The sequence below is a fragment of the Saccostrea echinata genome, unplaced genomic scaffold, assembly GCF_033153115.1.
Source record: "Saccostrea echinata isolate AGI-Se365-2 ecotype Australia unplaced genomic scaffold, CSIRO_AGI_Sech_v1 ptg000027l, whole genome shotgun sequence".
Classification (NCBI taxonomy): Eukaryota; Metazoa; Mollusca; class Bivalvia; order Ostreida; family Ostreidae; genus Saccostrea; species Saccostrea echinata.
This window is the reverse complement of record NW_026889776.1, coordinates 6222191-6285000: the sequence shown is the minus strand read 5'-3', so window position 1 is coordinate 6285000 and position 62810 is coordinate 6222191. Positions and strand designations below refer to the sequence as shown.

General features: G+C 31.9%; 2 protein-coding genes, 1 long non-coding RNA gene and 1 other non-coding gene across 5 annotated transcripts in view; 1 reads left to right on the top strand and 3 right to left on the bottom strand.

The window, feature by feature from the left end:
* The window catches only part of LOC133193455 (uncharacterized), a 5474-nt gene extending 4215 nt beyond the window's left edge, over positions 1-1259 (bottom strand). The window contains exon 1 of the long non-coding RNA XR_009721938.1: positions 1142-1259. This is a non-coding gene — a long non-coding RNA (uncharacterized LOC133193455). The remainder of the gene's footprint in view (positions 1-1141) is intronic.
* Positions 1260-7447: 6188 nt separating this feature from the next.
* LOC133193338 (uncharacterized) lies at positions 7448-18426 on the bottom strand. 2 transcript variants are annotated; one of them, XR_009721909.1, is made up of 5 exons: positions 18366-18426; positions 14855-15205; positions 13895-13981; positions 10789-10869; positions 7448-7732 (listed from the first exon to the last, which is right to left on the bottom strand). XR_009721909.1 is itself a non-coding variant. In XM_061329281.1 (5 exons), exons 2-4 carry the CDS (start codon positions 15114-15116, stop codon positions 10841-10843), a joined length of 378 nt encoding a protein of 125 aa, XP_061185265.1. In that variant the 5' UTR covers positions 15117-15205; positions 18366-18426; the 3' UTR covers positions 7448-7732; positions 10799-10840. The 2 variants fall into 2 exon arrangements, 1 of the variants encoding a protein (XP_061185265.1); XM_061329281.1 differs by having other exon boundaries at positions 10799-10869.
* Positions 18427-37301: 18875 nt separating this feature from the next.
* Positions 37302-39976, bottom strand: LOC133193143 (putative nuclease HARBI1). Its single transcript, XM_061329111.1, has 4 exons — positions 39547-39976; positions 38312-38419; positions 38032-38148; positions 37302-37705 (listed from the first exon to the last, which is right to left on the bottom strand). The coding sequence occupies exons 1-4, from the start codon at positions 39974-39976 to the stop codon at positions 37302-37304; spliced, it is 1059 nt and encodes a 352-aa protein (XP_061185095.1).
* Positions 39977-57171: 17195 nt separating this feature from the next.
* Positions 57172-57244, top strand: Trnat-ggu (transfer RNA threonine (anticodon GGU)). Its single transcript has one exon. It is a non-coding gene; the product is annotated as a tRNA-Thr (tRNA).
* Positions 57245-62810: the final 5566 nt, after the last annotated feature.

The following is a 62810-nucleotide window of genomic DNA, read 5'->3' as shown; positions in this document are numbered from 1 at the left end:
TTCATTAAAAAAAATCTTACATAGTTCCATGCAAAACTTTGATCCCCTGTAATGGACCAACCCTACCCCTAGAGGCAACACGTTAGTAAAACAGATTAGAATCTACACTACCTCAGGAAGCTTTCTATAAAGTTTCATTTTTTTCCTAATAAGTTGTTCTGTAGAAGAAGATTTTTAAAGACTTTTATCCCCAAATGAAAGACACCATCTTACCCTCCAGGGGTCATGATTTGTACAGTTTAGAAATTTCATAACCTCATCACAATACATGAGATGCTTAGTAAAGCTTTCAGGTCAGGTGAGCTAAAAAAATAAATCATTCATACAATGTTCCAAATTTTAACAATAAACCTGACAAGCCTTGCCAATATCTTTCTAAGGAAAATCCTGTACTTATTATCAAATGGCATATCTAATGCTCTTTTATTTTAATTTGAAATATACAGAATAATATAATTAGAGTGTTTCAAAGAAGTGTAACCTTCCCTATATTGCATCATTAAAAGTGTAAATAATCTTAAGAGTGGTCAGCTATTTATTTCCTACTAGCATTATAGTTCTCATTGCCTGCTAAGAAAAAAAAACCATCCAAGAATAGTAAAGTTTGTAAGACTGATAGAAATATATGAGTATTTAAATTTCAATGCGTGTGGTAACTGTACATACACCCTACCTCTCAAAACTCAAGAGGCATACATGTATGTTGAATTAAATGTCTGGAGTATTTTTTGCGAAGTATAGGTCAAAAATCAAGGACATGTAACTGTTCACATAATGTTGGTATTGACAACAATCAGTGCACATACTAAATAGCATAGACTTACCTCTTACATATCAAAAGCCTAACCGGATACATTCATTATGAACTATTTAAAAAAAAAGTAGTCAAAGGTCACATTCAATGGTCTCAAAGTTTGTAACTATGGTATTTTACAAAGGTCATTGTGCGATGCAAATAATTTTGTGCAAAATATCAAATCCAATGTGTGACAGACAGACACTGGGTAAAGTGATCCCTAAGTGTCACTCTGCTTTGCAGGCGAGACAAAAATAGCAAGGATAATTTGTTTGTTTGTTGAAAAGTGATTGAATGATCCTTAAAAGTAGAAATTTTTGTTCATTAATGTACTGTAATTTTTACCTGTATTTTAAAGGACTTGTTGGACATATCTTATGCACCATGGTTTTTGTGTTCCTTCTCATTGATGTCTTCAAATTTTTAATCCACCAACACTTAACATATGTTTTACATACACAGCATGCATTTATATCTGAAAATGAAAATAAAGACAAACTAGAGGTGCTGTGAGCACTGAGCTCACAAAATGATACCCCTGCCTCCCATGTTTTTGTAATGGGAAAGTCTATATTTTGCTATGGGAAACCTAAAATATGTGTCCGATCAAAAAGTAAAATACGGGGTGCAAAATGGCACTATGTAAGAAAGATTTTGTAAAAGTCTCATCAAATTTCATTCAGTGGTGTAAGAGGAGATGCTGATAAGAAATGGGTACCCCAAAGTATATATTAATGGATGGTTGTACAGAAAGATGAACAGCTAGAAGGACGGACAGACGGATGGACACCCCCTTCACTAAGCAACCCCCACTTTTCAACCGGGGAGTATAATAATTATAATTAATTTCATTAAAACAAATTAGTACAGAATACACAAGAATAATTAACTGATTCCGTTAATTTATAGTTTCCATTTTAACCTCTTAACTGATCGAGGAAAAAAAAATCAAATCAATTTCACTTTGCAACAGAAGTAGATGTCCATTTAAATTATAAGTGCTGTACATGTAAATCTTAATGCATATTTCATAATTACCCACACAACAGAAGTGCAGAGGTTGTTTCAAAATGATGTCATATGATGTTATCCAATGGGTATTCACAGTACAAGCAGATACTGCGTAACTAGAGTTGACTGGAATAAAAAAAATATAAAAATCATAGTGAAAATTTGAAAGTAAAGACCTGCCTTGACCCACCCACCTCCGGGGGAGGGGGGTTAAATGAATTAAGAAATGAATGTAATATTTTTTTCTTTGACCGAAGTATCAAACAAAAAATTGGACAGAAAACGTCATCAATGCGCGTAGGATGAAAAAGTTCTCCATCCAAAGTTTTGTTTTATACTTCAATCAAAGAAAAAATATTAGGCTACATTCATTTCTTCGATGAAAAATTCATGGAAAAGTAAAGATCAATTTATAAGGGTTAATCTAAAATGCGAAATCACCCATGGAAAAATAACTGCCTATATAGGCAGTCATTAAGCAGTACTTCAGCAGTTTTATGAATTTCAAGCAGTTTCAGGCAGTTTGATTTTTACTGTTGTTTCATAACTGCTAATGCCCGGGGAGTTAACAGTTTTCATAAGCAGTTTTCTAAGCAGTAAGCAGTTTCCTTAGCAGCATCTTTAAGCTTTACCCCTACTGGAGGAAAGAACAGTTTTGATAGCAGTATTTAAGCAGTTTCCTTAGCAGTAAATATTAAATTTGATTGGGATCAAGATAAATTCCAATGTTGGGTGTTTAATAAGCAGTACCTAAACAGTTATATCAAAGGGAGCAACCAGTCCTGAAAAAATCTTACCAAAATAACTGCTTATGAACTGCCTATGAACTGCTAACGAACTGCGCAAAACTGCCTAACAACTGTTAAGGCTTAGGAAACTGCCTATTTTATTCAAAGGTTTATTGTGGGCCCAACATGCCATAAGCATTGCAGAGAAGGTTTAGAAACTGCTTATAAACTGCTAAGATGGTTCAACTGTTAAGGTTAAGAAACTGCTAAATAACTGCCTTCCACTTTGCCATGGGCGTGTATGCGTACAATCACTTTCTCATAAAAAAATGTTTATGATCATGATGATTCCTTTTTTATCAAAAGTGCACTCCTATCAAGTCCAGTCCAAAGACTATTTCTACCTACAGCTACGTAGGTATTTAAACCTACCCAAAGTAACTATTTTAGCTACTTTTTGCTTTACTTACATTTTGTGGCCAAGCGCAGGAGAGACGCAATATGGTGAGCACCAAATTTAATAATACAGTCATACTGATGATGAATACGACAAAATTAAGGCCAAATAATGATTACTTCGTAAATTAACAATTTTGCATAGTAATTTATGCATAGTAATTTATGCACAATCCAGAAGCCTCGACTTTAGGAAAAGAATGTCTTCAGTTTTCATTTTTTTTTAATTTGAATATACCACATTTTATGTATTTTAGCGTGAAAGGATGGCTGGTACGGACCAAATTGTAAACTCAGATGTAGCAGCCATTGCTACAATAACGCCATATGTGACAGGGAAACCGGATTATGTCCTCTTGGTTGTAATGAAGGATATACCCCACCATTCTGTCAACGAGGTAAAATAAGTCACTCTGTACATAACTGAAATTCCTCATTGAAATTTTTAAAATGTATAAATTTCATAATATATAAAAGGTTTAACTAAGCTTTCAGAATGTGTATTTTTGCAAAAGCATCTCCAAACCCTAGCTTGAAGGACTTGATTGGACCGATCATAGGGGTCGCTATTGGATCGTCTTTAGCTACACATTTCTTCCTCGTTCTACTACAACTCATCAGAAGGTACATGTCAAATATGATTGATCTAAAAAAAATAAGCCTTCCTTGAGAAATAAATGTGTTGATGGATAGGTAAGTCTTTGACTGAGATTTTAGTGACTTTCTTTTATTATTTATGAGTATCTCAAAAATTCCCCATTTTCTATAATTAGACATAAAGAAAACATTGTGCCCAATCATCATATCATTTATATATATATACGTTTTCGTGTATTAGCACAATCGTATTTTTTTAAAACTAACATCTCATAGGAAATGTAACTCGAAGAAGGCAAATAAAATAGATAAAAGAAATCTAAGAAAAGATTACCAACTACCAATGACTCCTTCAGTGACGAGGCAAACACAGAGATATCAGTACGAACAAGCTGTAGACATACAGGAGGATGGTCGCCAGTATGAACTCTTGGAGGATGCAATCTGAAGCATTAAAGAGACTAAACTGTACACCATAATGATATCTTTCCAAGAATTCAAAATTGATATCCATTTCTCTCAAAAATTTGATTTTGAAATAGATGTAGTTACATGTATTAACAAACACCATTCTTTGGATTGTTTTTCTGAGTGACATCCATGAGATGAAAAGGTGCAATTTAGTCAACTGAATGATTGCTGTAATGAATTCTTAGATTTTTTTTTATAATGAATTAAATTCATTTAAATGAATTATACAATTCGTTATACCAAATTCATATATATATATATATATATATATATATATATATATATATATATATATATATATATATATATATATATATATATATATATCTTTAGGCCCTAATTGTCCAATTAGATAAAACAAATTTAGTTCGTTTCATTAAATTTAAGAATCTGTTTTAAGTATATTAATTAGGTAAAACAAAATTTTGAATTAGTTTCAATGAATTTAATCTGTTAAAACAAATTTTTGAATTTATTATACTAAATTCAGCAAATCTGTTGGAACAGAACTAATTCGTAATTACGAATTTAAAAAAAAAGTATAACGTAATATAAAAACGAATTATACTCTTTACAACAAATTTGACGATTAGTTTTATCAAATTAAAAAAAAATATTTTATAGACTCTAAATGGGTTTCCGTAGAGGTTTATGTTGTTAATTATTACCAAATATAGTGGTAAAAGATAATAGAAGTCAATATTTGCGTCTTATATTGATTTTGAATGTACTGGCTAGATAAAAGTGTTCATAACTAATCATTGGAAAGACATTCTTTTATTAATATAATTTTTGGATTATTTTCTAGTGAAGTCATCCCTCTTATCAGAGGGACGTTTCCCTTAAAGATTGCAAGTCCCAACCATTTGCGAGAACATTCAAGTTTTGTAAAAAAAAAGTTTCGTATCATACTAATAACAATATACTGCCCGAATTCATTCAAGACAACAAAATAACTCATTACTTGAATAAGCTAGTACATATATTTATATGGAAAGACCTACACATAGCATGCATTTCACAAGAACAAACATCAAACCTTATATATATTAAAACCTAGGCAGTCTTGCTAGTGTTAATAGTTTTCTTCGAAGTCTAATTTATTGCTGAAATTAATAAAATTAGATTTACGTTTACTTATCATTAATTGACCATAGAAAACGTATGAGAAAAAAAACAAGCAACATTACTCTACAAATAATTTGGCAACCCCTCAAAACAATCTGACTGGCCATAAATGAATAAATAAATAAATGAAAAACTAAACTTTCGAAATCATGTAATTTGCCAGTACTCGATTTTACATCAACGAAAAGTGGGATAGGGGAGAAGCCACCAGCATATACATCTAAGTTTAAATTTACTATTACAAAATACTATGCTCAGAAAAAAGTGCGGAACCCTCTGCCCCCCTCCGCGTTCTACGGGCCTGGGGTAAGAATCTTACTGTATAAAGCACATACAAAGAATGTACTGATGTCACATAATTACCTTGAGTAGAGAATAGTGATCCAAACTCCCCAGAATAAATAATAGAAACTCTTTTTCTACATTTTAACTTTACATTTTAATTACAAAAAAATATTATACAACAAAATAATCTGGTTTGGTGTGTGATCGTCCGTGTCCCTCGAGTGTCGATTACGTCTAGGTTTTTGTTCCAAATGGTGTTTGGGCTATACTAATATCTCTTGCCGCTGTTGAGGATCAGACAACCCTCTCCACGCTAGTGCAAGAAGATTTATACCCCCCTCTCCAGTTCCGAGGGGATTACACGTAAGTCTAGCGTTTAACATTAGGAGATGCGACCGGTACTAGACGCCATAACATCTCTACACTACTATACAGGATGAAAATCTGTTAAATATCATACACAGAATAATATAGACATACAACTTGAAAACATTACTATGCAATATGCACAATGCAATAAATGCTTTACTACACAACAGGTCGCCCGCGTGGCGCAGTGGTTAGAGCGTTCGCTCTAGAGTCGCGGAGTAAGGAGTCGATCCTTACGTCGCGGATTTGAATCCCACTGTGGGACGTGGAGACCGGTCCTTCGGATGAGACAGTATAAACCGAGGTCCCGTGTCGCAGTAGGTGCTGCCACGAAAAATATCCCTCACTGCTCAATGGCCGTAAGTGCCGAGTATAGGACAAAATTTGTAGCTCTCCACCGGCAATTGGTGGCATCTCCATGAGTGAAAAATTCTCGAGAGGGACGTCAAACAATAAACAAACAAACAAACAAAACTACACAACAGTTATTACAGAATGTAGAACCGACAAATAAAGACACAAACAATTCACCGTACAATTAAGTCTCAAGCATTTTTGAGGAACTATAAATAATAGAACTCATAAATATCAATTAGCGAATAGCTTAAGGTGGAATATTTTAGAAAATCCGTATTTGGGTGTTTTAAGATATTTACAACTTTACAAAAATATTAAAAACAAACGCAAATAAGGCTTACCTCAGAGAAGCAGGTATTTACAACTTTATAAAATAGATTAAAAAAACCAAATAAGGCTTACCTCAGAGAAGCAGCACCATACAACATTGTTAAAGATCCAGTGATTTGTTTTGAACGGAGTAACAAGAACCCGTTGAAAAATGGAGGCTCCCCACAGGTGAATACAAATTGCTTGCGTGTTCAATTAGGAACATGTAGATATTAATGTGACAAGATAAAACCTTAAAGATCTCTTCTGAATTCTCAATTGAATTTTTCAATAAATATTACTAGCATTTTACAAAAAAGAAACAAAAACAAACAAAATAAAAACACAAAAAATGCGAAAGAAAGGAAATCAAGAAATATTTTGAAATACCTTATTTATACAAAGGTTGTTCAAAAGTCAAAAGTAACGCAGACTTGCTGCACTAAAAAAAAAATTTAAAAAAATTGGCGACAAAATCAATCACAAAATCACTCATGATATAAAAGAATATTATTTGGTCATCAAACTTCTATTTCAAAATGTTGCAAATTTATATGAATTTTGGATGATGCCTACTTAATCTTCGAAGTCAATGAAAATTAAAGAAAAAAATGTGAGCTTTCATTCTCTCATTGTTTTCCCTAAGTAATTGATACAGTGCAGTTTGTGGTTTGTGATACCTAATCCTCTCAGCAAAAAACATCCACAAACCATTTCTGGTCCAGTTTAAGATTATGAAACTAGTATAATATTTTCTAGTTTATGTAAATCCCTAAAACTGTAGATATTTCTGAGGTTCATTTTGACTTCGGTCGATCTCTATTACATTCTAAACATTCCAGATCAGATTTTGTATCAAAAAGTTTAGATGAGGATGATTTATTGCTGACTATCTCTTCAATCTTACATTCGAGGATATATAAAACCTCCAAAGAAAAGGTTACAACATACAATTCTTTATTACCAATTATACTGATACAGTTTACAATAATTAGTTAATAGTTAATTCAAATACGTTCATATAGGGGGAATGTGTATAAGAAAACTCCAGTCACCTTCGTAAATAATTGAGTAAAAGAAGAACACGTACAACACTGTAAGAACAATTGTTTTGTAAGACAGAAAGGATGAAGATGGATAAATATCAGGTCACGTAAGTTCAATTCGTGTATACATAATTATATGAGTGATTATCTATGATGTAGTTTTTTTCCTTTTGTAGACCCTGCAAAAAAAGAAGAAGGAATAATTTTAAATATTGATTGTGTTTTTGGTTAACCATAATACAAATTCTGGTAAATGGTATGTTTAATACGGAAGCACAATAGTGCAAACAAAAAATCAATAAAAAAAAAACAAAAAAAAACGAAATCATTAAGTAAAGAAAACGAAATTATTAAATAAAGAAAACAAAATTATTAAATAAAGAACATGAAATTATTAAATAAAGAAAACGAAATTATTAAATAAAAAGCTGAAACTAAAATACTGAATTTATAGATGTGCATGGTAAGGGCCTGAACTCATGAATCATTCCATAAAGCGCACGTGTTCTATGACCTGATTTTGTTTCCACATTAAAACAAGTGTGATATTTGCATTTACACTCAGCTATTCCCATATCGATAACATAACCAGTTGGAGTAGACAATCACAATAAATGAATAGGGGAGAATTTTACCTTTGGTTATCCAATATGCTTAGATCTATGTCTTTATCTTACATTAACATGATTAATGTGAATTTTGACCAGTCTGATGAATTGGCCAAGTTTACGTTAACATTAGCTTTCTTAAACCCTCAGCTCAGAAGGTCTAATTATAAGCAAACAATGAATCTGGACATAAAACATCAAAGAGATTATGCTAATAAATTGCAGAAATATTTAAGATATATATGTCTGTTAAGATTCCGTTGTTTACAACTGCTGAACTTTACAACATTTAGGAAATTCCCATGGCTATACATCATTTTTTAATTATCGCACAGTACAAACATGCTGTAAAATGATAAGTTACCGATCGGATTTTGCGGGTTTGTTTGACATTATAAAAAAATTGTTTAAAGCGAGCAAGTGCAAAAATTAAACAAGTGAAAGTGGTTACAATGAGTAGATTTTAATGATTGCTTACTTTATTAAAAATTAAGCAAACCACTTCTAATTTCTTGGTCATTTTATCAAAGCACAATTAGAAGTGATGCACTAACTATTTGTTCTCACATATTCTAAATGACAAATTCTCAATCTGTATAAGTCAGTGATAGTTCTGAACAATCAATGCACACACTTGCATAACAAATCCCACAAAGTATTCAAATCATTCTCTTTATTGTTTCAACAACCTAAGTTTTTTGGGTACACAGATAGGGTGCTATGTTTAATTCGGGGGGAATTCAACAATACGATATGCAAGGTCTTGACCTTTCAGCGATTCATGAGCTCTTTTGGAATGTCATTAATTTTATGTAAGCAGAAACAGCCATCCTCGCTACGTCCAGGCTTATAGGCTCAAACTTTGACGTTGTGGGGATGCGACACAGCATCAAATTCCCGTACACAAAATTGAACAGTTATGAATCATTTTCTTTAAAAAAAAAATGCGAATTATAGGCTTTGGGCACATAATGTTTTTCTACGTTTGTCAATTAGACATTTATCTAAGTTTTTTTTAAAGTTTTTTTTTTGATTTTTCATTTCCCCCACACTTGTTTTAATGTCGAAACAAAATCAGGTCTATAGAATTACTAAGTGATGCTTTATAACACGTGCGCTTTATGGAATGATTCATGGGTTCAGGCCCTTACCATGCACATCTATAAATTTCGTATTTTAGTTTCAGTTCTTTATTTAATAATTCCGTTTTCTTTATCTAATAATTTCGTTTTCTTTATTTAATAATTTCGTTTTCTTTATTTAAAAATTTCGTTTGTTTTTTATTTAATAATTTCGTTTTTTATTTAATAATTTCGTTTTCTTTATTTAATAGTTTCGTTTTCTTTATTTAAAAATTTCGTTTGTTTTTATTTAATAATTTCGTTAGTTTTTATTTAATAATTTCGTTTTCTTTATTTAATAATTTCGTTTCTTATTTAATAATTTCGTTTTCTTTATTTAATAATTTCGTTTTTTTTTATTCAATAATTCAGTTTTTTATTATTTATTTTTTGGTTTGCACTATTGGGCTTCCGTAGTTTAAGCTGAAAAAAACAAAACAAAGCAAAAAAAAAAAAAAAAAAAAAAAAAAAAAAATCAGTCTCTATCAGTTAAATGATATATTTGAATTGACATAACAGAATAAATCTCAAATGGTATTCCTGTCTATCAAACTTCGTCAAATTTTACTGTCAAACGTATTTTTTCCCGTAGTAGTAATTAATACTCAATATCAATCTTTAGGATAGTAAATTATGTTTCCTAACTATATGAAAAAGATTCCTAAGAAGAGGGAAACGCCTAGTTTTTCGTTTCCCTTATATCTACAATGCACGCATTGATAGTAAAATATATGCATTCTCAAAATCGTTATAGTCGGCCGCGTGGCGCAGTGGTTAGAGCGTTCGCTCTAGAGTCGCGAAGTAAGGAGTTGATCCTTACGTCGCGGGTTCGAATCCCACTGTGGGACGTGGAGACCGGTCCTTCGGATGAGACAGTATAAACCGAGGTCCCGTGTCGCAGTAGGTGCTGGCACGAGAAAAATCCCTCACCGCTCAATGGCCGTAAGTGCCGAGTATAGGACAAAATTTGCAGCTCTCCACCGGCAAGTGGTGGCGTCTCCATATGAGTGAAAAATTCTCGAGAGGGACGTTAAACAACATACAAAAAATCGTTATATTGATAATTAAAACAAATATAAATGTACACAACAGTTTTTCTTCCTTTTTATACAGGAATAAATGCATGCTTGCAATCATTGAAACGTTATTACTTTTCGGGGATTGTATTTTTTCTTTTCCTTTTGATATTTTTGCTTTGGCAACGGTGAAACATTTGTATATTTTCTTCTTCTTTTAATATGTACTGTTCTTTTTTGTATATATATTGGCTAAATCATTGAAATAGAAATAGGAATTTTTCTCCCAAAACTTTTCACTAGATTTTGACAATATATGTAGTAGAAACCGTACTGATGAAATTATATGTACTTATACTTAGTGTTTATCTGCTGTGAGAGAAGTGAAAAGTTAATTTACTTCACTCACTTTAAATCAAAAGTTAAAAATCAATGAGAATTTCTAGAAATTGACCATCTTAAAAGATATACGAATTTAAAAATACATTACTTTTTCTTACATTGTATTCCATCACTCTTTCTCCCCGTTCCCCTCGTCAAAATTAGTTCATTCTGTACAAGTCTGCTCCGGCTGTGAAAGAGAAATCATTGTATTCTACCGGTGATTCAACATTAATCCAAAATAATTTTGCTTCAAATACAAGTACAATTTTAGTTCTATGCTCTGTGATAATTATCATATGTCTAAGGGTGATAATCAAGTACAGATTTGCCAATCGTTTAACAGCAAGTAATTTTTACCAATCAACCACTTATTCGTGTCAAAATACCATCTTTTCATATCGATTTAGTTTTTTTTATTTTCCAAAGAAATCTCTATTAAAATAAATAAAATTACGAAATAAAATGCAATACTCTGTATATAAATAGTCAGAGCAAAACATAAACTTTATTTTAATAAGAAAAAATAAAAAAAAAATAAAGAAAAACATTAAGCATGTTTTTTTTTTAGATGAATATCATAAAGATTCTTTTTCTGTTTAACATTTTGTTTTTATTCAGACTACAACCTAACTTGGAGTATCATGATTTGAACAGACTTAGTTCTACACTGTATGAAGATGCTTGTAACTATGTGACTCATTGTGGCCCCTTTAGTTCCTGAAAAAAAAATAATCTCAAATTTTTAATATAGACTTATATAAACATATGACTTACCGTTGTTGGCACATTCTAGTACAATGTACAATTATTGTATCAAACTTGATTGTACACTCTTTTAGGATGCTTCTATATCAATTGACTAAGAGTGACACTGTTTTAAGAAGATTTTCAATATTTTCTAAATGAGACACTTATCTCTTCGGAGGTGCCCTTCTATCCTTCATCAGGCACGTATTAAAAAAAATACATTATTTTGTAAAAAAAAAAAAAAAAAAAAAAAAAAAAAAAAAAAAAAAAATTCACATATATAGTTTTTGTCTTTGTCTAATCCTGGACAGCACGAATTAAAAAGAAACTCTGATCCTCAATAAATGAGGATGCTTGCATAAAATCGGTTTATTGATAAAAAAAATATGGCTTGAAAAATTATTCCTTTTATTACGTCAATGATTGTAGTTAACAACGAAATTGTAACAGTTATGTTCCCCTATGCCCTCTTGATTTCTTTTGTTAAATGAAATAGTTTCTCCTTTGTATCTTTGAGTTTTATATTAGGGATGTCAACGAATATTCGAACATTCGAATATTCATTCGATGAGTTGATATTCGAATATGAATTTAAGATTCGAATATTCGGTATTTTTCAGATTTCATTAAAAGAAGTAATGCGATTAATAATTTTGATTAGATATCCCCTTTTAATTTACAAGCGATCAATTTTGATCGCCTGATTTCTTTCACTTCTTCCTTATTGTATAGATCAACTAAATTATTTTGATTGAGTAATGTGTTAATGAATTATACATTAATGCTTTATGTATAATACAAAACATACTTTCTTACTTTCTTATTTGTTAAATATTATTGGATATTAAATCGAGGACAACAAAAGGCAAACCTTCTAAGAATTTCTAAAAGACGTGAAGAGAATACTTATCCTAACAAATTTAATTGATCATTGAATGGATGTCCGATGGAAGTTGCCTGTAATTAAATTTTGTAAAGGGCTCAATTTCAGAATAAATGTGTAAATTACTTGATTATCACGGGTTGTACATAATCCTGAATTTTATTTTCATTATTGGGGAAATAGTTAATTACCTAGGAGAATTATCTACGGAAATGTTTGTTTATATTTTAAAAACATTGTATCAAAGATTATGATCATATTTCTCATTAGGACGATAATTGTGATTAATTGCACGTATTGAAATCTGAACAGTATACGACTATCCTGCCTTTGGTAAGACGACTGGTTCCTCAGTTGGAGCTACTGTAAAAACACATGATTGTATAATTTGTTAAAATTGTACTTTTCTATATTTAAATCAAATATTTATTTCAAACATTGATAAATATCAAAAGGAATTCCTTATTCTACACCTACAAAAGTCTTCATACAATTTTACTTCCAATATAAGAATACCTACGCTAAACCTTTCAGGAAAGTAGGATGATACATATTTAAACTAAACCAAATTTTATTTATTTTATCGAATATTCGAATATATTCGAATACTTTCATTGAATATTGGAATATGAATTATCGACAAAATTGACATCCCTATTTTATATTTATAGATTGTCGTTTTGTCATCTCTCTCTCTCTCTCTCTCTTTCTCTCTAAAAACACATTTAGAGGGCTGGGTGGTCGTGGCCATTTTTAGACTATATTGATCTCCTTTAGAAGAAGAGCTCCATATAAAGATATACAAAAATGATCAAATTTTAAAACTAAAATGTTTGAATTTTTTCTTTGCCAAATGACAGTTCACAGCTTAAGATTTCATATCTAAATAAAATAAGTTATATCTGATAGTTAATTTGTTGACCCCCCAGCCTCCTTAAGTTTGAAACCGGAAAGCATAATCCGCCATTGATAAGCTGGTGGTCTGGCCAATGACGCTATTTCTAAATATAGATATGTAAAAAATAAATACTCAAAGAATGTTATCAAACAAAACAGACCATCTTAAAGAAAAACTACACAGGAAATACAAGGAATATAAAAGACAGGATCGCTTTGGTAACGGTGGGTCTTCAAAATATATGCAGTTACATGCATCTAGGTAATGCCGTAAATAATGGTCAGCGCGTGTGTATCAAAATGCACTGAACATGGCATCGAATAGATCAGCTAAGGCGTGGGTCAAAGAATTTATAGAGAAACGAAATAAATCTGTTTATGTGCTTTATAAATAAAAAAATATTTCATTACAACGTGTATTGGTAACGATCCTATATATATATATATATATATATATATATATATATATATATATATATATATATATATATATATATATATATATATATATATATATATATATATATATATATATATAGTGTGTATTTAGTGTGAATTTATGAAAATGTAGTTAATGTGTACCTTGACATAAAATGACAATTCCAATTGATATGAGTGTTTACAGACAAGCAGATAGACATGGAAATCAAGATTGTAACATATCCAAAACGTGGTTTATTTTTACCTTGTTTCAATTTATCCTTCAGGAATTGTGGAATGAAAGGAGGGAACGGTGGGATCATCCGTTGATTCTGATTTTTTGGATTGAAATCTTTAAGAAAAGATTGATGTTTTATTAAAAAGTCATTCATGCCTTCGTTTAATATCTTTTAAATTAAATGAAAAGATATTCTTAAGCATCTTCAAACAGGTTATACTTCATGGCTCGATCGAAGTGCGATTTGTCGAAGTTCTTGATCGCTCAAAGATAGTCTCTGGTCCCAATTTCCCCCCAAATATAATCAAGCAAATTTTTCTCCTCCTTTCTCGAACTCTCAATCTCTTGAAACCCTTGATCCTTGGAATTCAAAATGCAGTTTCGCTATTCATACTCTATTGTAATTCACCCTGAAAAGCTAGAAGTAGTTATGAGTACACAAGCCATACGTGATTAACACCTTTACCTGGACATTTAAATGGCTCCAGGTGTTAAATGCATGACCATGAAACGTCATTCAGATGTCATTCGTATTGCAGTGATAATTGATCATAGTGCTGCCTGTCTTTTCTTACAAAAAATGATATCGACTGACTTACGCTGATTTGGAGACGCAGTGAAAAGTAGAAATTGGTTATGAGTCAAGACACTAATTTAGAGTCAGTATCAAATGATGAATAATAGAAATGCAGAAATTATGCATAACAGCATCAATGTAAGTACGTCCATTGCAGCACAATTAGTTAGACATCCACAGCTATGTTCGATGTAAAATATTAGTCAATGCTATAATTCAAAAATCGTTTTCATGTAATAAATGCATGATATCATGTGTGTCTTACATGGTATGAATCAATATATTGGTTACAATATTTGATGTTTAACATATTCACTACATAAAACTTTTATATGAATTATAGATCAAGTTTTATGTATTCTGTAATAAGCATGATCCTAAACACTCTACGTAAGTATACATTTGCTTACCTTTAGTGAAGCGGAACAAAATATCCATCTCTGCCATTGCAATATCTGTTTGTGTGCCCTTGTCATTTACAGGTGTGATACAGATTTCTTTTTCGTCGGTTAAATATTCCTTGGACTTCCCGGCGTCCAAGACAGAACGCTGCATGTTGGGGTAATCAGAAGAGGTACTGGAAATTGTGTGGTCTTGACCTACTTCCTTGTTCAATGCCACTTCTGATAGTGATGACTTACGTGAGGACGATGAATTTGATGAAACTCTCATGCTTGGTGTTTTCCTTTTACTTGGATAATTGATCAACTGTTTTACTTTTGATCCCTTCTTGATATTAAGAGTTCTTTTTCTACCCAATTCTTAGAAAAACAGGAAGAAATGTAACAATAACAATGAAATTTGTTTAACCTTCCATGTACTAAGCACAGATTATGTGTTGAAATAGAAAGCTCGTTGGATTGCACAGTGTAAGACATGGAAAAAGCGATGTTGAATTGAAAATGATAACATAACTTTAGAATTTTTTTTAAATGTAGTATGCTGGAATTCTTTTGAGCAAATTTTCAGAAAATAAAGCAAATTGAAGGCATCTAGAATAATAATGGCAAACCAATTTTGAATGTTAGGTTCCAAATAAAAATCATTTCCCTATTACTTTTAGGCACAAGCAAGATCTTTACTGCTATTTTTGGTTTGTCATCCGTCTCGAGAAATTCAACTAAGAAGTGAAATTGCACTCACGTGAAAAAAAAAATTGAGCCCGAACTTAACAGATAGTGCTGTCATACTTTTTAAACTATTTTGTGGTTAACCCCATCGAATTCAATCCTCAAAAGCGAGAGATTTTTGCAAATTCGAACAATAAAGCATTATTTTTTTCCCATATTTAACTTATTTTCTGTAAATATCTTTATGCCCCCGTATCGAACATTCGGGGTTATATAGTTTTTGTCCTGTGTATTTTTTCACATTTGTATTCCTTGTGACAAGACTTTTCTTTGGGTACCATGATACTTGACCTTTTGACCTTGACCTCGGAGTTTAACCAAGTTATGCAAAATTTTACCGGACTTTAACCATAGCTATAACTTTTGAATGGCTGGTGCTAGGGCTTTCCTACTTCACATGTGTAATTCTTGTGACAAGACCTTTCTTTCAACACCAACAACTTTGACCCCCTGATCTTCGTCTTTGATTTTGACCTATTTTATGATAAACTTTTACCTTGGTTACAATTTTTGAGCGGTTGGAGCTAATGCTTCCATCCTTCACAAATGTAATCCCTGTGACAAGACCTTCCTTTGGATTTCAATAACTTTGACTCTCTGACCTTGACCTTGGAGTTTGACCTACTTTTGAAAAACTTTGACCTTGGCCATAACTTTTGAACAGTTGATGCAAGAGCTTTCATACATCACATATGTCATCCTTGTAACAAGACCTTCCTTTGTTCCTTTGGATACCAATAGCTTTGATCCTTTGACCTTTGACTTTAACCTACTTTTGGAAAACTTTAACCTTGGCCATAACTTTTGAACGGTTGGAGCTAGGGCTTTCATACTTCACATATATATTTCATGTGGCAAGACCTTCCTTTCAATACCAACAATTTGGTTTCTTTTACCTTGATTTTAGAGTTTGACCTACTTTTGAAAACTTTAACCTGGGCCATAAGTTTTGAACGGTTGGAGCTAGGACTTTCATACTTCACATATGTCATCCTCTTGTCAAGACCTTCTTTTCAATACCTACAACTGTGACCCTCTTACCTTGACCTTGGATTTCGACCTACTTTTGGAAAACTTTAACCTTGGACATAACTTCTGAACAGTATATGCTAGGGTTTTCCTATTTAACATGTCTATTCCTTGTGACAATCGTAATCCATTGACCTTGACCTTAGAGTCCGGCAAGATAAAGAACTCCCATTGTTCAATGGCCCTGAGTGCCGAGTACAAGTCTGAACTTGAAGCTCTTCACGGGTATATGCTGATGTCTCAATATGAGTGTAAAAATGGAACGGAGCATAAAAAAAACATATAAATCAATCATTTGATAAAACAGCCATAGAGATGTACTGCCATCGACTGCAGAGGTTATTTCTGTACGTATAGATACAAACACCACTAAAAGTTATGACCCAACTGCTATAAAATCTTTTAAAATCCAAAATATTCAACAAATTTTAAATATTAATAACTCAATCTATATGACCTTTGCCCATAAACTTCAGTCAGAAACATGCAATACTTTAAAAAAAATATTTAAAAACACAAACACGGCCTCGTCTATCACCGCACGGCAAGCATGTACCGACGTCGTCATGAAGTTGCTCTTTGACACGCATTTTGAATCTGATGATACTTAAGATTTACGCAAAAAGGAATTAAGTTAGAAATAGTACTTAGAAAAAGTTCAAATCACGGCTCAATGGCCCTGAGTGGCAAGTATAGTTCAAAGTTTCCAGCTATCCATCGGCAAGTGCATGGTGGCGTCTCCATATGAGTGGAAAATTCTCGAGAGGGACGTAAAACAATACACAACACACAAACAAAACAAGACGGTTTGTAGCTAAATGGCAGGAAAGATTATTCAAAAAGTAGCACATGAGATGCGGATGAACTGACAATGAGGACGTACAATAACATCCTAACGACATCGGTAACATTCTTGTCGTGCAGTGTAAGATAACATTTGATTATTAAAGATTTTATAGAAAATTGTGACATTTCGTTTGGATCAACCATCGTTATTGGTACTTTGAATTCCAAGAATTGGTTGAAAGCCAGTTTATTAAAGAGGTATGGCACAACACAAAAGTAATAAAGACGCAAAATGTAAAACATAGAGACTATAACATTCTGCGTTGTGACATTTTGCGTCGAGGCCAACACAAAATGTAATAATGCAAATTATGATAACACACTTTTGGAATTATTAAATTTGGCGCTATAACATTTTGCGTCGAGGTCAACGCAGAATTTTATAACACTCAATGTAAAAAGACTCTTTTTGGGTTTAATTTATTTTGCCTGATTGTAAATACATGTATGTTGCGCCAAAGATAACGAAGAATGTAATATCGCAGAAAGAACTTATCGCTTATGATCTCTGCAAATAATTGTATTTTTGATAGAAAGTGGGAATAAGTTTATTGCAATGCATTATGTTTTCTTCATACAATTTCGGTATTCTTATGTACAATTTCCTGTTAGTATACGTATTACATTGATCCTTAAGCAGATTTTCTAAAAAGAAAATGTTATAATCCTTTTAGTTTTAATCCCAAAAATGATGACCATATTTTTGAACTTTTTGAAGTTTTCTTGCTTCATTCATTGCACAGGTTGTAATGACGCAAATTGTAATATTCAAAAAAAAAAGTTAATTACAATTTCCATAATTACATTTTACGTCGAGATCAACACAAAATGTAACAACGAAAAATGTAATAACCAACAACATCAGTTTATTACATTTTGCTTCGTTATTACAACAGACATAATCCACTGTACTTACATGAAATCACCGAGGGAAAATCTCTATACCAGTACTTTTGATGGATTGGCTGGCGTATATTTACAGATACAAAAAAAGGAAATATGAACACAAAAATTATTATTTCATTCTGGATTAAACAATTGAATTTTTTTTTTTACAGAAAGATAAGGATTTGTTTTCCATTTTTCACGCTGGCATATTAACATAATAGAAATATGAAACAAAATATAGGGAAAAAAACCCTTTTTATCAAAATGATGACATTTATTTCATTAAATAATTACACCTACTTTATATCCTGGCTTATTGTATTTCCGACCTATCTAGATGTTATTTATTTATTTGTTGCAAACAGTGTGTGTCTATTAATAAAATAATATAACCCCAATTGCAGTTTTGTGTTTATTTATATGCCATAATATTATGAGGGTGTGGTTCTCCTTGCAAAAGTATTAGCGTTTCGTGTTTTCGACCTAAATAAGGCTTGGACACCTAGTCAGTATTGGCTGTAAATATTTGTATGATATTCAAAACAATGAAAATACGATCATTTGTTTTTCATAAAAACATTAAACAAGTTGCATATTTTGGTTGCAGACAATTTTATTTGTTGGTTGTACTCTCCCGTCAGTAGCGATGCATTTCCAAAAAAAACTTCAATGAAATTACGTTGCATTCTTTAATGAAAATCTGTAAGAAAATGCCCATATCCAAGGAAGAAAAAATTAGTTTGATCCACCCATTCATTTTAATATTCATGCATCTTTGTGACAGAGATCTTAAATTTCTTACGAAAAAATATCATGAAAAAATCTTTGTAATTAAGCGATTACGACTTTGATTAATCAACAGCTAAAATATGCATTAGTAAAAAAGATTAGAATTTCTGACAGCGGACTAAAATCATGGGGGGAAATCCATTGAATTAATTTATTTTAGTTAAATTCGCTACAATTATACTTGAAATGTATTTTTCCAAGTCTAGCAGCCGAAAATAATGTTGTGTAGCGCGGTATCTGCACAGGAAGCAGATTTGGAAAAATAAGTCGAAAATACAATACAATTAAAAACGGGATACGAGACTATATAAAATCGTATACTTACTTTTCTTACGTCAATATTCAATTTTCTATCTCAAGAAGCCTCCGTAGGTTGCTCAATAAACTGATGGTATTATCTATCCTTATATATATATATATATATTAGTATTTAATGTGCAATCCAATCAGCGTTTTCTTTAAGAAAATGGCGTATATAACTTCACTGATTGGGTTAAAGAGTTAACCACGCAAAAACGATGAAGCTACACAAAAGGAGACGGAATTCTTTTATGCAGATAATGGTTACATAGATATCAAACAAAGTTAAGTATGCATGCCAGCACTCTTAAAGTTTAGAAATATCTACTTAGAAAGATTTAATACCAAACCATATTACTGCAAGCAGATGAAAAGTATTTGTTTTTTTATCACGAAATTTGTTGAGTATCTTGAACGTTTATCATGATAATTTCAAAATAAAAAAAAACCTACACAATGAATGCAGCACTAAATCAAAAACAAAATTAAGAAGTGTGTTATTATTCAGTTTAAAGGGAAGTTTTAAACCCCAAAAATATAATACCCTTGAGCGGGGGAGGGGATATTTTCCATGCATTTGGGAATGTTTGCTTTCCTTTTTATTTAGTTAATTTGAAAAATATATATATATATACGCCTGATGCGACTTTAATTTGATAAAATTGAGAATAAAATAAATCTCACTTTCCATTTTTACGTATGAATATACAATATATCATCATCACCTGCAAAATATATTATAACTTTTTCCCTATATCCGAAATTGATACAAAGAGTCACAATATTCGCAACTCATAACATTAGAATGATATCATTTGAACCCGATTTTACGCATTTTATCGTAAGCTATTTTTTAATTATGACATACAATTCTGTTTATGTATATCTGACATTCTTGAAAAATATATTAAACGTTTTCTTTGATTTTATTAAAGTCTACTTAATGCAATTAATGCAATTATTCGAATGACTGACAGACTGCTGTTTTCCCAGATACTCCCAAATGGCTTTAAAATCAAACATGTGCTCTGCTCTTAGGGTTAATCTTTATCGAGCCTGCGCCTGGCGTGACATAGGGCCTCTTTTTTTAAGATCTCATCAAGAAGACCTGACACTTTCACTTAAAAATTCAGAGCGCTTGGTGAAGGAACAATTGCTTATAAACTTTCATGGTCTTAGATTTGTCGCGGCCGGGGCTTGACTCGCTACCTTCCGATCACAGATAGAGGAGTCCACCAATTGAGCAACTATGGGTTACAAAATACCATAATATAATGTTAGCCTAGTTGTTAGTTAGCCAAATTGTGAAAAAAAGCTACAAAAGTCGTTCAAACACATCCTATGGGAACTATAGTGAATGGTGTTAAGAAGTATCTTGAGTAAATTTACTTAAATAGTGCAATGACTAACAGTTTGCATAAAGAACTGATTTTTTCCCCCATGAAAATGAAACTATGATTTGTCTTGATTATTAATAAACACTTTTTTTTAAAAAATAAAACAGGCTTTTTTTTCTTCAAATATGTATCCCTGCTGATTTTTTTTTTTTTTTTTTTTTTTTTTTTTTTTTTTTTTTTTTTTTGAGGAGTTATTTTTCTTTAACTTTTATTTTAAATCGTTTCCCCATTATGTACTTGATAACTCTTTCTTTTATTAAAGGTGTATTAAGTACAGTACAAAGTTAATGGTATTTATTGTACATGATTTTCCAGACAAATGTCAAAACGTATTCTAAAATAAAGATGAAATAATTATCACTTAGCAGTTACCAACGCAGTTTCTGTGGTTCATCAAGTATATTCTCATAACAACATCCTCATAATTAACTTTCAAAGGCTAATCCCCTGTTAGTACTCAATAACCTGTGCGCCTCCTAGATGAAACATGGAGATAACAAACAGTTATCAAGCTCTCAAAAATCCATAGAAGCAATACAAATAGGGAGCAGAGCAAACACGGAAAAACATCAGAGGTGGAATCAGATGTCATGGAGGAGTAAGCATCCCCTGTTGACTCATTGTGTGCTCATTGTCATGATCGGGCAAACGGAAAAAAATCATAGACAATTCAGTGTTTTTAAGGTGTTTTGATAGAATCATTTTTAAGGTAAAATGTCTGCTTTAAATTGCCCTCAATTTTGAGAATTATGCCTTTGAAACATATATGTTTTATTGTACATTGTTAATTTATTTGATGACTAACTTTGTTAAGGGATTATTTATAATTGTCTGATTAAAGCTTTTTTTTTTGTTCTTTTTTTTTTTTTTTTTTACATATGTATAACGTCACTAAGTACAAAAGAAAAGAAGCTCAGATATTGACATTTTTCTTCCAGATAGCTACTCTTTTTTCTTGAAAAAGAATTATTATTCTAGTAGCAGTTTCAAACAGAATGAAACATAGATAACGAGTGTGGTTAAAATAAATCCTGTGAACAATGCAAAATGTGAAAGGGCAAAAACGTATCATTGAAAACATCGGAAGTTAGGTCAGGTTCCAAGTAGTAGTAAACATCAGAACAATAAACTATAGAATGGACAACACAGACAAAAGGGTTAAGTTACAATCATGTTTTATTCTTCCTTGGAAGACGTTCTACAGAGTTGAGTTACTTTAAAGTCTTCGGACAATGCACATTATATTTCTTTCTTTTGTGATTGGTAGAAAATGTATGATGTGAAAATTTTCAATTATTTCATAGCTTGAAATGCTGTTCATGCCAAGAGAGATGAAAGAAGAGATGAGTTTCTTGTGATCTAATTTTTGAACGACTTAATCACTTTTCATGATTCTCTTTTTTAGAAAATTCGACAAAACGAGCTTGCAATAAATGAAACTGACACCAATTATTTATAGCAATTATTAAAATGTGCTTTTTTCATAGTACGGAGGCGTAAGTATCCCCGTCAACTGATCACAACCGCAGTGTGTTCCTTGTCCTGTTCGGGCAAACGGAAAATCTATAAACAATTCCAAGAGAAAAAATTTTCTAACATTTTGTATGAAAAACGTCAGTCAATATTCGACATAATGAAAGATTGTATTTGTTGGCAAAGTCGTTGTATCGACCGTAGAATTTGCGAAATGTGGAATTTAAACGAGGCTGTTGATATCTTTGTTCCATCAACGTATTTGTCAATAGCTTCTCTCGTTTCAGATTTTTTTTTATATTGAGTACCGAATCAACTGGGAGACGTTAACTCCATATGGAGGTGGTAATTTTATATTCCTACAATGGGAAGTTGACGTTAGAAAAGTTCAAGTCATCACGATTTTCATAGAGTTTTGTTGCTAGATATTCATTTACGTCTTTTTTCAATATATATATATATATATATATATATATATATATATATATATATATATATATATATATATATATATATATATATATATATATATATATATATATATATATATATCTCTTAAACTGACACAGATGTGCCAGACTCTGTGGTATCTTTTATTTCGAGTTCAAAATGGTAATTCGATTCAACGTATTTTGTGTGTTACCCAGCACAAACGATTGTAATAAAACGTAAATACATGTAAACTTTAAAGAAAAAAAATGAACAAGCAGTTTAATTGTAATTTGATTGTAGGTGAAAGTTTACAAAGAGCAAAGACTTAATTGAAATTCCTTCGTAAAATTTATCTGAAAAATCTAGAGAAAATAATTCACATCAAAAAGTCTGCTGAAATCAAAGAAACAATTGCGAAAGTAAAATTTTAGACCATTAAGCCGCCTTTTATAAGATATATGCTTTAGGAAAAACCTTTCATCTCTGTACCCTTATCATTAGACAAAAAATATTTGCAAAACGTATCACGTTCCTCATGTAAGTAGGTGAGTAATTGTTAATTTAAGTGTCACATCTCATACATTACAAAATGAATGAATATAATAATATTTACAGACTCTAAAACGTACTGCTATTTATATATATATATATATATATATATATATATATATATATATATATATATATATATATATATATATATATATATATATATATATATATATATATATATATATATATAGATAGATATATAGATATATATAAAAGCAACAATAAGTTAATTCATCTGTTACTATTAACTGAAGTTATTCTTGAATTTTTTCTTTAAATTTTAATGATAACATAAGTGTACTTCCAATACGATATCTGTTCGAGTATAATGTTACATTTGAATTTCAGAAACATATATTAGGTCTATAGTAACGAATTTAATTTATCAGCAATCATTTGCCACTCCTTTTCACGGATTTCTTTTAATTTCCCTTTTGCCCCGCTCCCTCTCATCAACCCGAACAAGGCATCTGATCTTAATTTCACTTCCTCGATAAGAGTAACTTCTTCGTCATCTCCCCAATTTTGCGAGCGTTTCTTTTGACTACGTTGACTCTCTTCCATGATAGATTTTACCCCCCCCCCCCAAAAAGCAGACGATACGAGTGACGATACGTGTTATTTACATGTAACCAATGTGGTTTCTTACCTTTAGACAAAAAAGAGCTCCTCTGGGCCGCTTCAATCAGCGAAAAAAATCCGCGAAAACAGTCTCGCAAGAAAAAAATCTTGAGAAAATTCTCAACTCAAGTCTTGAGAATTACTCAGTTGAGAATATTCTCAAATCGTTTTATGGCAGTGAATTTAAGAATATTCTTAGCTGAGTAATTCTCAAGACTTGAGTTGAGAATTTTTTTGAGAATTCTTAAAGTTTTATGGCGGCGGGGCCAGAACTCTTTATACCGTCCTCCAAGGAAGAATGAAACATGATTGTTACGTAACCCTTTTGTCTGTGTTGTCCATTCTATAGCTTATTGTTCTGAAGTTTACTACTACTTGGAACCTGACCTAACCTCCAATGTTTTCAAAAATAAGTTTTTTGCCGTTTCACATGTGCATTGTTCACAAGATTTATTTTAACCACACTCGTTACCTTTGTTTCATTCTTGTTGAAACTGCTACTAGAATAATAATTCTTTTTTCCAAAATAAAGAGTAGATATCTGAAAGATAAATGTCAATATCAGAGTTTATTTTCTTTTGTACTAAGTGACTTTATACATATGTAAAAAGTGCATTGATCAAACACTTAGAAGTAATCCCTTAACAAATTTAGTCATCAAAAAATTAACACTATAAAATAAAACATATTTTTTTCCAAAAAAATTCTCAAAATAAGGGTAAAATCAAACAAATATTTTGCACTAAAAATGATTCTATTAAGATATTTTTCAAAACATTGAATTGTTTACGATTTTTTTCGTTTGCCCGATCATGACATTGAGCACAGGGCTGTCGACAGGGGATGCTTACTCCTCCATGTCACCTCTGATGTTTTTTCCGTGTTTGCTCTTCTTCCTGTTTGTATTGCTTCAATGGACTTGAAAGTTTGATAACTGTTTGTCTGCTCCATATTTTCATCTAGGAGGCGTACAGGCTATTGGGAACTAAGAGGTGATTAGTCTTTGAAAGTTGATGATGACGATGTTCTTGAAAGAATACACTTGATGAACCATAAAGACTGTGTTGGTTTCGTAACGTGGGTGTTCTGTTATTGAGAGACGGCATTTTCTAATGCAATATTATAAGTTGCAAACTGCTAAATAATAATCAATTCTTCTTAATTTAAGAATATGTTTTGACATGTCGTGAACTTTATGTACAGTAAATATCCTGAGTTCATTTACTTTCTGCTGTACTTAATAACCTATACATACAAGAAAGAGTTATCAAGTACAAAAGAGATAACGAGTGTAAAAAAATAGTTGATAAACAAATCCTCATAACTAAAGGTATTTCATCATCAGAGATAGACATTTGAAAAAAGACCACTGAGCATAACACACATTATACCCATAAATATGGTTGGTCTTTAAAAGCTACTTGAAACGATTTCTTTAAAAGAATGTAGTGTGGAATCATTTAAATTCATGGGGGTCAATGTTTGTGGGTAAGCAAAATTTTATTGGTTCGTGGGGATGTAATTTCGTGGGCAGCTCGTTTATTTGGTAGATTTAATTAATCAGTACGTTGACAAAAAATTGTTCGTGGTGATGTAAATTCGTGGCCCATGAAATCCACGAACATTGCTCCCCCACAATCAATGATGATTCCACAGTACCTTGTTTACCCCTCTAAAGTTAGTGTACGCTTATTTCATAGATTATGTCCATAATTACTTATTTAAACATAAAGTTATCAAAGCATTAAAAGGAAAAAAAAGATAAGATCCTTTATTAAATTATTTGCAAATGATAAAGTTCTGATGTATAACAATTAATAGGATATTCAGTGTTTATTACTGTATTGCTCTTTTCGGATGGTTGTGTTATTTAATAAAAACAAAAACTTGTTTATAAATAATCAAGACGGATCATCATTTCATTTTCAGGGGAAAAAATCAGTTTTTTTAGTCAAACTTTTTCTTATTGCAATACATAAATATATTAACCCAAGATACTTTTTAACACAATTCTCAATAGTTCCCAATAACAGGTGCTTGAACCGAAATAGCTATTTTTATTTTACAATTTGGCTAACTTACAACTAGGGAAACATCGTATTATGATGTTTTCAAACTCGTGCGTTTATGGAATTAAAGCCGAGAGGCTGTCATAGTTGCCCAGTTGGTAGAATCCCCTAGCGGTGATCGGAAGGTACCGATTCAATTCCTTGCCGCGAAAAACCTAAGACCTTAGAAAATTGTTAGCAATCCTTCCTTCGGCAAGCGCTTGGAATTTTTCAGTAAAAGTACCAGATCTTCTAGATGAGACTTTGAAAATCGAGGCCTGTTTCACGACAATTGCAGGATCGATAAAATTCATCACTGCTCAATAACCCAAATTGCAGAACACATGTTTAATTTTAAGTCCGTTTTGTAGTATTATCTGGTCACGCCTTTTATGAGTGAAATAAACTCGTCATGGACGTAAAACAACAACCAAAAATAAAAAAAATAAAAACCAGTCAATCGAATACCTACATTATTTCCCATTAAGTAGATTTTATTATAATCATAGAAATAGTTTCATCTTTTTATTTCAAAAATTGCAGACATGCATAAAGAGAATTGTATGTCATAATAAAAAAATAGCTTGCGATAAAATATGTCAAATCTGGTTGAAATAAATTCATTCTAATTTTACGAGTTGCACATTATTGTTACTGTGTGTATCAATTTTTATATTAAGGGAAACTGTTATAATAAACTCTAATTTTTATAATTGTAACGACATGTGCGCATATGAAGGTGATAATGGTATATTCTTACATAGACAAGGGAACTGACATAGAAAAATTGGTCATCTCTTTTATAACAAAGCTCAGTTGTTAGTTTGTTATTAAATACCTTTATCTGGCAAAACATCTAAATTCAAAACAGATATGCCAGGCTCTGTAGTGTAACATAGATAACATAATAAATTACAAGGAATGAGAAGACTATATTTATATTTTTGATCCCAAGAGTCTACTGAGAGGTAATTTAATAACCTCTACTCTTGTCACTTTTCCTTACCTTAACTTTTTCATTAAATTGTCTGAATGGCATAGTTTCACCTACAGTATAAAGTTCTGCAATTCCCTTTACTGAAAGGTGAATGAAAGGTCACTGAAAGGTGACTGGATGGCAGAGCTTCGCATCTTTTGTTTCATTTCATAAATAGCCACTATATATCCATAAAAGTGAAATAGGTGCAATTTCGTCAAACAATTTATAGCATCGAATCTTATGATTTTTCAAAACCTTATTCAGCCATTCCCAAAATGTTTTAATGCTTCATGATACAATGGGCAATCCCTTCTTCGATCAAAAAGAATTTGAAAAATGTTCAAAATTTGATTGGTCATCTAAAAATTATTGTAATTATGATTTTAAAAAGTCTGTGTAATCAAAAAGCTTGTTGTAGACATTTAAAGGGTGTCTTCTGATCACCGATAGAATAGCTTATCAGTGTTTACGATATACAATGCAGATGTTTATTTGGAAAACGGGTTTTATATCAAATCTCTTGGAATCCTTGTGAGAACCTTTATATGAACAAAACTGGATACCTTTACACAAGAATGCCTGTTTGGTTAAAAAAAAAGTCATCGTCACGATTCGTTGGAAACCATACGAGTTCCCCTCTGACAAAGGATAAAATGTTGGTTGAGAAATTTATAACAAACTGCATAGCAACATGTTGTTGCCTCTTTTCTTCACTTAAGCAATTCAATTACTTGACCCAGTGGAACTTCCGTCAGCCGTACCATGATTGCAAGGAATTCATATAGACAGTAAATATTGAAAAACAATTGTATAACTTATGTGAATCAAATGGTACTAAAAATGTGCTCCCAAACATATAATCATCGATATGCACGTGGTTTTGGCTTTTTACCACCTTCTCTACGTAACGAGATACATTTCACGGTTGAGTAATTTTGAACACCGATTTAGGTTCACAGTAACCAAGATACACCCCTGATCAGTTTTCATAATTTTTGCCCACCGCATTCAAAAATGTTTCACATATTATGTTACAATGTGTTTCTTTTTCCTTTCAGTATATATGATAAATATAAATCAAGGAAGCATTCGACTTTGATCCCGGTTCAAAGTATGTTACTTCTGCACTCAAGGACAAACTAACACACCCACACACTCACAAGTGCATTACTATTCCCCTCCATTAGGAGTGAAACGGTTCACCGCGGTATCGATTCACCGCGGTATTTTTTCTCGGTTTGATACACGGTGCAAAATCTCTTATTTTCGGTTCGGTTCATTTTTCGGTCGGGATCGTTATTCAGTCGGGTATGGCATAAGGTAAAACACGTTATTTAGTATAGAAAACGTAAATTTTTGATGACTGATAGCTTGTTAAATAATTTTTGACAGTCAAATAATATTTAATCAACTTCTTCTAGTCAATTTGCAAATAAAATTCGTAAAATATGTGACTAGATTTAGAAAAAGAAAGCATAAAACAACGTTGAATTTGTTTCCTTCTATCAAACAGGTTGGGCAGAGTTCCTTTTTCGGGGAAGTATTACTATAAAACGGGATTATTCCTCTTTTCAGTAATAAAAAACATTACTGTATACGGGAATTTTCACTCATTTACCCTCTATTTTCGTGTTTGCTTTGAATAAATGATTAAGTGCAAGAGTATTTTTACATCCTCTAAATATTTATAGTCTATAAAGTGTATGTATGCTCAAAGTTACAATTTTTATCGCTGCAAAATGCTGAAAAAGAGCGATGAAATATTTCTACGATATAAATTTCTTACGGAAGCTTGTCTGTGTTAAATTTGTGAGATTGAATACGTTCAGCACTTGCTAACTCGTTCATGAAATTATTCGTTCTAATTTAATTTTATATCATTTCTTTCAAAGACATCGTAAAAATTATTTTTTATACCACTGCTTCTTTTACAGATGAAAATAATTATTTGAAATATTAAATTTTAAAAGATAGTCTTTCAAAGATGGTTTTAGCATGAATGCCCTTATAAGATTCCATATTTTTCGTATCGTTTATCAACAGTGGAAATTGAAGTAAAAGTCATGGATTACTGCTGCACGTGAGTTTAAATTCCTATGCGTGTTCAAAAGATGTCACCTCCACGAAACCAAACTATAAAATTTTCCGTTTTTGAACTAATAATAATATAACTTACAAAGGAAAATTCACATGCGTTTGAAGAATACTCATGATGTCGTACGATTAAATCTCATCTTACTCCTGTCTGCAGCACTAAAGGACCGATTTTCTTTGTCAGCGAGGTTGGTTTAACAAAGTTTAAACACATCACATCGTATTTTTCATGCACTTTTTATTTAATAAACGGATTTGGGGTATTATTTTAAAAATATGACGAAAATGCCCGTATACAGTAATGCTTTTATTACTGAAAAGAGGAATAATCCCGTATTATAGTAATACTTCCCCGAAAAAGGAACTGTGCCCAACCTGTCAAAATGTATCGTATCGAAAATAACCGAACCGAGACAAAATTATACAATACGTATCGAACCGCGAAGGAGGTGTATCGTTTCACCCCTACCCTCCATCTCTGATAAGAGGGGATAATGAACAACTCTAATATAAGCTGTAGCTTTCAACATACATGTATCTTTCATATCTCCAAAAAAGGAATCATATTTTACATATGATAATTTTTAAAAGAAATCAGCAATATATTAGTTCATTTATGTTCATATAGATATAAACTGTTTTCCAGAGAAAGGGTGAAATTTTTTTTTTGGAGATTTTGTAATGTCACAAAACGTGTTCAAAACATGTAGAAAATGGCATAAAGTGTGCATATGCATGTATTTGAACACCCAAGAATTAAAATTTCTTCATCCTTCGGTATTTTATAATTAATGTCAACAGAATCAATCAAAAAATATGATTCAATCCATGTATCAGTTTTTTGCTTGTGTTATTTATCCTTATAATAAAATGTACAACATGTAGTGGTTGATTTTTTTTATCTTGATATGACAATAAATGAATTCATACATGTTTTCAGATTTTTAAAAAAGTACTGGCCTGATGCCAATATTAACAGACTTTGTATCTTGCTGCTACATCACACACACACTTTACACGAAACACTTTTCACGAAAGGCTGCATGGTTTACACAAAAATTTGCACGAAAGGCTTTGTACATGTTTCTCGCACGCTTTTTACACTTACACGATTCTCTCAAATTGGTGTTTCAATTCGAATCTCTCGGACATTATTTAAATTAGTACGGATTAATAATAGATCAGTTGAAAATCACAATCTTTCAAAATACATTTTAATTATTACTCGCTACACCAATACTATATAAACTAATAGAAATATTCTGTTGTAAGTAATTGATAATGTGATTTCATTTGTAATCCGATTGTTTCAGGGTTAAATGCCTATTATTGTCTATGTACAAACCTTTTCACCAGAAACTACTGAAAATAACGCACTGCATGAAAAAGATATGTATCTTAAATTCATATATAATATTCACATTCACATATTAAAAGTGTATATACCATTCACGTTGTAGCCTCTAGAACTACATGTATAGAATTTATTACAATGTATTAACTGAAATGAATTGTAGAAGCAATTATTAAATGGTTTATCAGTTTTAAAAATTGATTTACTCAGTTTGTCCAAACTCATCTCTAAGAAAACACTTTTGTAATTATTTCATCCTAATACTCAACCCAAGATAAACAAGCTAATTCAGAGAATTTGTGTCCCCCGCTTAGGGAAAAAAGAAGAGCATGCGCCGGGGGTAGGGGGGGGGGTTCACACAGCCCCCTGTATTTGTAGAATTATTAAATGTATACATGTATATTGAAGCAAATTTAAAAAAAAAAGCCAATATGGATATAAAGATTTGTTTGCTTATTCTTTAATATGTGTATAGAAGAATCTTTTAAATATACTATATACAGAATATTTTTCATACTGTAATAATGATTTTATGAGTTTGTACACGCCAAACATCGTAACGTTTTTCATTTCACATCGCTTGCAAAGTTCAAAGTACAGATCTATTAAAAGAGACATAAACATTAATTTTGTATAATTGAAAATCACGTGATATATATATTATAGTACTTCTTTAAGGTGACATATAGGTCCATCGGGCCGGATGTTTGTATATTATGATATAATTTAAGTGTTTATCTATTTTGTTTAACGCATGTCACTATAATAAATAAACACTACTATCATCGCCAAAAGAATTGATGATCTATGGAAGTATATTTAGTTTAGATACGTCGCGTTACAATACTGAAGATATGTCCACAACATGAACTCTTTTAAACTGTTAAAGTAGGTGAGACAGAGTTAAAAAAAAAACTATAAAAGAACTATTTGATGCTTTATTTTTGAATAAAAAAATCATTGATTATGAATCAAACGCTTCGTATATTAATGTACTCCATGTCTCACAGGCCATTATATCGCTTTAAAAAATAAGGTGTTAAAAAAATATCTTTTTTATACACCCCAATTTTTTAAAGTTGGATTTAAGCGATCCAAAGGCGTGTGCCATGCATACATCTTTGTGAAAAGTCCTTTATTTTCAAAGTTGAACCAATTCTGATTGGAAAATTTAAAAATTTAAAAATTGAATCAACATAAAAAAAAGGACAATCACAAGTAAAGGCGTATTTAATTATTGATGTAGTTACCGCAGAAAAATAATTCACTTTTTAAGTTTAGTCAATTTTCAAACGATATTAGAACAAAGCAATCTAGTTTATTTGTGAAATAAATAAATATTTTTACTTTATTTAACTCCAGTCGAGGATCAGTTTGATTTTGATCGGGAAATGTTTAATTCAAAACTTAGCAAGTTTCCTTAAATTTTGCTGTTTTATGTCTTTTTCTTTTTAAAATATAACTGCTTAATGTTCCTTTCCAAAATGGATAATCAATAAAAATGGATTCTCGGTCTTGATAATGAATTAAATCAATTGAAAATTCACACATAAACATATGCTAACAGCATGTATACATGTACAATTTATTCCCTTCGTATAATGTTTCATAAATCTGATAGACAACAACTTAAAAATTAGCATTTTTACATTACATATTCTTGATAAAAGCAATAAAAAGTAGATAAAGCAAAGAGAACAAAGATTATATATCGAATACTGTTCTATTTTTTTAATAATCGATATTGTTAAGTCTACAAAAATAAATAAATAAAACATAAATAAACTTTGAATTCTATAAGATCTATACTTATAAACTAATAAATTTTGCAGATAAACTCCAAAACGCCCCTCAACAGATTTCATACTAATTCATTTTCATGAAACTAACAACAAACACTCGTTTAAATATTTGATAAAACTTCATTAATGAATTATTCGATCAAAAATTTGTTTTAACTAATATAGAGTGAATAAGTTTTGATTACTGATTACAAATTAAAATGTGCAAATCCTTTTATGAATATCTGATCGGAGTCTTGATCGGAGTCTTGATAGTAGTGCTAGTGCATATTCGCCATTATAAGAGCATAATGGCAACGAATACGAAGTACATTTTAAATATAGTAATAAACTTGCTAAAAAGAAAAGTCAATTGATGAATTAATTATTGTTAACATAAAGAAGAAAAAGTGTCATATTCTAGGTTTTCACATTTTTACTAAAGCTATCAAAAAGTATGCTTTAATCAATACATTACAGTGGTTTTTCTACAATCTTTTGAAATATTAAATACTGGGGGGGGGGGTGAAAAAAACTTTTTTACCCCCCAAATATGTGCATATCCAATTCTTTAACCTCTTATGGAAATGAAAACAGAGTTCCCAAAGTATGACAGTAATGATATAGTAGAACAGGTGTCAAAATAAAGTTGCACGTAAAAAGAAAACGTCAATGAAAATGATAGTTTTTAAGTTAGTTTCTAAACTAACTGTGGGATTTTGTACAACGTATTTCTTCCTGCTATACGCCTGTAATTAATTGTAATTAATTGTCAGAAGAAACTTAAGATATATATTATTTAAAATAATCAGTCAGCGGTTATAAAATTCAATTCCCCGGGCTTGCGCGGGATTTCATATAGTTACTTTTTAAAAAACGTATTACTGCGTTCACATTTCATTGATCAATCATTAAACAAGAATAAATAAATGAATAAGAATTAATTAACCCACAAATGTTTACAGATATTAATACTTATTCAAATAATAATTGTATTAGTATAACTCGGGCTAGTATGAGAATACTAATACATGTAGTTTAATAATACAAACAGAATTTAAAATCGGAAATAAATAAAATACTTTTAAAAATCATTTCCATAGATAAACCGAAAACTTTTATGTTAGGAGTGAAATGACCTCGGTTGTGGAGTGAAATGACCCGGGTAATAGAGGGAAATGACCTAGGAGAGAAATGACCTGGGTTGTGGAGTGAAATGACCCGGGTAATAGAGGGAAATGACCTAGGAGAGAAATGACCTGGGTGGAAATTACTTTGGCGGATCAGACACTGGATGGAAATCACCCGATTTCATGTTATTTGCACCCATTAAATACTAATAAAACCATTTATTTTTTCAAATTAAAACTCATGCTTAATTCCCGGGTGTCATTTATGCCATGATTGACAAGAGATAATAGCAGAACAGGTTTTCAATTCCTTTCACCCGGTGTTCGCTGTTTTTAAATTACCATAATCACAGTGTAAAGAAGACTCCAATATATTTTTAAGGAACAAAGAGTAAAGTCCTGATGAATTTTCATTTGAAGGGAAAAAAAATGAAAACGATTTCTTTGAAAATAAGAGAAAAGGTTAGGATTGTTTCGATAGTGTATTGAACTCATTGCCTTTAGAATTGCTGTACGTAATTAACTGAGTTGAATACTTTTTCTGTCCATCTTTTTTTTTTTAGAAAAAAATAAAAGCATACAAATGTATTACACATTGCCGTGTAATTTTATTCTGTTGTTCCTGCATTGTTGTCTTATTTTCAGTTTTAAAATACCTGTACAAGCAGTATACTATGTCAAAATTATATTATTTACAAACAACACAATTTGACACCCTGACCCATAGATAGCAGAATTTACAATAAAATGATTTCCAAATGAATCCTACACATTTCTCATATGATTCTTCCACGAAAGTTGCAAGTTTCTCACAAGGTTCTTACATGAAAGTCGAATGTTTCTCATATGCTCATTTCATGGTTTGCCCGAAACTCTTTGAAGCTTACACAAAACGCTACATGGTTAGCATGAAAGAAAATGTACACAAAAAAAGTTTATATATATATATATATATATATATATATATATATATATATATATATATATATATATATATATATATATATATATATATATATATATATATATATATATATATATATATATATATATATATATATATAATGCATACGTCATATTGTGATAGCTATGAAATAAGAATGGATTTTCACAGTAGTATCACTACTCCTGTTGATATAAAGGATACATGTACATGTAATGATGCTGTTAGTGATGGGCAATTGGAATTTTTTTTCATAGTCAATTAATCGGAATAATCGGATTCTCTATAATTGATATTGAGTGATGTCTAAAATGCACTTTTGATGTATTTTGTATCATTGGATTCATTTATTATTACTTAATCCAGAGAAGACTGAATCAAAAAATCATAGGAATAATTGCTTTTAACTAATATTTTGTTTGATTGATTATCAAAATTATAATTGAATACCTATAATCGGGGACCATTTTGATTAGATAATTGATTTAATCAATTAATTGGTACATCACTAATTGCTGTAGCTACAATTAGTATTTCCTTGATTTCAGTTAAAGGTACATCGACTGAAAACCCATGGACATCAAAATCTCTGGAATTCAGCTCCAGTTCTTTGCAAGGTAAAACGAGTATTACATACACAGGTGAGTTAAGGCTAGGTATAGGCATTTCTATGCAAATAATCTAATAAAAATGCCTAAGGACTATATCTATCATACAGAGAAAGTTAAAACTTATTCTCTAATACATACTTGGTACCCGGGACATGAGATAGCCAGTACACATTATGACGTCATATTATGATGTCATTGTTCTTTACTACACAAGATAATAAAGGGCATCAACAAAAAAGCTTCGGCGCAAGGGCACGCTCTATTTTATTTAACTGAAACAAGGTATATTTAGAAGCAAAATATTCCAAAGTTTGCTGGTATTGCTGCACAAATATCAACAACTGAGTTGTATAATTTCTATTAGTAAAGTTTTAAGTTGAATAAGGCTAAAAACGTACAGTCCGGTATAAGTTTCCTCAAATTCCGATCAAATGAGAAAATGCCTAAGATTTGTGCAGCAGTTTTATTAATCTATAGAATATTCTTCTTAGCATTGTACAATTTTTATGTAAAAATAAATAGGGTAAACCCTTGTGCCGCAGCTGTTTTCTTGATGTGTTTTATTACCTCCAGTAGGTAAGATCAGTGACGTCATAATATGACGTCATAATGTGTACTGGCTTTAACATATCGTGGGTACTAAGTATGCATAAGAAAATAACTCAAAACTTTCTCTGAATAATACATATACCTCTTATGCGTTTTTCGTAGCTCATTTACATAGAAACGCCTATACCTAGCCTTAACTCACATGCGTATGTGACATATGGCAGAGTATGTGCGTAGTCTTTGCAATCCCAAGTAAACTTGGCACCAAGTACTGTTAGGTTGAATTCAAATTTATTTAAATGAAGGGCCAGATTCTTTTAAAGTTTGTAGGGGAGATGATTAAACAAGAGGCCCATGGGCTACAACACTCCCATGAGTCACCTTTGCCCTGCTGTTCTTTGGAAGAAAATATTTTAAAAGATTATTCCTCATTCCCTTGAAAACCAAATGGAACAAAAACATAAGGTGAGAGATGTTGCCCATGGCTACTGGCTTATTGGTTTCTTTTTTATGCCCACATAACTCAAGATTGAGAGATTCGGGGGGCATATACTAAGTATCTTTTGGTCTGTTGGTTTGCTTGTCCACAAAAACTTTAGACTTGGCCATAACTTTTAAACGAATGATGTTAAGTCTTTCATATTTCACATGTATTCCTTGTGACAAGACCTACAATTTTGACCTCACAAATCATGACCTTGACCTCGGATTTTTACCTACTTTTGAAAATCTTTATCCTTGGCCATAAGCTGCCATAAAGAGGGCGTCAATGTGTAACAGGGTTTTCACGTGAATGAAGAAAACTTTGGTTGTTGTGTTTATAGGGTTCTTGTTTGTATCAATTTTGTTTCCACAGTGATAACCTTCAGTTCATAAAAAAGAAAAATTAAAGTCATTAAGCTTTAATTTTAAAAAAAATTGCAATACATTTTTATAATGCTTTTCTTTTTTCATTCAGGAAGACAAACAAAATCATCACAAAAAAAAAAGAAAAGAGAGGTCTATATATTTTTCTTTCGATTTTATGTCAAATACTTCTACACATACATATGTACTACACCAAATAATTAAGATAATTTATCTCTCTCTCTCTTTGCAACACAAATATGACCAATGCAACCTAATTTGTATGTTAACACCTCCACTTATTTTTCTTTTTAACATAAACAGTTTTATAAGTTTTCTTAACTAAATTAAGCAAAGAAGAAAATATGAAACAATAATCTCATCCAATGGATTAGCACAGACATGTATGTAGTACTCCTAACTGTGTATTTATATGCATTTCTGATAATTATTTTTTAATGTCTTCAGGTAATGAATCCAGAAAAAGGAAGATTGATGAATTAGAAGAGGCAAACTTAATTTTGGATAATGAAAGATTAGAAGAGGAAATTCTTAAAATTAAAGAAGAAAGGGAGGTTCTTGCATTGAAAAAAGACATTTTAGTACTGAAAAAACAGAAACTTGTTTTAGATATTCAGACCTCCTATCCTTGTTTTCTTGATGAAATGTAAATTTAAAATATGATTATCATGTATATTTAGTCAGCTTCTATAGTATTTGAAAAAAAAATGCATTAGTACATGTACTATCATTGTGAGAAATGTAGACAAAATTAAATTTTGATTTTAAGTGACATCTTTATCATGCATCAAGTTTTAGTTGTTTTGATCTATGGGGTTAGTGGTGTTAATACATGTACATGTATTGTAGATAACATTTAAAGAACCCTTGTGTGATGTGTGATAGATGTGTCAAGACACAGAGAGAGAGGGGTGGTGGTGGTGGGGAGATGTGTGTTAATAATTACTGGTGCACATGCCCGAGACGAAAGCTGCTGAGTCACAAAAATTTTTTGCTCTTATAGTGAAAAGGAAAATTTGTTAAGTTTTCCTCAAAACGTCTTTCTTAAAAGAAACCATTGGTGATGGCAATCCGTTTGGAAATACCCTCGTTTCTTGCAGGGGGAACAGGGCCATTGGCATTCACAATTTGCTGCAGACAGTTTCTAATGTTAATATCCCTGCAATCACTGGACACTATGGTGTCTCCCCTTTCTATCCCAATGTTATGCAGGATACTGCATGCAGTTATGTATACAACTGCTTGCTCTGGTGTAGATCTTATTCCAAAGTGAAGAGCTTGAAACTTTCTCTTAAGGATCCCAAATGTTTGTTCAATGAGAACACGGGTTCGGCAGAGACTTTCATTGAATCTTTCTTCATTAGGTGCCTGTGTGGTCAAATGTGGGGTCATCAAGTGCTTTGATAGAGGGTAGCCAGAATCTCCTAAAAGAAGACCATCATGGGCTCCTACAAAAAAGTTAGCAAATTTGACAGGACTTAGTGCAATCTAGTCATATGCATGGTCTTGTTTTTTTTTTTTTTACCAAGTTACCCTTTAATATAAAATAGTATAAAAGGACAGATTTAGGAGGGGGGAGTAACCCCCCCCCCCATCAAATAAAAATTAATTCCCCAGAGTTGGAATGTTTTAGACAAGCAGATCTTAACTTTATCTATTTAATAACTGTTCAGAAAATTCTAAGGGGGCCATATCCCTCCCCAATCACTCCCCTGGATAAATTCACTGGTGATATAGGGAAGGTTAATTGATTTAGTATGCATGTTTCACATACCATTTTCAAACATTTGGAATAAAGTTGAATTTTTCCATATCCTGGAGTCATGAGTACTGCCAGGCCACCTGGCGCACAAAGATGTTATTCTAAAATTAGGATCACAAACCATTTGAAAAAGATTTAAAAAAAATATATATTTATATTGTTTACAAATGCCAGTGGAAATAAAACTTTATGTGCATTATAATACAGAACATCTTCTTTTAAATTTTGTAATTAATTTAATTACTACTATAATAAGAATAATATTATAATAAACATGTAGTTGTTACCTGGACGTTCAAACTGTGAAAACCCTTTCTATTTACATAATCTGCTTCATTTTTCTTAGGGGTTGAGATTCTAACATGTGTGCAGTCAATGCACCCCAGTACTTTTGGAAAACCTACAGAAAAAAATTAATTCAGGTAGGGATGGGCCACAAAATGAGATCAAAGTTTAACCATGTAATATTGTGTGAATATTATTTTCATAAAAATAAGCATAGGAAAAAGTACACTAAGAATTTATTAAAAATATATTGATTTGATTGCAAATATTCCTATATTGTGTGGATTCTATTTTTTCTTCATATTATAGACCTTAAGGTTACTGCTGGGATAAAATTTATCATAATGCATGTATGCAGGAAAAAATGTATTTAAAAAAAATTCCCAGAACAATAAGGCTATAATGTGTTAGTCATTGACAATGAAGCAACCATGCTGTCAATTCAAGTGAAGGTATATCACATCCCATGGGGTTTGGGTGGGACCATGATATGGGTAAGATTTTATCATATGAAATTTTTTTTCATATAATAAAGAGGATATTCTTAAGAACATTGAGCAGGGGCAATGTGACTCAGGTGAGCATTGAGGCCTATTGCCTGCTTGTAATATTTTTTTTGCATAAGCACTTGTTTCTAAAAGTACATGTAAATACATTGAAACAGTGTTGTTTGTTGGGTGTAATTGTACTTCTGTCTGAGTGTTGATTGTTGAAATATGTTGGATCCACCACTCATATTCCCAGCAGTTTCCCTTAGTTGGAACTCTCCATTGCAAAGCATAAGCGGACATTGACTGTGCAGTGTCAGGACTGCTAACGTTTGTTTTTATACACGATAAACATTATTTTTCTCTTAAAATGCTAAGATCCTCTAAATCTACAGAGTATGCAACCACAAAGAGGTCAGAAATATGTACAATTTAATTTAATAGCTTTTGAAAGAAAAAAAAATATGAGTGCTAGTTCATACGAAAAATATTGACTATTGAGATACGTGCAGGATGTATGAAAAGTCATTATCTTGAAATGCCAAGAATATGTGTATGAAGACCCACAGGAGGATACATACTTGATCATAAGATTAAAGATTTTGCCTTTTATTTTGAACACCACACGTGATTTGCAATGTATTAGACTACTTGTATACATGAAGTGTAGTCTTCCGAAATTGATATGCTTTATACATGTATGTATATATAAATGTTATTAAATTACTTCACAGATTATCAACTTCTAGCGTACCTGCCAATCTTCTAAAGCTTTCCTTCACTCTTAATGCCATCTCTCCTGTTGGAAAAGTGATGAATCTCCTGCAGAGGATGGTGATAAGTGCAGATGCAACACACTTGACTGTCCTGCCTACAGATGACTCGGAAACTCCTAAGCTATCTCCTACCAGTCTGAGATGAGCTCCTGTTGCCACAAATCTTAAAAAAATTAGCACTTGGAGGAGAGCAGGAATGGGCTGGTTCCTATTTGTGTCTGATTCCAAAGTGTCATGAAGCTCAGCAGTAATGAACAGTACAGTTTGTGGACGGAATCTGTATCTCTGGTAAACTTCTTCTTCTTCCAAATCTTCTAAAGGATTTCCACGGTCCCTAAACACTCTTGGACGTGGCAACAACCCTCGACGTCTACGATTTCTTCTGATTCTTCTGTGCACAGCGGCCATTTTGAGAAGTTGAGAATAGACTTAAGTAACCTTTTTTGTGTTCTCAAATATTTGAGAATAAAACTGATTCTGAGAATTTTTTTGTTACTCAACTTTTTTATGGCGGCGGTTGAGTCTGAGAATTGAGGAGTTGAGAAAATTCTCAGACTTGAGAACATTCTCAGACTTAAGTATGTGTTATGGCGGCGGGGCCTGGTGATCGAATTTTCGAACGACTAAATAATGTTTCAATATTTTCTTTTTAGGAAGGAATAACAAGATTTGGAAGATTTGGAAAGAGGTTTTACTTAACTAGTTCAAAATCATGGACTCTGGTAGCAAAAAAACATTATTTTTAATATATGAATTAATCCAAGAATTAAAATAAACAATTGAATTCTATTTTTGATATGTTATTTTGATGCATGCTTTATTTTTGTAAGTGATCCGTTTGACTTCCAAGGAAAATTTGTAACCTTTGTGTGCATCACGTGTATAGATGCAAAAAGAAACTTTTGAAATTATGTGGGTTTTAAAGGAACAGTAATATACATTTTGACATGTTCAGATTCTAAAGAGGAGACGAAAATAGTCAATTTCACTTTCGCCTTTTTTTTTTTACAATAGCATAAAATGCTGTAAAGATATGTACGATATTCGAATTTAGAAGAAAGAGGAATTAATTAAGGCAATGAAGAAATGGAAAACTAATGAAATACTTCTGGGTGGATACAGATTTGAACAGAATATTTGATCTTCCTCTAAATGTCACAAAAAGAACAGAATTTCACTGCTTGCAGTTTCTGGTTTTGCAAAGGAATATTGTAACAAATGAATACCTCTATAAACTCAAACTTTTGCAAACAAGAGCTCGAAACAATTTAACATTTTCCCCAAAAAGTTTCTGTGAAACATGGTTTCAAATTGTGGGGTGCTTTATGAAAGAATCTATTTTTTCCATGTATTTTGATAGAAAAGATATAATATTGACAAATTCATCAATACAATAATGATTCGACTAAAGTAAAAAAAAACATTTTAATTCTTACTGTTTAACTATTTATTTTTGCAAGAAGGTTTTAAAATGTGTCTAAACTAAACATTTCTATACTAAAAACAACTTTAGATAGAATATTAAGTAAAATATATTACTGAGCAATTGTGAATTTTTAGAATTTGAAAAGCACTAATAATCTATATGTGATGTGTTATAATATGTCTTGTTATATAGTCTATAAACAGTCCCTATAAAATCTATACAAACTTAAGAAATTCATAAAACTACACATTCACTGGATTGAAAGCCGTATTCACCGCAGGGTTAGTGCGCGTGCAGCGGCATTGTGACGTCACAATCAATCACTCGTCCAACGTTGAAAACCATTATATTGCAACGGTCGGAGCTATGTATCCGAGAAGGAAAATGTTAGGGAAGTCTATCGAAAGATTATTTTCCAAACAGTTCGATGTCTTACACACAACAAAAGGAAAACACGGAAGTTATAAAGTGTAATATGGATATTTTAAACCATATTCACAACCGAAAGAGTCCATAATTGTATAATATTTACACATAATTTATACAAATGCACAAATTCAGTTAAAATGCTCAATACAGTTCCACGCATTAATTTTCTTGCACTTTCCCAATTTTCACACTTCTTTTTCTTTTTTACTCCTGTAGATTAATTAAGCTCTCACTACTACGAAATATTAATATACATCAAATTTGAAAAGCAAGTATTTTCGGACTGTTAATAATGTATTTATATTTACATTCAGTGTAATTTACTTTATATAAATCCATTTGAAATCAAATTTCTATAACACACGCGAAAACTTGTCACCGCGCGGTAGAATACACAGTAGGAACTATTTGCATTTTCAATACTCTAGAAACAACAAAATGTATATTGTTTGACTCAATTTAATAATCATAAGAGAAACTACCCCGTTAAATTAGCGTAAAATAACAACAACTGTGCGTTTAGAATTAATTTGTAAGCTTTCCCTGCTGTATAGTTGATTTGAAAAAAAAAAATAAACGCCCAAATGTGGCTTTCAAGAGAGAAAACAGAGTAAAATAAACCTACTCCAAATTCATATGATATATAAGATTTGAGGAAGTTGCATTATATGCGCCTTAAAAGCGTTCGATATCAATCATTTAAACGATTCCACTAAATTACAGTACTCCTAATGTTTGCGTCTACAGTTAATACTGTAGGCTAAAATGAAATCTAAAATAAAAGATTCTGTCAATGTATATTTTACTTTATGTTCCTTTGTTATTGTTGCAAGTCTGAAGCCAAGTCAACTGAGCTAGTTTTTTGATGGATAGAAGAAAATAACAACAGTATTGAAAGTGAAAAAATGTCATTTATTTAAGTAAATGACGTAAAACAGAAATTCACATAGTAAGAGACTAGAAAAAACTTCTAAGAACACAAAAATCTTTGGCATTATGCAAACTGACCCCCTTAAAAATAAACATACCATAAAGCAGGCACTGATATGCGTGCCATCAAAAAAGGGTGGGATAAAACAATGAACGCAAAGTATGAACACAAATACATTAATAACAATAATAAAAAAGACGGTGGAAGAAAGGGGATAGATGGAGGGTTTTTTCGACAAAATTTTCCCTTGCAATTTAGTGTGGCTTTCTCCTCTGGTAAATAAACAACAATGGTCACGTGATTGGGAGAAGCCACGCTGATTGGCTGTAAATTAAGACAATCGTGTCATCGATTAAAAATAGGCAATTGATCCCAAGATAAATAGTTTGTAAACATCAAACAATTACCAAAATACAAATATGTCACATCAAAAATAAACTATAACAACTAAAACAAATACAGTTTCTTTATCTCCGTCACATAAAGGATATTATTATTTGTAAATAATAATATCTGATACAACTACTAAGTTTCTATTCTCATAGCTCTCATAAGATTTCTAATGTATAATGTTCTCTCTGTAACGTCCCTCAGGAAACACATCCTTCTTCATAGAAAAAACCACTACGTAATTTTTAACCAAACAGGCATTCATGTGTAAAGATATGCAGATTTGTTCAAATTGAGGTAGTTCTCACAAGGATTCCAAGAGATTGATAGAAAACCTGTTTTTCAAATTGAGCATCTGTATTGTATATTGTTAACATTTTAAAAGTTATTCTATTGGTGATCGGAAGACACCCCTTAAAATATTTAAAACAAGCTTTTTGAATACATAGTCTTTTTACAAACATAATTACAATAATTTTTTAGATGACCAATCAAATTTTAAACTTTTTCCAAATTCTTTTTTTATCGAAGAAGGGATTGCACATTGTGCCATGAAGCAGTGAGGACATTTCTGGAATGGTTGTATAAGGTTTTAAAAAATCATAAGATCTGATGCTATAAATTGTTTCACAAAATTGCACCTTTTTCCCTTAAATGGATATACAGTAGCTATTTATGAAAAGAAACAAAAGGTGCATCCAGTCACCTTTCAGTGAACTTTCAGTGACCTTTCCGTTAAAGGAATAGCAGAACTTTATACTGTAGGCGAAACTATGCCATTCAGAGGATTGAATGATAAAGTTAAGTTCAGGAAAAGTGACAATAGTAGAGGTTATTAAGTTACCTCTCAGTAGACTCTTGGGATCAAGCATATAAATATAGACCATCTTATTATTCTTTGCAATTTATTATGATATCTATGCTACACTACAGAGTCTGGAATACCTGTTTTATATTTGGGTGTTTTGCCAGAAAAAGGTATTTAATAACAAACTAACAACTGAACTTTATTATAAAAGAGATGACCAATTTTTCTATGTCAGTTCCTTCTCTAAGTAAGAATATACAATTATCACCTTCATATGCGCACATGTCGTTACAATTATGAAAATAACAGTATATTATAACGGTTTCCCTTAATATAAAAATTGATACATACAGTAACAATAATGTGCAACTCGTAAAATTAGAATGAATTTATTTCAACCAGATTTGACATATTTTATCGCAAGCTATTTTTTTTATTATGAAATACAATTCTCTTTATGTATGTCTGCAATTTTTGAAATAAAAAGATGAAACTATTTCTATGATTATAATAAAATCTTCTTTCTGGGAAATAATGTAAGTATTCGATTGACTGTTCTTTTTTGTTGCTGTTGTTGTTTTACGTCCATGACGAATTTATTTCACTCATAAAAGGCGTGACCAGATAATACTACAAAACGGACTTAAAATTAAACATGTGTTCTGCAATTTGGGTTATTGAGCAGTGATGAATTTTATCGATCCTGCGCTTTTCGTGACACAGGTCTCGATTTTCAATGTCTCATCTAGAAGACCTGGTACTTTAACAAAAAAAAAATTCCAAGCGCTTGGCGAAGGAAGGATTGCTAACAATTTTCTAAGGTCTTAGGTTTGTCGCGGCAAGGAATTGAATCGCTACCTTCCGATCACCGATAGAGGCTTCTACCAACGGGGCAACTATGACAGCCTCTCGGATTTAATTCCATAAACGCACGAGTTTGTAAAAATCATAATATGATGTTTCCCTAGTTGTAAGTTAGCCAAATTGTAAAATAAAAAAAGCTCTTTCGGTTCAAGCACTTGCTTTTGGGAACTTTTGAGAATTGTGTTAAAAAGTATCTTGGTTTTATATATCTATGTATTGCAATAAGTAAAAGTTGGACTAAAGAACTGATTTTTTTCCCCTGAAAATGAAACGTTGATCCGTCTTGATTATTTATAAACAAGTTTTTGTTTTTATTAAATAACACAACCATCTGAAAAGAGCAAAGTAGTAATAAACACTGAATATCTTATTAATTTTTATACATCAGAACTTTATCATTTGCAAATAATTTAATAAAGGATCATATCTTTTTTTTCCTTTTAATGCTTTGATAACTTTATGCTTGAATAAGTAATTATGGACATAATCTATAAAATATGCGTACACTAACTTTAGAGGGGTAAACAAAATAAATTCTTTCAAAGAAATGAGTAATTATGGACATAATCTATAAAATATACGTCCACTAACTTTAGAGGGGTAAACAAGGTACATTCTATTAAAGAAATCGTTTTAAGTAGCTTTTAAAGACCAACCATATTTATGGGTATAATGTGCGTTATGCTCAGTGGGCTTTTCTTCTAATGTCTATCTCTGATGAGGAAATTTCATTAGTTTTGAGGATTTGTTCATTAACTATTCTTGACACTCCTTATGTATTATGTACTTAATAACTCTTTCTTTCATATGAAGGTTATTAAGTACAATAGAAAGTAAATAAACTCAGGATGTTTGTTCTAGATGATGTTCCAGACAAATGTCAAAACATATTCTAAAATTAAGAAGAATTGATTATTTTTTAATAGTTTGCAACTTATAATATTGCATTTGAAAATGCCATCTCTTATTAACAGTACACCCACGTTACAAAACCACCATCGCCCACATAGTTCCTCAAGTGTATTCATTCAAGAACATCAATATCATGAACTTTCAAAGACTAATCACCTCTTAGTTCTCAATAACCTGTACGCCTCCTAAATGAAAATATAGAAACAAGCTATGCTCTCAAAAGTCCATCGAAGCAATACAAATAGGGAGCAGAGCAAACATGGAAAACATCAGAGGTGGAATTAGGTGCCATGAAGGAGTAAACATCCCCTGTCGATCGCCCTGTGCTCATTCTCATGATCGGGCAAACGAAAAAATTCGTAGACAATTCAGTGTTTTGAAAAATTTCTTAATAGAATCATTTTTAGTAAAATGTCTGTTTAAATTACCAATATTTTTGAGAAGTTTTCCTTTAAACAAATATGTTTATTTTATGGTGTTAATTTATTTGATGACTAAATTTGTTAAGGGATTACTTCTAAGTGTTTGATTAATGCACTCTTTACATATGTATAACGTCACTAAGTACAAAAGAAAATAAACTCTGATATTGATATTTATCTTCCAGATATTACTTTTTATTCTTGAAAAAGAATTTTCATTCTAGTAGCAGTTTGAAATAGAATGAAACATAGACAGCGAGTGTGGTTAACATAAATCTTGTGAACAAAGCGAAAGGTGAAAGGGCAAAAAACTTATCTTTGAAAACATCGGAGGTTAGGTCAGGTTCCAAGGAGTAGTAAACTTCAGAACAATAAGCTATAGAATTTACAACACAGACAAGAGGGTAATAAATTAAACTGACACCGATTCTCTATAGCAATTATTGAAATGTGCTTTTTTCATAGTACACAAAAATGTTCTTAAATATATGGAAACATTAATGATTGTGTTATTCTTTTTTCGTTGTTTTTTTTCTGTCTTTCACATTATAGGTCAAATGTATGTAAGAATCTGTTAAAAAATACAAAGAACCCCCAAAATACGGCCTGATAAGTGTATGTCAGTTTACTGTTCATGGTCATTTCTAAAGACGGCAAAGGTTTTTAAAACGCTATACTTGTTTTGATAATTCATGATTACAGAAACTGAGGATTTAAAGTGATTAGATATATTTTTTATTTGTATTAAAGTGTAATATAAAGCTAACGAACAGTTATCAAACATAAAACGATACTGATTCTTAGCAGAGCAAACATGGAACTCTAAAAACACCAGAGGTAGTATCAGGTGCCATGGAGAAGTAAGTACCCCCGTCAACCGATCACAACCGTTGTGTGCTCCTTGTCCTGTTCGGGCAAACGAAAAATCCATAAACAATGCAGTGAGAAAAAAAATGTATAGAAAAGGTTAGTCAATACTCGACTTAATGATAGATTGTATTTGTTGGCAGTCATTGTATCGACTATAGAATTTGCGAAATGTGGATTTTAAACGAGACTGTTGATATCTTTGTTTCATCAACGTATTTGTCAATAGCTTCTCTCGTTTCAGATTTCTTTTATATTGAGTATCTTGAGTATCGATTCAACTGGGCGACGTTAACTCCATATGTAGGTGGTAATTCTATATTGCTTCAATGGGAAGTTGACATTAAAAAAGTTCATGTCACCTTTATCATAGAGTTTTGTTGCTAGATTACAATTTACGTCTTTTTCAAATAAAATATCCAAATCGGAAACAGATGTGGCAGACTCTGTGGTATCTTTTATTTCGAGTTCAAAGTGACAATTCGATTCAAAGTTGGAATGGAAACAGAAATTGGGGTTCCATGTAAGGGTAAACATTTGTTTTAAAAGGAATAATAAGGTTTGGAAAGAGGTTCTACTTAATTGGTTCAAAATAATTGACCCTAGTAGCCAAAAAACAGTTTGGTTTTTTCTAGTAAATGGTTTAATCATAGAATTGGAGTAAACGACTCATTTTTATTTTTGATGTGTTATTTTGATGTGGGCGTTATTTTTGTAAGTGATCTGTTTGACATCAAAAGAAAACTATTTATAATTGTAACGGGGACCGTTACAGATGTTCCCCAAACGCTCCCCAACACCCCGTTGGTGTCTTATTTCCTGTAAGCTTCATTAGATAAGGCAATGAAGTATATTGGTCTTTTTTGCATTTCACGCGCGCGCACGTGCATGCATGTGCAGGATGACCATGTCATCCCGTCTTTACTATTAATGCATCTTTATATTCTCAGTATCAAAACATTTCATCAAAAAATATATAAGTTCCGGCTATATCAAGTATATTGGTCATCTTAGCATTGCACGCACGCGCACCTGCATGCATTTTCATAACGACCATGCCATCTTGTCTACATTAATAATATGTCTGTTTATTCTTAGTATCAAAGCTTTTCATAAAAAAATATAAAAGTTACGGCTATATATTAAGTATATTGGTCATTTAACACATTGCACGCGCTCGCATGTGCATGCATGTTCATGATGTCCACATCGTCTTGTCTACACTTTTAATATACCTGTATATTCTTAATATCAAAGCTTTTCATTGAAAAATATAAAAATCACGGCTATATTAAGTATATTGGTCATTTAACACATTGCACGCGCGGGCACGTGCATACATATGCATGTCTGTGAATGATTACCATGTCATCTTGTCTACACTTTTAATATATATAAATATTTTGAGTATCAAAACATTTCATCAAAAAGTATAAAAGTTACGACTATATATCAAGTATATTGGTCATTTTATGCTTTGCGCGTGCGCGCACGTGCATGCATGTGCATGTTGACCATGTCATTTTGTTTACACTTTTAATATATCCCTATATTCTGATTATCAAAGCATTTCATCGAAAAGTATAAAAGTTATAACTATATAAGTATATTGGTCATTTTACGCATTGCACGCGCACGCAATGACTTTCGTTCCTCAAATCTACATAACATGAAATATTATTTACAACTGAAAAAAGAGAGAAACAATCTCCCGCCTCAGCAGGACTCGAACCCGCAACATACGAGAAAGTTTGGATCGGTCATATCTTTGCAATAAAGGCATCAATCAAAATGATGAAAACATACATAGAATTCTTAGGAGACTCTCTATTTACCCTGTAAATTTCAAAGAAAAATATTGAAAAACAAAAAAGTTGCAAATTTAACATTTTTGAATTCACTTCCGTTGGCGACCGGAAGTAAGAACGGCGAAAAATAAAGGTCGATCCACATATCTCCATTTGATGCTCTATCACGTCAGTGAGTTTCAATTTCATATCTTTAGCCGTTCTCGAGAAAATCAACGGACAAAATTCCATTTAAAAAAAAAAATTCCCCAAAAATCGCGAACGGAAGTGAACACATCTGGAGATATTCTCATGATACAGATTCCCTGAAAATATCTTTTAAATCCGTTCACTCACAGCTGAGATATCGCCCTAACTATGAAAAAAAGAATAATAATCAAAATAGACTAAACGAGCTTGTTGCAAAGCAACAAATAAGTCTTCCGTCTAAATTTCAAGGAGATGAGATCGAGATCGAGAGACATCTACGGTCATATGAACAAGAATGAGGCATCTAACATTACTTCCGGTTTGACCGGAAGTGACCTCATTTTGACGACATTTAATGAACTTCTTAGCTACTACTTGTCATTTTAAACAACTTTGCTTCTATGATGTTATACAAATTCTCAATACTTTTTTGAGATATCAGGAAAACACTTTTGGCCCCTCTAGCTCCCTAATTTTAGGGGCCAGCCCCTTATTGTTGATATCCTTTGAAAGATTGTGACATTCAACACAACTTTTGTTCTATATGTTCTAACAAAATATTTACAGGTAAAAAGATATTGTAGAAAAAGTGTTTGAATTTTTGAAATTCTCGGTATGCCTTTTTTCGAGTCATAGCTAGCGTCGACGTTTGGTACTTCCGGTGGAGGTAAACTACGTATTGCAGATCTACATATATTGCTCTATCTTCGCTGAAAGTTTCAAGTTCCTGTGATGTTTGATTTGTTAGAAAACCTGCGGACAAACTGACCCTCCAAAAATCACTAAATCACAAAAATCTTCGGACCGGAAGTAACGTCATCAAAACAAAGAAATACGTATCAAGATTTTTCAATGTTCTATTAGACCTGAACGAGCGAACCGTTTTTGAGAAATCGCGTACACAAAATCGGTAAGAAAAAAAAATAAGAAGAAAAACAGTGGAAAAGAAACCTAAGAATAACAAGAAGGTCTTCCGCTGAAGACGGAAGACCTTAAAAACAGACGGAAAACAATAGGGCCTTCCGAAGGAAGTCGGAAGACCTTAATAAGAATAATAAGAAGAAGAAGAAACAGAGTAAAAACAATATGTTCCCAAACTTCGTTTGGGGAGCATAATTTGTAAGCTTTGGGTGCATCAGATGTATAGATGCAAAAAGAAATTTTGTGAAATTATGTGGGTTTAAAAAGAGACGAAAATGGACAATTTCGCTTTCCACTTTTATAAAAAGAGTATAAAAGGCTGTAAAGAAATGTACAATCTTCGAATTTAGAAGAAAGAGAAATTAATTAAGGCAATGGAGAAATGGAAAACTAACGGAATTCTTTTCGGTGGAAACAGATCTGAACAGAATATTTGATCATCCTCTAAATGTCATTAAAAATACAGAATTTTACTGGTTGCAGTTTCAGGTTTTGCACAGGAATATTGTAACAAACGTATACCTCTATTCAAAAAAAAAAAACTTTTGCAAACAAGAGCTAGAAACAATTTAACATTCCCCCCAAGTTTTTTTTTTAAATTTTAAAATGGTTTCAAATTGTGGAGTGCTGTATGAAAGAATTTAATTTTTTCCATAAATTTTGATAGAAAAGATATAATATTTGGCAAATTCAAGAATACAATTATGATTAGACTACAGTTCAAAACATTTTAGTTCTTACTGTTTAACTATTTGATTTTGCAAGTAGGTTTTAAAATGTGTCTAAACTAAAGATTTCTATGCAAAAAAAAAAAAAAAAAAAAAAAATTAGAGAGAATATTAAGTAAATAATTAAATATTGAGAAATTGTAAATTTTAAGAATATGAAAAGCACTAATAATCTATATGTGATATGTTATAATAAGTATTGTTATATAGTCTATAAACAGTCCCTATAAAATCTATACAAACTTAAGAAGTTCGTAATACTATATATTCACTGAATTTAAAGCCGTATTCACCAGAGGGTCAGTACGCGTGCAGCGTCATTGTAACGTCAAAATCAATCACTTGATTAACGTTGAAAACCATTATATTGCAACGGTCGGAGCTATGTATCCGAGAAGGAAAAAATGTTAGGGAAGTCTATTGCAGGATTATGTTTCAAACATTTCAATGTCTTACACACAACAAAAGGAAGACACGGAAGTTATACTGTTTAATAGGGATATTTCAAACCATATTCACAACTGAAAGAGTCCATGATTGTATAATACTTACCCATAATTTATATAAATGCACAAATTTAGTTAAAATGCTCAATACAGTTCCACGCATTAATTTTCTTGCACTTTCCCCATTTTCACACCTTTTTTTTCTTTTTTACTCCTGAAGATTAATGAAGCTCTCACAACTGCGAAACATTGATATATTAATATACATTAAATTTGAAAAGCAAGTATTTTCGGACTGTTAATTTATGTATATATTTATATTTACATTCGGTGTAATTTACTTGATATAAATCCATTTAAAATCCACGACGTTCAAATTTACAAACGCGAAAACTTGTAACCGCGAGGTAGAATACACCGTAGGAATTATTTGCATTTTCAATACTCTAGAAACACCAAAATGTATATTGTTTGACTCAATTAAATAATCATAAGAGAAACTAATTTAGCGTAAAATAACAACAACTGTGCGTTTAGAATTAATTTGTAAGCTTTCCCTGCTGTATAGTTAATTTCAAAAAAAAAAAAAAAAAAAAAAAAAAAAAAAAAAAAAAAAAAAAAAAAAAAAGCGCCAAATGTGGCTTTGAACAGAGAAACCAGAGTAAAACAAACATACTCCAAATTCATATGATATATAAGATTTGAGAAAGTTGCATTATATGCGCCTTAAAAGCGTTCGATATCAACCATTAGACGATTCCACTAAATTACAGTACTCCTAATGTTTGAGTTCACAGTTAATACTGTAGGCTAAAATGAAATCTAAAAAAAGATTCTGTCAATGTATATTTTACTACAACTGACTAAGTTTCTATTCTCATAGCTCTCATAAGATTTCTAATGTATAATGTCTCTCTGTAAAGCCTCTCTGTAAACACATCCTTCTTCATAGACAGAACCACTACATTATTTTTAACCAAACAGGCATTCATGTGTAAAGATATGCAGATTTGTTCAAATTAAGGTAGTTCTCACAAGGATTCCAAGAGATTGATAGAAAACCTGTTTTTCAAATTCAGCAAATTCTATATTGTATATTGTTAACATTTTAAAAGTTATTCTATCGGTGATCGGACGACACCCCTTAAAATGTTTAAAACAAGCTTTTTGAATACATAGTCTTTTTAAAAACATAATTACAATAATTTTTAGATGACCAATCAAATTTTAAACATTTTCCAAATTCTTTTCTTTTTTTATCGGAGAAGGGATTGCACATTATGCCATGAAGCAGTGAGGACAATTCTGGAATGGTTGTATAAGGTTTTGAAAAATCATTTTGATGCTATAAATTGTTTAACAAAATTGCACCTATTTCCCTTAAATGGATATATAGTAGCTATTTATGAAAAGAAACAATAGATGCTAAGCTCTGTCATCCTTTCAGTGATTTTTCAGTAAAGGGAATTGCACAACTTTATGCTGTAGTTGAAACTCTGCCATTCAGATAATTGAATGAAAAAGTTAAGGTCAGAAAAAGTGACAAGAGTAGAGGTTATTAAGTTACCTCTCAGTAGACTCTTGGGGATCAAAAATATAAATATAGTCTAATCAGTCCTTGCAATTTATTATGATATCTGTGTTACACTACAGAGCCTGGCATATCTGTTTTAAATGTGGATGTTTTGCCAGATAAAGGTATTTAATAACAAACTAACAACTGAACTTTGTTATAAAAGAGATGACCAATTTTTCTATGTCAGTCCCTTCTCTGTGTAAGAATATACCATTATCCCCTTCATATGCGCACATGTCGTTACAATTATGAAAATAACAGTATATTATAACGGTTTCCCTTTATGTAAAAATTGATACATAGAGTAACAATAATGTGCAACTCGTAAAATTAGAATGAATTTATTTCAACCAGAATTGACATATTTTATCGCAAGCTATTTTTTTATTATGACATAAAATTCTTATTATGCATGTCTGCAATTTTTGAAAAAAAAAAGATGAAACTATTTCTATGATTATAATAAAATCTACTTTCTGGGAAATAATGTAAGTATTCGATTGACTGTTTTTTGTTTGTTTGTTTTTTTTTTTGTTTGTTTGTTTACGTCCATGACGAGTTTATTTCACTCATAAAAGGCGTGACCAGATAATGCTACAAAACGGACTTAAAATTAAACATGTGCTCTGCACTTTGGGTTATTGAGCAGTGATGAATTTTATCGATCCTGCGCTTGTCTTGACACAGGTCTCGATTTTCAATGTTTCATCCTGAAGACCTGGTACTTTAACTAAAAAATTCCAAGCGCTTGGCGAAGGAACGATTGCTAACAATTTTCTACGGCCTTAGGTTTGTCGCGGCAAGGAATTGAATCGGTACCTTCCGATCACCGATAGAGGCTTCTACCAGCGGGGCAACTAGGACAGCCTCTCGGCTTTAATTCCATTAACGCATGAGTTTGTAAACATCATAATACGATGTTTCCCTAGTTTTTAGTTAGCCAAATTGTAAAATAAAAAAAGCTCTCTCGGTTCAAGCACATGCTTTTGGGAACTTTTGAGAATTGTGATAAAAAGTATCTTGTGTTAATATATTTATTTATTGCAATAAGTAAAATTTACTAAAGAACTGATTTTTTTTTGCTGAAAATGAAACGATGATCCGTCTTGATTATTTATAAACAAGTTTTTGTTTTTATTAAATAACACAACCATCTGAAAAGAGCAAAGTAGTAATAAACACTGAATATCTTATTAATTTTTATACATCAGAACTTTATCATTTGCAAATAATTTAATAAAGGATCATATCTTTTTTTCCTTTTAATGCTTTGATAACTTTATGTTTAAATAAGTAATTATGGACATAATCTATCAAATACGCGTACACTAACTTTGGAGGGGTAAACAAAATACATTCTTTCAAAGAAATGAGTAATTATGGACATAATCTATAAAATATACGTCCACTAACTTTAGAGGGGTAAACAAGGTACATTTTTTTTTAAAGAAATCGTTTTAAGTAGCTTTTAAAGACCAACCATACTTATGGGTATAGTGTGCGTTATGCTCAGTGGGCTTTTTTCGAATGTCTATCTCTGATGAGGAAATTTCTTTAGTTTTGAGGATTTGTTCATTAACTATTCTTGACACTCCTTATGTATTATGTACTTAATAACTCTTTCTTTTATATGAAGGTTATTAAGTACAGTACAAAGTAAATAAACTCAGGATGTTTGTTGTAGATGATGTTCCAGACAAATGTCAAAACATATTCTAAAATTAAGAAGAATTGTTTATTCTTTAGCAGTTTGCAACTTATAATATTGCATTAGAAAACCCCGTCTCTCAATAACAGAAAACCCACGTTACGAAACCAACACCGTCTTTATGGTTCATCAAGTGTATTCTTTCAAGAACATCGTCATCATCAACTTTCAAAGACTAATCACCTCTTAGTTCCAAATAACCTGTACGCCTCCTAGATGAAAATATGGAGAAAACAAACAGTTATCAACCTTTCAAAAGTCCATTGAAGCAATACAAATAGGAAGAAGAGCAGACACGGAAAAACAGCAGAGGTGGAATAAGGTGCTATGGAGGAGTAAGCATCCCCTGTCGAACGCCCGCCCTCTGCTCATTGTCATGATCGGTCAAACGAAAAAAAAATCATAGACAATTCAGTGTTCTGAAAAATGTCTTAATTAGATCATTTTTAGTGTTAAATGTTTGTTTAAATTACCCTTACTTTGAAATTTTTTTGGAAACAAATATGTTGTATTTTATAGTGTTAATTTATTTGATGACTAAATTTGATGAAGGATTTATTTACTTCTAAGTTATTGATTGATGCACTTTTTACATATGTATAACGTTACTAAGTACAGAAGAAAATAAACTCTGATATTGACATTTATCTTCCAGATATCTACTCTTTATTCTTGAAAAAAATTATTATTCTAGTAGCAGTTTCAAACAGAATGAAAGAAAGATAACGAGTGTAGTTAAAATAAATCCTGGGAACAATGCAAAATATGAAGGGGCAAAACACTTATCTTTGAAAACATCGGAGTTTAGCTTAGGTTCCATGGAGTAGTTAACTTAAAAACAATAAGCTATAGAATGGACAATACAGACAAGAGGGTTGCGTTACAATCATGTTTTATTCTTCCTTGGAAGACGGTAAAAAGAGTTGAAGTACTTTAAAGTCTACGGACAATGCATATTATATTTCTCTCTCTTTTGTGATTGGTAGGAAATGCATGATGTGAAAATTTCCAGTTATTTCATCGGTTGAAATGCTCTATATGCCAAGTGAGATGAAGGAAGAGATGATTATCTGGTGATTTAATTTTCGAACGACTTAATAATTTTTCAAGATTTTATTTACATCTTCATTAAACATTACAAATTAAGAGGAGAGCCAACACGGACCTATAAAACTTCAGGGGTGGGATCAGGTGCCACGAGGAGTGAGCATCCCCTACCGACCGGTCGCACCCGCCGTGTGCTCCTTGTCTTGATTGGGAAATAACGGAAAAATCCGTCGAGAATTCAGAGTGTAAATAATGGCCTAACAAATGGTATGAAAAAAGTCAGTCAGCATTTGACTTAATGATACATTGTGTTTGCTGACAAGGTCATTGTATCGACCTGTTTGTCAATAACTTGACTCGTTTTAGAAATTGTGCATACGTAGAGCATGCTCTGGCGTATAAAATCAACTGAGAGATATAAACCCCATATGCAAGTGATAATTGTATATTGCTGCATAAGTAAGGGATGCTGACGATTGAAAGGTTAAAGTCATCACCATGATCATAAAGCTTGGTCGTTAGATTACTATTTAAGTCTTTTTCTAATAAAATATCCAAATATGAAAAAGATGTGTCAGACTCTGTGTTAACTTTTATCGCAAGCTAACCGGGATACATCGTCTCGACATAAGAATGGAAATAACCATTGTTAATTGACCATACGTCGTCGATTCTCTTCTTTGCCAAATTACAGATTAGAATTTTTTAACAAATCATTTATTCCTGATACTGTCAATAAGTGGAATTCCCTTTTTGGAATTGTGCAAGGAAGGCAACTTCTATTTAAATTTTAAAGAAATGTCTGCACAACAATATTGTAAAACCCTCAGAAATATTTTTCATATGGAAAAAGGTTTTTGAACTTTTTCATACAAGATTAAGACACCATTGTATTTTAAACTCTGACTTTTTTCGCTGTAGCTTAATTACCAGTCCAAATTGTTTATGTGTACTACAAGAAGATGCATACCATCTGTTTTTCGCTTGTAAAAAATTATGCTAAAGAAAGGATTTCCTCAATGAATAAGCTAGTGTCATTTAATAATTTATATGTTATAGATGTACATTAAATGATATGCTTACTAATAAACAAAATGCTGAACTTTTTAGAATTATTCAAACTTTTGCAAATGAATGTGGTCGTTTTTCAAAAAAGCTTAATTTTTTTGACCAATTTTAATCTGTATTTGTACAATTAAAGATTTTTTTTTCTTTTACTACTACGACGGGGGATCAAAAAGTTCGCGAACTAATTGAATTACTTCCTTAAAAGAAATAAAATGAGGTTTCAGTGTTCAGAGGTATTTATTAAAATAACCTTCGCAGATTTTAATGCACACCTGCCATTGTTCTGCACATGGGCGAATCACGTGGTCCAGGCAGTCACGTGACATGCTTTGTAGCGGTCTGTTCACAGAAACTAAGAGATTTTTCCGAGTCTTATATTTCTTACCATGCAAGTTATTTTTTATAACAAGAATAGACCATCTGTCAGAAATATGGCCAAAACTCGGCAGTAGGATGGGTGGATAATGATATCCCTTCCCAGAATTAGCATGGCACCAGCACAACCCGAGTCATCTGTCTCAGAAGCGTCGTTTATCCAATGTCGAAAAAGTATCGGCGTCCTCTTTTTTTCATATCTCATATGTTTAAAGTCTAAAGTAAATGATATTTTAAGGATTCAATAATTATATTATTGTTCATATTTTCTACTATTTTACTAATTGTAATTTGGCTATCTTTCAAAACAAATTGCTTAACTAAGGACACATCTTTTTTCCGGCTTGCTTTCGCTGGGCGATAGATCAAACATCATTTTTAACAATCTCCCTGCCTTCCCTTAAACAATCAATCCAATTAATGATTGAACTTCTGGTGAGTCTTTCTTCTTCATAAATCTTGTACAAATTATCATATTCTACTGCAAAGGAATTTCCGAGATATACGTTAAACTAAACAGCCGTTCGTTACTCGCATACGACGGAGTCAACCACCTACATATTGACCTCATTTTCACATTGTGGCGTCATAAACACGGAGCAAAACATATAAAATCTGCTATTTATAGAACGTGTGTATGACTATGTCACTGGGTTCGCAGGTGCGTGAAAGTCAGTCAATATATCTGGTCTCAGTAGCTCAGTGGTTAGAGCGCTGGCACGGTACGCCAGAGGCCCTGGGTTCGAGTCCCGGTTGAGACTTGATTTTTCACCACTTGTGACATTGAAATCTGTAATAGGAAAGGAGAAAATGTATGGCTAGCCCGGGAATCGAACCCGGGACCCATGCATCACTAGTCAGGTGCTCTACCAACTGAGCTACCCAGGCCGATATCCACGGTCCAGACCTTTGCATTCCTCCCTCCTTAAATTGACTTCGCCCTAGAAGACACAACCTAAGTTTTTATTAGCCCCTGGCAGGACAATGCCGCCCACGTTAATCAATATTTTCTACACTGGAATTTTCATTATTTCATAAAGCTTAAAGGGAGATTCGTATTTATACCATCGTTGGAGTTCTTCATTTATTCATCATTTTAAAAAAAAAATCCTTTGATTGCTGTTATTTAATACTCAATTCAACTGTATCTTCATCTGTTATATTGAATTGGACCCGCTCGAGCAGAACTGAACACTGATCACCAAACTATTCAATACTTCATTCATCGTGCGTGACTTATACAGCTGTTGTTATATACAAACCGATAGGCCTGCACCGCTGGAATGCCTTTCCCATTTAGACATTTCGCGTGCCATCCAGAATTCATGTTCTAGGGACTGTGACTTTCTTTATATATTTATTCTATTGACTGTAAATTTTCATTTCATTTCATTTGTTTAATATCGTATATTTCTGTCATTGTTTATACATGTATTCATGTATACACGTGTGTGAAGTGCGTGCGGGTAAAAGAGTGTAGAACTTAAATAACTTAATTCAGTTGAAATTTAGTACAAACTCAAGTGGCATTACAGTTAAATTAGTGACAAGTTAACATGTCTGCATGCGCTTACACTTTTACTGCACTCTGTTAACATTCTCTTATCTTTCTGAGCAGAGGAAATTCGAGTGGACAGGTGCAGACAGATTGGGACAGTGTCAGTCATCATTTAGATCATTCATTGCATTCATCATAATTACGAATTACATGTAACAATGCTAATATTTAACTAAATTTTAATTGAACAGTGTATTTATAATAGAACATCCTCAGATTTACAGATTACCAGCTGATACACGGTCTACATTACTTCGTTCTGTTATTTCAGAGTACAGGATACGGGTGTAGCAGTTACAAAGAAATATTAATTATTTTTTCTTTATTATAAGAAATCAACAGAATTAAACCAAAACTTACTTTTGTATTTAGTTCATAACTTGTTGTTTTAAGAGTTTAATTTACTGTAATTAGCTTTGATATTTAATGAGTAATAGTAAATTACAGAAATATTTAAATAGACCAGTAGAGAAGAAGAAATTAGTCAGCCTGTATAAATTAGTACAAGTTTGGGTAATTACCCGAGAAAACATTTAGATCGTTTGAAACAATTTTCATTTATACTTGCATTATGAATATAGACCTGGTGCAGATTTTTTAGTTAACAGATTTTTATTCTTGGTTAAATTACAATTTACGTGCTCTTTTGGAACAGTACGGCCATTTGACGTTGTATGTTTGGCTGGGTACATGTGACATCACAAGAAAATCTGGTAAGTTTATTTCTTTACTTTCTGATGATTCAGAGTCTATGGAGGAGAATGTTGTTCACCATATAGATAGTTTTCATTCAATTGTTTAAGAGTTTAAGAGGAAACTCATATTCGTGGAAATCCCTCCATATTCTATAGTAGAATGGAACAAAAGTAAAGGATATATTGATCCTGATAGTTTTCTTGTTCAGGACAAAGTTTTGATCGAAATTATTAATTCCATAAATTTTAATATTAGGAATGTATACAATAAATTATCTGTTTATAGTCCCAGACTTAAACTCGATACTTTGAAGTACAGAAAAGATAAAGGCAAATCTCAGATAGTTTAATTTTCAATTGTATTTGGATGGGGTTCATCCCGGTCCAGTTTTAGCCAGAGTGTGGTTAAAAAGACTTATAGAGAACATTTTTGTACACTGTTCTTAAATTTCTTAATACATGCAGTGTTATTGAAACATTACTGTTACACTGGGAACAGGTATCTGTTGGCAGGGACTGACCCAGTCACAGAAATCTTAACTGTTACTCAATACACTGTATCATAAGTTTGTTCACGTACATAGTATTACACTATTGGGTTTGCGTTGGTAGGGATTGACCCAATCATACTTTTATACCTAATCAGTTGAAAATTTACTACTATATGTGGTACTTCTGTCATTATTTTACAAAATGGCAGGAGCAGGTAAGAAAACACAAAAGATACCATTAGACATGGCAGGAACAGGTGAGGATACTGATGCAATCTCTATACAGCATCATATTTCTGAGTTACATGTACAGAAAGACCCCAATTATAGAGTATTAACTAAAGAGGAATATGACGTTTTAGTAAGTGCTAGTTTAAAGCAAAGCAAAACTAAAACCCCTTTGGGTAAACTAAATATAACACCAATGGCAAAACTCTTAAGTAATAAACCATTAAATTTTGACTTCCCCAAAACACCAGATGTCCCTTCTACCCCTACAGGTTCAATCAGCACCCAATACAACTTTCCAAAATTACCAACATTTAGTGGTGCTGCTGATCCTAAACAAAGTGAGGTCAAATATGAAGTATGGAATTTTGAGGTCAAGTTTATTCAAAATTCAGGCCAATACCCTGAGCACGTTTTGCTCCAGTCTGTAAGAAATTCATTAAAAGGGCTTGCCCGATCAATGTTAGTGTCTATTGGAGAAAATGCTTCTCTAAAAGATATTTTAACCAAACTTGATGGGTTTTTTTGGAAATAGTGTTTCAGGGGCAAATAAGAACTTGGGTTGTGTCTTCGAGGGCGAAGACAATTTAAAGAGGGAGGAATGTAATGGTTTGGTCCGTGGATATCTGCCTGGGTAGCTCAGTCGGTAGAGCACGTGACTTGTGATGCAGGGGTCCCGGGTTCGATTCCTGGTCCAGCCATACATTTTCTCCTTTCCTGTTACAGATTTGGTGCCGATGACCACCCCTGGACTTGCAGTTGAAAGCCCTGCCAGGGGCTAATAAGAACTTGGGTTGTGTCTTCGAGGGCGAAGACAATTTAAGGAGGGAGGAATGTAATGGTTTGAGCCGTGGATATCGGCCTGGGTAGCTCAGTCGGTAGAGCACCTGACTAGTGATGCAGGGGTCCCGGGTTCGATTCCCGGTCCAGCCATATATTTTCTCTTTCTAGTGTGCCAAATTTCATTCTGATCTGAATTGTGGTTTTGTAAATATAGAGATAGTTTGCGAACTATTTGATCACCCCTCGCATGTATATGTAGTAGAATATATATTTACAGGTACACTGTATTTAATGTTGGCAATTTTACAAAATGTTGTATTAGGGGAAGACTATCTAAATTTTTGAACTTTTGCCTAATCCTTTTGACTCTTTGTCAATAAAATATGTTGTATTCAGCATTGAACAGAAGCAAACATTTAATCAATATGGTATATCCAACACACCTTTAAGATAAACAGTATCATCTACTTTGGGATTCATCAGTTTCGAGGTATTAGTTAAGCTAGGAATGGAAAATGTATATAATTCAAGTGTAAGCCCTTTGGTCTTTTTCTTTATAGGATAGTGCTTGTTACTTTCTAATCAGGAATAATTTCCTTTTGTGTAACCTCCCTGCAGTCATTGCATTTATGTGCATTCAACGTCGATTACACATATCTAAACTTAAAAGTGATGTTTGTCATGCTTACGTAGACATAGCCATTTACCTACACTTAAAAAGATAATAAACTTTAACGCTTTCATCGTAGCACTTTGTAAATATCATACCTCAAAGTTATGACTTAAAAAAAAAATCTTGAATTTAACTTCCTCATTTTCAGTGAGAATTACATTTTCTGTCAATCACGTAAATCAAATATCTTTGATCAAAACGCCTGAATATCAGGAAAACTTAGTTATAAGATATATTGAAAATAAATTACATATCATTAACTGTCATTGAGAAAAATATTAAGGACTGTGTTATTGCCCTACCACTGTGCTTACCATCATATAATACATGTATCTAATAGCAGGTTACTATAAAGTAGAAAATAAGAGTTTTTTATTTTATTTTGAAATCGCTGAATGATGTTAACTTTAATTTTGCTAATTAATTAAAATAAACATAATTTATTTTGAGAAAAAGAATTCTGCTTTAAAGGCAATATCCTACAAACATAAACACAAAACTTTTTTTCAGCTTTCACAATCATTTCATGCCATCATATCTAGCTGATTCTTTTTTTCGAGACGTCATGAAGGAAAATTTGGAAAATGTATTTTAACTATATCTGTAAATGAGAAAATATATTTGTAAAAAAGGATATCAGTACTGAAGGAAGGATAAAATTATTTTATTGTTTCCTCGTTCTGTTACGAATGAAATAATCAAAAAAGCCCAGAGCAATGAAAAAAATAGAAAGTTAAAAATAAATTTCACCTGGTAGGTGATCTGTTTATTTTGTAACAAACATAAAATACTGCATTTGTTACCAGAGAAACCACTCACTGCACAGCTAATTCTGAATTAACATATTAAGTATGCTTCCTCATTCGAGCCTGTTCCTATCATCTTCCTCGTTAAAACTTTAAAGAATGTTTGAGGAATAAAACAACTTTTACAGTTGTTGTATTCTGTTCTGCTTTCCTACTGTTAAATGGCTCAAATCTGTTTTCTTAGGGTAATAATAATCTTTCACTGGATTTTTGCCGTCTTTACATATGGTAAGTACAAATCACAAGAAATACGAGGGGTTATCAAAAAGTTCGTGGACTAGCGCCACAAAATTAAAACCGTTATATGTACATCAATGAGTTTATAAACATTTAAGAAGCATCATCTTTTCTATCTGTAAAATATGGTATGTCCAGGCGGCGCAACCTCGAAAAGAACGTATTTTCTACCTGAGTGTAACTGAGAAAACTCTTCTTATATAAGCATTTGGCATAAGAAAATCACATTAATTCACTCATGTGATATGACACAATTTTTTCGTGAGAGTTTTACCTCATTCTGTACATTCAATGAAATTTTATCGTTAATTTTATTTTGAATGTCCAACAATAAAGAGTTTAAAATGACGTCGAACGAGGGTAGGGTGTCATTTTACAGCATTCTATAAAGCCTCAGTCCCTGGAAAACCTGCCATAGCCTCAGAAAATGTTTAAACAGGCTACAGAGAAATAAAATTTACACAAAGTACTTGTTTTTAAATACCAAAAGAGATTCAGCAAGAAAAGAGACACAGGGTTAATATCGATTTGTAGCCAGGGTGTCCAAAGTAAGTCACGTCGAAAAGTGACGTTGATCATTGGTTGACATTGAACTCCGACAAGAAAATTATGCTGGCAAAGTCAAGCGAGGATCTTTTCCTATGTATAGATTTAATATCTACAATGTTGATGCATTGAAATCAAGAGTTCATAACATTGTAAAGTCATATAAACAAGAGGGATTTAGGATTTTACTTTACTCCCGAGAATCTCATCAAGATAAGTGTATTGAGGCAGAAAGAGCGTGCATTGAGAAACAATGGCGTTGCCGGACGTCATGAAACCAAACGGCGACAGCGCCGGGTGATCATATAAT

What these genes read in the sequence shown, in the direction of transcription:
- LOC133193338 (XM_061329281.1), bottom strand. Translation starts at nt 15,116, where the DNA reads ATGAGAGTTTCATCAAATTCATCGTCCTCACGTAAGTCATCACTATCA. An exon ending in TTTGTTCCGCTTCACTAAAG is followed by an intron (nt 13,982 to 14,854) that starts GTAAGCAAATGT and finishes CTTTTCTTAAAG; the next exon opens with ATTTCAATCCAAAAAATCAG. An exon ending in GAAGGATAAATTGAAACAAG is followed by an intron (nt 10,870 to 13,894) that starts GTAAAAATAAAC and finishes TCTCTTTCACAG; the next exon opens with CCGGAGCAGACTTGTACAGA.
- LOC133193143 (XM_061329111.1), bottom strand. Translation starts at nt 39,976, where the DNA reads ATGGCCGCTGTGCACAGAAGAATCAGAAGAAATCGTAGACGTCGAGGG. An exon ending in GGGTTTTCACAGTTTGAACG is followed by an intron (nt 38,149 to 38,311) that starts TCCAGGTAACAA and finishes TTTTAAATCTTT; the next exon opens with TTCAAATGGTTTGTGATCCT. An exon ending in ATTCCAAATGTTTGAAAATG is followed by an intron (nt 37,706 to 38,031) that starts GTATGTGAAACA and finishes ACTTTTTTGTAG; the next exon opens with GAGCCCATGATGGTCTTCTT.